This window comes from Callionymus lyra, chromosome 4 (assembly GCF_982586985.1).
Source record: "Callionymus lyra chromosome 4, fCalLyr1.hap1.1, whole genome shotgun sequence".
Taxonomy (NCBI): domain Eukaryota; kingdom Metazoa; phylum Chordata; class Actinopteri; order Syngnathiformes; family Callionymidae; genus Callionymus; species Callionymus lyra.
In genome coordinates this window covers 36,068,547-36,129,494 of record NC_141821.1, presented here as the reverse complement: position 1 = coordinate 36,129,494, position 60,948 = coordinate 36,068,547, and the positions used below count along the sequence as shown (strand labels likewise).

Sequence of the window (60,948 nt, the reverse complement as noted above, 5' to 3'; positions counted from 1 at the left end):
CTTCTCCCAACCCAGGAGTCTAGCCCTCCTTATCACCACATGTCTGCAATCACCGGAGGAGCTTAAGAACCTGCTCTGCTGTCCAGTGTGCGCCTGATTGTCTTACAGTAATGTTTTGTTATAGACATAGTTCTTTGAGCAAATCCGTGCTACTGCTATCTATTTGTCTGCTTGTCGAGAAGCAAATTCCTCGCCTTCTTCCACCTCAGGACAATCCACCCGCCACCAAGACTCGCACTCCAGCTGGGCCCCCCGCCTCCTGCACTGCGTCCCGGTCCACCTCTGCCTGCGCTCTAGCCATGTCAACTGGACCTGAACCCCCCTCCAGAACCTCGACAACTTCATTAAAAACACTTTATTTTTCATTGAAGTCTGGTCTGATACTGAGTCATTCAAGATTCAAAGCGTTTATTGTCATAGGTACTACGTACCATGAAATTGTTACTTTGTACCCCCAACAAAAGTGCACAGTAAAAATAAACATATATATTTATCTATAATATACATACATATATAAATAACTATATATACATTTGAAAGAATAAAAAATCTAAAAAAAAAACAGAGCAACAAAAGTTCAAGTAGTGCAAATAGTGCATGGTAGGTAGTTGTGGTTCTAGCTGTTGAGGAGTCTGATGGCGGTTGGAAAGAAAGAATTGTTCAGTCTCGTTGTTCCGCACTTCACACTCCTGTACCTGCGGCCTGAGGGCAGGAGTGTGAACAGTCCGTGAGGGGGGTGAGTGAGATTTTTGAGGCTGGAGGCAGCTCTACTGTGGACCCTGCAGTGGTATATCATCATCCGCTTCCGGTGAGCCTTTGATCGGCTGCTTGAAACGTAAGCTCCTGCAATAATTGCCAAAAACAGTCGTTTTAACGACTACTTGTCCGGATATTATGCTCATATCACTTAAGATATGTCTCAAGCATCTCGGATCTATGATCGTGATGCTCTTCTCAACATCAGAGAGTCGATGGAGGACTTCACTCGCGACCGTTACCAACGTCCGGTGAACGTGTTTCCGGCTCCGCTTCTCATCGACTCGGACTCTGTGGAATATCGTTTGATCTCTCGAGTACCGGGCGATTTCCACAAGGGATCGAGTCGGGCTGGAGTACAGGTCAGGATGAGACGCGCAGTCGCGATCGCTCGGAACAACTCTGACGTCATCGAACGTCATCGATATTTGATCGACATTCCTCTCACTGTGTGTGACGACACATCAGCGCTGCCGTCTGTCCAGACCTCAACGAAAGGTGGTAAGATTTTTTCATTTCCTCTCTTTAATTCGACTTTTACAACCGAGTTGAACTTCAGTGACAGCTGGTACCCACGTGACCGCTGTTCGCTTCAAAAGATCCCGCTCTGCGCGCCTGTCAGTGACGCGGCGTCGTCAGTGACGTCATCGGTGCTGAATGTGGGACTTCTTAATGTTCGCTCCATTACAAATAAATCCTTTATTCTTAATGATCTTTTCACAAGAGTTAATTTGGATTTATTATGTCTTTCTGAGACTTGGCAGAGAGAGGAAGAGTTTATTCATCTGAACGAACTCTGTCCAGTAGGGAGCGCTGTCCTGGGGAAGCCTCGCCTCTCTGGTCGTGGAGGAGGTCTTGCTACTGTTTTTAGGGAGAGTTGTTCTTGCAAAGTGATTCAGACACAGGAATTCACTTCTTTTGAGTCTCAGATGATCTTGGTTGGTTCTACAAGACCTTTCTATTGTGTGTCAATCTACCGTCCGCCTGGTCCTGCGGCGATGTTCTTGAAAGACTTTAGTGACTTCTTATCTTCCATTATTCAGATGGAATCTGTTCTTATTCTTGGAGACTTTAATCTTCATGTTGATGACGTCACATCTTGTTCTGCTAAAGAACTTTTAACTTTAACTGAAGCCTTTAATTTTGAGCAACATGTTTCTGAACCCACTCATCAAAAAGGCCACATTTTAGACTTAGTTTTTACTCTTGGCCTGTACATTTCTAATGTATCTGTACATGATGTCCATCTGAGTGATCATTCTCTTGTCTTGTTCAACCTGGACTTCATCCCTGAACCTAAGCCTTTGAAAGTTAGGTCTCAGAGGCGTGTCATCTCAGCGGATACTGCAGACAGTTTTTCTGCTATGTTTGACCGTCTTTCCTTTGATGACTGTCCAGATGTGGACAGTTTGATTCACTGTTTTACTGATCATTGTGTTGAAATACTGGATCAAGTGGCACCTGTTAAATCGAACTTGAAAATTCAGAAAAAACGGTGCCCTTGGACAAATGAAGATCTCCTGAGTCTGAAGAGACTTTGTCGAAAGACTGAGCGTCTCTGGAAGTCTACTAAACTTGAGGTGCACAGACTTCACCTCAGGGATCTGTTGACTTCTTACAATGAGATGGTAGAAACTGCTAGATCTGATTACATCAGAAAACTGGTAGCAGCAAATAGGAAAAACCCCAAAGTTTTGTTTGACACGATTAATTCTCTCGTGTCTCCTGCTCCTCAAATCACGCCGGTCTTCTGTGAAGCTGACAGCAATGCATTGTTGAGATTTTTCATTGACAAAATTAAATTGATCAAAGAGAAAATCTCTCCCCCTTTGTTGGGAACCCCTACTGTCTCTGAGCCCATCTCCTCCTCTTGGTCATCCTTCACTGCTGTATCTTTGGGTGATATTTCAGCACTAGTGAACAAGATGAAACCCTCCTCTTGCTCAGATGACGTCCTTCCTTGTAGGCTTTTTATCAAAGTATTTGATGTAATTGGCCCCTGGGTTACCAATATGGTGAACCTCTCCCTTTCCACAGGGGTTTTTCCCAATGCATTTAAACATGCCATTGTGGAGCCTCTGCTCAAAAAACCAGGCTTAGACCCAACTGACCTCAGTAATTTCAGGCCTATTTCTAAGCTCCCTTTCTTGTCCAAGATCTTGGAGAAGGTGGTGTCCGAGCAGCTGTCTTTGTTCTTGGATCAGAGCGACATCCATGAGAAATTTCAGTCTGGCTTCCGTAAACATCACTCTACGGAGACAGCTTTACTGAAAGTGTCCAGTGACATCATGATGTCGGCTGACTCTGGTAAATTCACTGTTCTGGTTCTCTTGGATCTGTCGTCAGCCTTTGACACAGTTGATCACCAGATCCTGCTGAGAAGACTAAGGGATGAAGTGGGACTGTCTGGGTCTGTGTTAGAATGGTTCTCATCTTACCTTTCTGGGCGCAGTTTTAGTGTATCTGCCAATCAAATGAGGTCTGAATCGGCAGATCTGTTGTGTGGAGTCCCTCAAGGTTCTGTTCTGGGTCCTTTATTGTTTTTGCTGTACTTGATTCCCCTTGGTAAAATCATTCAGAGATTTCCGGATGTTTCTTATCACATTTTTGCTGATGACATCCAGCTCTACTGCTCTTTTGACCCAACTGAGCCCCAAAGGCTGAACAGCTTAGTCAATTGTTTGCTAGAAATCAAACAATGGCTGAGTGAAAACACTTTACAGCTTAATGTGGACAAAACTGAATCTCTGGTGATTGCTCCTGATGATAAGATTCCAGGGTTGAGTCAGTACTTGGGTGACTTAGGTCAGTCTGTCAAACTGAGCCTGAGAAACCTGGGTGTTGTATTTGATAAAGACATGTCTCTTGTTCAACACTGTAGAAAACTGACCAGAAACTGTTTCCTTCAACTGAGAAAAATCTCTAAACTTAGGAAAATGCTGTCACAACATGATCTGGAGCTTGTAATCCATGCGTTTGTTTCTTCTCGTCTGGACTATTGTAACAGTTTGTTTTCATGTCTTAACAAGAAGGAGCTGTCTCGCCTGCAGTTGATTCAGAACTGTGCAGCGAGAATTCTGACCCGCTCTAGTAGAAGAACTCACATTTCTCCGGTCCTTAAAACTCTTCACTGGCTTCCAGTTTCTTTCAGGATCAACTTTAAAATTCTGGTTCTTACTTTCAGAGCTATTCATGGTCAGGCTCCTCCTTACATCACTGATCTGATCCAGCCTTACACCCCAGCTCGGTCTCTGAGGTCTGTGGATCAGAATCTACTTATGGTTCCACGCACACGGCTCAGGACCAGAGGAGAGAAATCTTTTCAGGCTGTTGCTCCTAAGCTTTGGAACAATCTTCCTCTCTCTTTGCGCTTGATGGAGTCTACTGACTCCTTTAAGAAACATCTTAAGACGTTTCTATTTGTTCAGGCTTTTCCTTGAATTTCTCGAACTCCTGTGTTGTTCTCGGTGTTGTCTTGATCTTTGAAGTATGTACTGTTTTGAGTATTGTTTTTGATTGTTAAAGCGCTTTGTGACCCTGGTCTCGAAAAGCGCTATATAAATATATATTACTTACTTACTTACTTACTATATGCTCTGCAGGGAAGGACAGTCTCCCTATCCTCACAGTGTTACAGAGGGAGGTGAGGGAGGGGGGGGAGCAAGGAGTCAGAGTTCTGTGCTGATGATTGTGAAGAACTGATGTTGTTCTTTTGCTGTTATATCGGCGAAGTTAGGTCTTACAGTAACATTTTTGTTAAATAAAAGGTAAACTGAAGGAGAGAGCTGATCATTTTTCAAGCATCATTGAAAACATGCTATGAAACATTTAGATTAAATAACCACATGTATACAAAAACTTATTTTCAAAAACCTCAGTGAGCCTCATCAGAGTTCTAAAAGAACCGCATGTGGCTTCGGAGCCGCGGGTTGCCGACCCCCAATTTATACATTTGACTGTAAAAATAAAAGTTAGAGTTCAACAGACACAATAGTTAAAGCAATGATAATCAGACAGCAGACTGGTTGTATTTACTGTCATGTATGAAATCAAGTCAAGTTACACAAGAACATACAGTATGAAAACACCTCCTGATGTTTTTGTTTAAATCTCTTTCTCTGTTTTCCTGCTTTATAGGAACATCTCCTGAACTGGTCTGCACTACACTGTGTTTCCTACTGCTGTCCATTTCCTTCGCTGAAACAAGTTCAACACAAACCAGCACAACAGCTGTAAAAACTACACCAACTATTAGTCCAACACCATTGACCACACCAACCATTAGCCCTAAGACATTGACTACACAAACTGTCAGCCCAACACCATCATCTACACCAACAGTTAGCCAAAAACCATCGACTACACCAACTGTTAGCCAAACACTGTCGACTACACCAAGCATTAGCCCAACAACATCGACTACACCAAATGTTAGCCCAAAACCATCTACCACACAACCTGTTAGCTCAACACTTTCGACTACACCATTTGTTAGCCCAACACCATCAACTACACCAACTGTTAGCCCAACACCATCGACTACACCAAATGTTAGCCCATTACTATCGTCTACAAAAACTGTTCACCCAACACTATCAACACCATCAACTGTTAGCCCCACACCCTCGACCACACCTACCATTAGCCCAAAACCATCGACGACACCAACTGCTAGCCCCACGCAATCGACCACATCAACTGTTAGCACAACATCATCGACTACTCCAACTGTTAGCATAACACCATCAACTACACTAACTGTAAGCCTAAAACCACCGACTACACGAACTGTTAGCCAAACAACATCGATCACACCAACCGTTAGCCCAAAACAATTTACCACACCAACCATTAGCCCAACGCCATCAACCACACCAACTGTTAGCCCAAAACCATCAACAATACCAACTGTTAGCCCAACACCGTCAACTACACCAACTGTAAGCCCAAAACCATTGACTGAACAAACTGTTAGCCCAACACCATTGACTACTCCAACCATTAGCACAAAACCATCTACAACACCAACTGTTAGCCACACGAAATCGACCACACCAATTGTTAGCCCAACATCATCGACTACACCAACTGTTAGCCAAACAACATCGACCACACCAACCGTTAGCCCAAAACTAACTACCACACCAACCATTAGACCAACGCCATCAACCACACCAACTGTTAGCCCAAAACCATCAACAATACCAACTGGTAGCCCAACATCATCAACTACTCCAACCATTAGCCCATCACCATCAACAATACCAACTGGTAGCCCAACATCATTGACTACTCCAACCATTAGCCCATCACCAACGACTACACCAACTGATAGCATAACACCATCAACTACAAAAATTGTTAGCCCAACACCATCAACTTCTCCAACCGCTAGCCCAACACCATTAACTACACCAACTGTAAGCCCAAAACCATCGACGACACCAACTGTTAGCCCCACGCAATCGACCACACCAACTGTTAGCACAACATCATCGACTACTCCAACTGTTAGCATAACACCATCAACTACATTAACTGTGAGCCTAAAACCATCGACTACACCAACTGTTAGCCAAACAACATCGACCACACCAACCGTTAGCCCAAAACCATCTACCACAGCAACCATTAGCCCAACGCCATCAACCACACCAACGAATAGCCCAAAACCATCAATAATACCAACTGTTAGCCCAACACCGTCAACTACACCAACTATTAGTCCAACATCATCAGCTACTCCAACCATTAGCCCATCACCAACGACTACACCAACCATTAGCCCAACGCCATCAACCACACCAACTGTTAGCCCAAAACCATCAACAATACCAACTGTTAGCCCAACACCGTCAACTACACCAACTGTAAGCCCAAAACCATCGACTAAACAAACTGTTAGCCCAACACCATCGACTACTCCAACCATTAGCACAAAACCATCTACAACACCAACTGTTAGCCACACGCAATCGACCACACCAATTGTTAGCCCAACATCATCGACTACACCAACCATTAGCCCAAAACCATCTACCACACCAACCATTAGCCCAACGCCATCAACCACACCAACTGTTAGCCCAAAACCATCAACAATACCAACTGTTAGCCCAACACTGTCAACTACACCCACTGTAAGCCCAAAACCATCGACTAAACAAACTGTTAGCCCAACACCATCGACTACTCCAACCATTAGCACAAAACCATCTACAACACCAACTGTTAGCCACACGCAATCGACCACACCAATTGTTAGCACAACATCATCGACTACACCAACTGTTAGCCAAACAACATCGACCACACCAACCATTAGCCCAAAACCATCTACCACACCAACCATTAGGCCAACACCATCAACCACACCAACTCTTAGCCCAAAACCATCAACAATACCAACTGGTAGCCCAACATCATCAACTACTCCAACCATTAGCCCATCACCATCAACAATACCAACTGGTAGCCCAACATCATTGACTACTCCAACCATTAGCCCATCAGCAACGACTACACCAACTGTTAGCATAACACCATCAACTACAAAAATTGTTAGCCCAACACCATCAACTTCTCCAACCGCTAGCCCAACACCATTAACTACACCAACTGTAAGCCCAAAACCATCGACGACACCAACTGTTAGCCCCACGCAATCGACCACACCAACTGTTAGCACAACATCATCGACTACTCCAACTGTTAGCATAACACCATCAACTACACTAACTGTGAGCCTAAAACCATCGACTACACCAACTGTTAGCCAAACAACATCGACCACACCAACCGTTAGCCCAAAACCATCTACCACAGCAACCATTAGCCCAACGCCATCAACCACACCAACGATTAGCCCAAAACCATCAACAATACCAACTGTTAGCCCAACACCGTCAACTACAAAAATGAATAGCCCAACACCGTCGACTTCTCCAACCGCTAGCCCAACACCGTTAACTACACCAACTGTAAGCCCAAAACCATCAACTACACAAACTGTTAGCCCAACGCCATCAACTACTCCAACCATTAGCACAAAACCATCTACCACACCAACCGTTAGCCCAATGCCATCAACCACACCAACTGTTAGTCCAACACCATCAACAATACCAAATGTTAGCCCAACACCGTCAACTACACCAACCATTAGCCCAGCATCATCGACTACACCAACTGTTAGCCAAACAACATCAACCACACCAACCGTTAGCCCAAAACCATCTACCACACCAACCATTAGCCCAACGCCTTCAACCACACCAACTGTTAGAACAACATCATCAACTACACCAACTGGTAGCCCAACATCATCGACTACTCCAACCATTGGCCCATCACCAACGACTACACCAACCATTAGCCCAACACCATCAACTACAAAAATTGTTAGCCCAACACCATCGACTTCCCCAACCACTAGCCCAACACCATTAACTACACCAACTGTAAGCCCAAAACCATCGACTACACAAACTGTTAGCCCAACACCATCGACTACTCCAACCATTAGCACAAAACCATCTACAACACCAACTGTTAGCCACACGCAATCGACCACACCAACTGTTAGCACAACATCATCGACTACACCAACTGTTAGCCAAACAACATCGACAACACCAACCGTTAGCCCAAAACCATCTACCACACCAACCATTAGCCCAACGCCATCAACCACACCAACTGGTAGCACAACATCATCGACTACACCAACTGGTAGCCCAACATCATCGACTACTCCAACCATTGGCCCATCACCAACGACTACACCAACCATTAGCCCAACACTATCAACTACAAAAATTGTTAGACCAACACCAACGACTTCCCCAACCGTTAGCCCAACGCCATCAACCACACCAACTGTTAGCCCAACACCGTCAACTACACCAACCATTAGCCCAACATCATCAGCTACTCCAACCATTAGCCCATCACCAACGACTACACCAACCATTAGCCCAACACCATCAACTGCACCAACTATTAGTACAACACCATCGATTACACAAACTGTTAGCCCCGCACCATTGACAACACTAACTGTTAGCCCAACACCGTCAACAATACCAACTGTTAGCCCAATATCATCGACCACACCAACTGCTAGCCCAACAACATCGACAATACCAACTGTTATCCCAACACCGTCAACTACACCAACCATTAGCCCAGCATCATCGACTACACCAACTGTTAGCCAAACAACATCAACCACACCAACCGTTAGCCCAAAACCATCTACCACACCAACCATTAGCCCAACGCCTTCAACCACACCAACTGTTAGAACAACATCATCGACTACACCAACTGGTAGCCCAACATCATCGACTACTCCAACCATTGGCCCATCACCAACGACTACACCAACCATTAGCCCAACACCATCAACTACAAAAATTGTTAGCCCAACACCATCGACTTCCCCAACCACTAGCCCAACACCATTAACTACACCAACTGTAAGCCCAAAACCATCGACTACACAAACTGTTAGCCCAACACCATCGACTACTCCAACCATTAGCACAAAACCATCTACAACACCAACTGTTAGCCACACGCAATCGACCACACCAACTGTTAGCACAACATCATCGACTACACCAACTGTTAGCCAAACAACATCGACAACACCAACCGTTAGCCCAAAACCATCTACCACACCAACCATTAGCCCAACGCCATCAACCACACCAACTGGTAGCACAACATCATCGACTACACCAACTGGTAGCCCAACATCATCGACTACTCCAACCATTGGCCCATCACCAACGACTACACCAACCATTAGCCCAACACTATCAACTACAAAAATTGTTAGACCAACACCAACGACTTCCCCAACCGTTAGCCCAACGCCATCAACCACACCAACTGTTAGCCCAACACCGTCAACTACACCAACCATTAGCCCAACATCATCAGCTACTCCAACCATTAGCCCATCACCAACGACTACACCAACCATTAGCCCAACACCATCAACTGCACCAACTATTAGTACAACACCATCGATTACACAAACTGTTAGCCCCGCACCATTGACAACACTAACTGTTAGCCCAACACCGTCAACAATACCAACTGTTAGCCCAATATCATCGACCACACCAACTGCTAGCCCAACAACATCGACAATACCAACTGTTATCCCAACACCGTCAACTACACCAACCATTAGCCCAGCATCATCGACTACACCAACTGTTAGCCAAACAACATCAACCACACCAACCGTTAGCCCAAAACCATCTACCACACCAACCATTAGCCCAACGCCTTCAACCACACCAACTGTTAGAACAACATCATCGACTACACCAACTGGTAGCCCAACATCATCGACTACTCCAACCATTGGCCCATCACCAACGACTACACCAACCATTAGCCCAACACCATCAACTACAAAAATTGTTAGCCCAACACCATCGACTTCCCCAACCACTAGCCCAACACCATTAACTACACCAACTGTAAGCCCAAAACCATCGACTACACAAACTGTTAGCCCAACACCATCGACTACTCCAACCATTAGCACAAAACCATCTACAACACCAACTGTTAGCCACACGCAATCGACCACACCAACTGTTAGCACAACATCATCGACTACACCAACTGTTAGCCAAACAACATCGACAACACCAACCGTTAGCCCAAAACCATCTACCACACCAACCATTAGCCCAACGCCATCAACCACACCAACTGGTAGCACAACATCATCGACTACACCAACTGGTAGCCCAACATCATCGACTACTCCAACCATTGGCCCATCACCAACGACTACACCAACCATTAGCCCAACACTATCAACTACAAAAATTGTTAGACCAACACCAACGACTTCCCCAACCGTTAGCCCAACGCCATCAACCACACCAACTGTTAGCCCAACACCGTCAACTACACCAACCATTAGCCCAACATCATCAGCTACTCCAACCATTAGCCCATCACCAACGACTACACCAACCATTAGCCCAACACCATCAACTGCACCAACTATTAGTACAACACCATCGATTACACAAACTGTTAGCCCCGCACCATTGACAACACTAACTGTTAGCCCAACACCGTCAACAATACCAACTGTTAGCCCAATATCATCGACCACACCAACTGCTAGCCCAACAACATCGACAATACCAACTGTTATCCCAACACCGTCAACTACACCAACCATTAGCCCAACACCATCAACTACAAAAATTGTTAGCCCAACACCATCGACTTCTCCAACCGCTAGCCCAACACCATTAACTACACCAACTGTAAGCCCAAAACCATCGACGACACCAACTGTTAGCCCCACGCAATCGACCACACCAACTGTTAGCACAACATCATCAACTACTCCAACTGTTAGCATAACACCATCAACTACACTAACTGTAAGCCCAACACCATCGACTTCCCCAACCACTAGCCCAACACCATTAACTACACCAACTGTAAGCCCAAAACCATCGACTACACAAACTGTTAGCCCAACACCATCGACTACTCCAACCATTAGCACAAAACCATCTACAACACCAACTGTTAGCCACACGCAATTGACCACACCAACTGTTAGCACAACATCATCGAATACACCAACTGTTAGCCAAACAACATCGACCACACCAACCGTTAGCCCAAAACCATCTACCACACCAACTATTAATCCAACCCCATCATCCACACCAACTGTTAGCCCAAAACCATCAACAATACCAACTGGTAGCCCAACATCATCGACTACTCCAACCATTGGCCCATCACCAATGACTACACCAACCATTAGCCCAACACCATCAACTACAAAAATTGTTAGACCAACACCAACGACTTCCCCAACCGTTAGCCCAACGCCATCAACCACACCAACTGTTAGCCCAAAACCATCGACTACACAAACTGTTAGCCCAACACCATCAACTACACCAACCATTAGCCCAACATCATCAGCTACTACAACCATTAGCCTATCACCAACGACTACACCAACCATTAGCCCAACACCATCAACTGCACCAACTATTAGTAGAACACCATCGATTACACAAACTGTTAGCCCCGCACCATTGACAACCCTAACTGTTATCCTAACACCGTCAACAATACCAACTGTTAGCCCAAAATCATCGACCACACCAACTGTTAGCCCAACAACATCGACAATACCAACTGTTATCCCAACACCGTCAACTACACCAACCATTAGCCCAACACCATCAACTACAAAAATTGTTAGCCCAACACCATCGACTTCTCTAACCGCTAGCCCAACACCATTAACTACACCAACTGTAAGCCCAAAACCATCGACAACACCAACTGTTAGCCCCACGCAATCGACCACACCAACTGTTAGCACAACATCATCAACTACTCCAACTGTTTGCATAACACCATCAACTACACTAACTGTAAGCCTAAAACCATCGAATACAACAACTGTTAGCCCAACATCATCGACTACTCCAACCATTGGCCCATCACCAACGACTACACCAACCATTAGCCCAACACTATCAACTACAAAAATTGTTAGACCAACACCAACGACTTCCCCAACCGTTAGCCCAACGCCATCAACCACACCAACTGTAAGCCCAAAACAATCGACTACACAAACTGTTAGCCCAACTTCATCGACTACTCCAACCATTAGCACAAAATCATCTACCACACCAGCAATTAGCACAACGCCATCAACCACACCAACTGTGAGCCCAAAACCATCTACCACACCAACCGTTAGCCCAACGCCATCGACCACACCAACTGTTAGTCCAACACCATCAACAATACCAACTGTTAGCCCAACACCGTCAACTACACCAACCATTAGCCCAGCATCATCGACTACTCCAACCATTAGCCCATCACTAACGACTACACCAACCATTAGCCCAACACCATCAACTACAAAAATTGTTAGCCCAAAACCATCGACTTCCCCAACACCAATAACTACACCAACTGTAAGCCCAAAACCATCGACTACACAAACTGTTAGCCCAACACCATCGACTACTCCAACCATTAGCACAAAACCATCTACAACACCAACTGTTAGCCACACGCAATCGACCACACCAACTGTTAGCACAACATCATCGATTACACCAACTGTTAGCCCAAAACCATCAACAATACCAACTGGTAGCCCAACATCATCGACTACTCCAACCATTGGCCCATCACCAACGACTACACCAACCATTATCCCAACACTATCAACTACAAAAATTGTTAGACCAACACCAACGACTTCCCCAACCGTTAGCCCAACGCCATCAACCACACCAACTGTTAGCCCAAAACCATTGACTACACAAAATGTTAGCCCAACACCGTCAACTACACCAAGCATTAGCCCAACATCATCAGCTACTCCAACCATTAGCCCATCACCAACGACTACACCAACCATTAGCCCAACACCATCAACTACAAAAATTGTTAGCCCAACACCATCGACTTCCCCAACCGTTAGCCCAACGCAATCAACCACACCAACTGTTAGCCTAAAACATTCGACTACACCAACTGTTAGCCAAACAACATCTACCACACCAACCGTTAGCCTAAAGCCATCAACCACACCAACTTTTAGCCCAACACCATTGACTGCATCAACTATTAGTACAACACCATCGATTACACATACTGTCAGCCCCACACCATTGACAACACCAACTGTTAGCCCAACACCGTCAACAATACCAACTGTTAGCCCAAAATCATCGACCACACCAACTGTTAGCCCAACAACATCGACAATACCAACTGTTATCCCAACACCGTCAACTACACCAACCATTAGCCCAACACCATCAACTACAAAAAGTGTTAGCCCAACACCATCGACTTCTCCAACCGCTAGCCCAACACCATTAACTACACCAACTGTAAGCCCAAAACCATCGACGACACCAACTGTTAGCCCCACGCAATCGACCACACCAACTGTTAGCAGAACATCATTAACTACTCCAACTGTTAGCATAACACCATCAACTACACTAACTTTAAGCCTAAAACCATTGACTACACCAACTGTTAGCCAAACAACATCGACCACAGCAACCGTTAGCCCAAAACCATCTACCACAGCAACCATTAGCCCAAAACCATCAACAATACCAACTGTTAGCCCAACACCGTCAACTACACCAACCATTAGCCCAACATCATCAGCTACTCCAACCATTAGCCCATCACCAACGACTACACCAACCATTAGCCCAACACCATCAACTACAAAAATTGTTAGCCCAACACCATCGACTTCTCCAACTGGTAGCCCAACACCATTAACTACACCAACTGTAAGCCCAAAACCATCAACTACACCAACTGTTAGCCTAACATCATCAACTACACCGACTGTTAGCCAAACATCATCGACTACTCCAACCATTAGCCCATCACCAACAACTACACCAACCATTAGCCCAACACCATCAACTACACAAACTGTTAACCCCACACGATCGGCCACACCAACCGTTAGCCCGACGCAATCGACCACACATACTGTTATCCCAACGCCGTCGACTTCTCCAACCGCTAGCCCAACACCATTAACTTCACCAACTGTAAGCCCAAAACAATCGACTACACAAACTGTTAGCCCAACGCCATCGACTACTCCAACCATTAGCACAAAATCATCTACCACACCAGCAATTAGCACAACGCCATCAACCACACCAGCTGTGAGCCCAAAACCATCTACCACACCAACCGTTAACCCAACGCCATCGACCACACCAACTGTTAGTCCAACACCATCAACAATACCAACTGTTAGCCCAACATCATCGACTACTCCAACCATTAGACCATCACCAACGACTACACCAACCATTAGCCCAACACCATCAACTACAAAAATTGTTAGCCCAAAACCATCGACTTCCCCAACCGCTAGCCCAACACCATTAACTACACCAACTGTAAGCCCAAAACCATGGACTACACAAACTGTTAGCCCAACACCATCGACTACTCCAACCATGAGCACAAAACCATCTACAACACCAACTGTTAGCCACACGCAATTGACCACACCAACTGTTAGCACAACATCATCGAATACACCAACTGTTAGCCAAACAACATCGACCACACCAACCGTTAGCCCAAAACCATCTACCACACCAACTATTAATCCAACCCCATCATCCACACCAACTGTTAGCCCAAAACCATCAACAATACCAACTGGTAGCCCAACATCATCGACTACTCCAACCATTGGCCCATCACCAATGACTACACCAACCATTAGCCCAACACCATCAACTACAAAAATTGTTAGACCAACACCATCGACTTCCCCAACCGTTAGCCCAACGCCATCAACCACACCAACTGTTAGCCCAAAACCATCGACTACACAAACTGTTAGCCCAAAACCGTCAACTACACCAACCATTAGCCCAACATCATTAGCTACTCCAACCATTAGCCCATCACCAACGACTACACCAACCATTAGCCCAACACCATCAACTACAAAAATTGTTAGCCCAACACCATCGACTTCCCCACCCGTTAGCCCAACGCAATCAACCACACCAACTGTTAGCCTAAAACATTCGACTACACCAACTGTTAGCCAAACAACATCTACCACACCAACTGTTAGCCTAAAGCCATCAACCACACCAACTTTTAGCCCAACACCATCGACTGCACCAACTATTAGTACAACACCATCGACCACACCAACTGTTAGCCCAACAACATCGACAATACCAACTGTTATCCCAACACCGTCAACTACACCAAACATTAGCCCAACACCATCAACTACAAAAATTGTTAGCCCAACACCATCGTCTTCTCCAAACGCTAGCCCAACACCATTAACTACACCAACTGTAAGCCCAAAACCATCGACGACACCAACTGTTCGCCCCACGCAATCGACCACACCAACTGTTAGCCCAAAACCATCAACAATACCAACTGTTAGCACAACACCGTCAACTACACCAACCATTAGCACAACATCATCGACTACTCCAACTGTTAGCATAACACCATCAACTACACTAACTGTAAGCCTAAAACCATCGACTACACCAACTGTAAGCCAAACAACATCGACCACACCAACCGTTAGCCCAAAACCATCTACCACACCAACCATTCACCCAACGCCATCAACCACACCAACTGTTAGCCCAAAACCATCAACAATACCAACTGTTAGCCCAATACCGTCAACTACACCAACCATTAGCCCAACATCATCAGCTACTCCAACCATTAGCCCATCACCAACGACTACAGCAACCATTAGCTCAACACCATCAACTACAAAAATGATTAGCCCAACACCGTCGACTTCTCCAACCGCTAGCCCAACACCATTAACTACACCAACTGTAAGCCCAAAACCGTCGACTACACAAACTGTTGGCCCAACATCATCGACTACTCCAACCATTAGCCCATCACCAATGACTACACCAACCATTAGCCCAACACCATCAACTAAAAAAATTATTAGCCCAACACCATCAACTTCCCCAATCGTTAGTCCAACGCAATCAACCACACCAACTGTTAGCCCAAAACCATCGACTACACAAACTGTTAGCGCAAAACCGTCAACTACACCAACCATTAGCCCAACATCATTAGCTACTCCAACCATTAGCCCATCACCAACGACTACACCAACCATTAGCCCAACACGATCAACTACAAAAATTGTTAGCCCAACAACATCGACTTCCCCAACCATTAGCCCAACGCAATCAACCACACCAACTGTTAGCCTAAAACCATCTACCACACCAACCGTTAGCTTAAAGCCATCAACCACACCAACTTTTAGCCTAACACCATTGACTGCACCAACTGTTAGTACAACACCATCGACCACACCAACTGTTAGCCCAACAACATCGACAATACCAACTGTTTACCCAACACCGTCAACTACACCAACTATTAGCCCAACACCATCAACTACAAAAATTGTTAGCCCAACACCATTGACTTCTCCAAACGCTAGCCCAACACCATTAACTACACCAACTGTAAGCCCAAAACCATCGACGACACCAACTGTTAGCCCCACGCAATCGACCACACCAACAGTTAGCCCAAAACCATCAACAATACCAACTGTTAGCCCAACACCGTCAACTACACCAACCATTAGCACAACATCATCGACTACTCCAACTGTTAGCATAACACCATCAACTACACTAACTGTAAGCCTAAAACCATCGACTACACTAACTGTAAGCCAAACAACATCGACCACACCAACCGTTAGCCCAAAACCATCTACCACACCAACCATTAGCCCAACACCATCAACCACACCAACTGTTAGCCCAAAACCATCAACGATACCAACTGTTAGCCCATCACCGTCAACTACACCAACCATTAGCCCAACATCATCAGCTACTCCAACCATTAGCCCATCACCAACGACTACACCAACCATTAGCTCAACACCATCAACTACAAAAATGATTAGCCCAACACCGTTGACTTCTCCAACCGCTAGCCCAACACCATTAACTACACCAACTGTAAGCCCAAAACCATCGACTACACAAACTGTTGGCCCAACATCATCGACTACTCCAACCATTAGCCCATCACCAACGACTACACCAACCATTAGCCCAACACCATCAACTACAAAAATGATTAGCCCAACACCATCAACTTCCCCAATCGTTAGTCCAACGCAATCAACCACACCAACTGTAAGCCCATCACCAACGACTACACCAACCATTAGCCCAACACCTTCAACTACAAAAATTGTTAGCCCAACACCATCCACTTCTCCAACCGCTAGCCCAACACCATTGACTACAACAACTGTAAGCCAAAAACCATTGACTACACAAACTGTTAGCCCAACATCATCGACTCCTCCAACCATTAGCACAAAACCATCTACCACACTAGCAATTAGCACAACGCCATCAACCACACCAACTGTTAGCCCAAAGCCATCAACCACAACAACTGTTAGCCCAAAACCATCTTCCACACCAACCATTAGCCCAACGCCATCAACCACACCAACTGTTAGCCCATCACCGTCAACTACACCAATCATTAGCCCATCACCAACGACTACACCAACCATTAGCCCAACACCATCAACTACAAAAATTGTTAGCCCAACACCATCGACTTCCCCAACCGCTAGCCCAACACCATTAACTACACCAACTGTAAGCCCAAAACCATCGACGACACCAACTGTGAACCCCATGCAATCAACCACACCAACTGTTAGCACAACATCATCGGCTACTCCAACTGTTAGCCCAACACCATTAACTACACCAACTGTAAGCCCAAAACCATCGACGACACCAACTGTTAGCCCCACGCAATCGACCAGACCAACTGTTAGCACAACACCATCAAATACACTAACTGTAAGCCTAAAACCATCGACTACACCATCTGTTGGTCAAACAACATCGACCACACCAACCGTTAGCCCAAAACCATCTACCACACCAACCATTAGCCCAACGCCATCAACCACACCAACTGTTTGCCCAACAACATCAACTACAAAAATTGTTAGCCCAACACCATCGACTTCTCCAACCGCTAGTCCAACACCATTAACTACACCAACTGTAAGCCCAAAACCATCAACAATACCAACTGTTAGCCCAACACCGTCAACTACACCAACCATTAGCACAACATCATCGACTACTCCAACTGTTAGAAAAACACCATCAACTACACTAACTGTAAGCCTAAAACCATCGACTACACCAACTGTTAGCCAAACAACATTGACCACACCAACCGTTAGCCCAAAACCATCTACCACACCAACCTTTAGCCCAACGCCATCAACCACACCAACTGTTAGCCCAAAACCATCAACAATACAAACTGTTAGCCCAACACCGTCAACTACACCAACCATTAGCACAACATCATCGACTACTCCAACTGTTAGAAAAACACCATCAACTACACTAACTGTAAGCCTAAAACCATCGACTACACCAACTGTTAGCCAAACAACATCGACCACACCAACCGTTAGCCCAAAACCATCTACCACACCAACCTTTAGCCCAAAACCATCAACAATACAAACTGTTAGCATAACACCATCGACTTCTCCAACCGCTAGTCCAACACCATTAACTACACCAACTGTAAGCCCAAAACCATCAACAATACAAACTGTTAGCCCAACACCGTCAACTACACCAACCATTAGCACAACATCATCGACTACTCCAACTGTTAGCAAAACACCATCAACTACACTAACTGTAAGCCCAACACCGTCAACTACACCAACCATTAGCCCAACATCATCAGCTACTCCAACCATTAGCCCATCACCAACGACTACACCAACCATTAGCCCAACACCATCAACTACAAAAATGATTAGCCCAACACCGTCGACTTCTCCAACCGCTAGCCCAACACCATTAACTACACCAACTGTAAGCCCAATACCGTCGACTACACCAACTGTTGGCCCAACATCATCGACTACTCCAACCATTAGCCCATCACCAACGACTACACCAACCATTAGCCCAACACCATCAACTACAAAAATTATTAGCCCAACACCATCGACTTCCCCAACCGTTAGCCCAACGCAATCAACCACACCAACTGTTAGCCCAAAACCATCGACTACACAAACTGTTAGCCCAACATCGTCATCTACACCAACTGTAAGCCCATCACCAACGACTACACCAACCATTAGCCCAACACCTTCAACTACAAAAATTGTAAGCCCAACACCATCGACTTCTCCAACCGCTAGCCCAACACCATTGACTACAACAACTGTGAGCCAAAAACCATTGACTACACAAACTTTTAGCCCAACATCATCGACTCCTCCAACCATTAGCACAAAACCATCTACCACACTAGCAATTAGCACAACGCCATCAACCACACCAACTGTTAGCCCAAAGCCCTCTACCACACCAACCGTTAGCCCAACGCCATCGACCATACCAACTGTTAGCCCAACAACATCGGCAATACAAACTGTTATCCCAACACCGTCAACTACACCAACCATTAGCCCAACATCATTGACTACTCCAACGATTAGCCCAACACCAATGACTACACCAACGATTAGCCCAACGCCATCAACCACACCAACTGTTAGCCCAAAACCATCTACTACACCAACCGTTAGCCCAACGCCATCAACCACACCAACTGTTAGCCCATCACCGTCAACTACACCAACCATTAGGCCAGCACCAACGACTACACCAACCATTAGCCCAACACCATCAACTACAAAAATTGTTAGCCCAACACCATCAAAATCCCCAACCGCTAGCCCAACACCATTAACCACACCAACTGTAAGCCCAAAACCATCGACGACACCAACTGTTAGCCCCACGCAATCGACCACACCAACTGTTAGCACAACATCATCGACTACTCCAACTGTTAGCCCAAAACCATTAACTAAACCAACTGTAAGCCCAAAACCATCGATGACACCAACTGTTAGCCCCACGCAATCGACCACACCAACTGTTAGCACAACATCATCGACTACACCAACTGTAAGCCAAACAACATCGACCACACCAACCGTTAGCCCAAAACCATCTACCACACCAACGATTAGCCCAACGCCATCAACCACACCAACTGTTAGCCCAAAACCATCAACAATACCAACTGTTAGCCCAACACCGTCAACTAAACCAACCATTAGCCCAACATCATCAGCTACCCCAACCATTAGCCCATCACCAACGACTACACCAACCATTAACCCAACACCATCAACTACAAAAATGATTAGCCCAACACCGTCGACTTCTCCAACCGCTAGCCCAACACCATTAACTACACCAACTGTAAGCCCAAAACCATCGATGACACCAACTGTTAGCCCCACGCAATCGACCACACCAACTGTTAGCACAACATCATCGACTACACCAACTGTAAGCCAAACAACATCGACCACACCAACCGTTAGCCCAAAACCATCTACCACACCAACGATTTGCCCAACGCCATCAACCACACCATCAACCACAAAACCATTTATCCCAACACCGTCAACTACACCAACCATTAGCCCAACATCATTGACTACTCCAACCATTAGCCCAACACCAATGACTATACCAACAATTAGCCCAACGCCATCAACCACACCAACTGTTAGCCCAAAACCATCTACCACACCAACCGTTAGCCCAACGCCATCAACCACACCAACTGTTAGCCCATCACCGTCAACTACACCAACCAGTAAGCCAACATCATCAGCTACTCCAACCATTAGCCCATCACCAACGACTACACCAACCATTAGCCCAACACCATCAACTTCAAAAATTGTTAGCCCAACACCATCGACTTCCCCAACCGCTAGCCCAACACCATTAACTACACCAACTGTAAGCCCAACACCATCGACGACACCAACTGTTAGCCCCACGCAATCGACCACACCAACTGTTAGCACAACATCATCGACTACTCCAACTGTTAGCATAACACCATCAACTACACTAACTGTAAGCCTAAAACCATTGACTACACCAACTGTTAGCCCAACATCATCGATTACTCCAACCATTAGCACAAAATCATCTACCACACCAGCAATTAGCCCATCGCCATCAACCACACCAACTGTTAGCCCAAAACCATCTACCACACCAACCATTAGCCCAACGCCTTCAACCACACCAACTGTTAGCCCATCACTGTCAACTACACCAACCATTAGGCCAACATCATCAGCTACTCCAACCATTAGCCCATCCCCAACGACTACGCCAACCATTAGCCGAACACCATCAACTACAAAAATTGTTAGCCCAACACCATCGACTTCCCCAACCGCTAGCCCAACACCATTAACTACACCAACTGTAAGCCCAAAACCATCGACTACACAAACTGTTAGCCCAACACCATCTACCACACCAACCGTTAGCCAAATGCCATCGACCACACCAAAATATAACCCAACAACATCGACAATACCAACTGTTATCCCAACATCGTCAACTACACCAACCACTAGCCCAACACTATTGACTACTCCAACCATTAGCCCAACACCAACGACTGCACCAACCATTAGCCCAACGCAATCAACCACACCAACTGTTAGCACAAAACCATTTACCACATCAACCGTTAGCCTAAAGCCATCAACCATACCAACTGTTAGCCCAACATCATCGACTGCACCAACTGTTAGTAGAAAACCATCGATTACACAAACTGTTAGCCCCACACCATCGACCACACCAACTGTTAGCCCAACACCATTAACTACAACAACTGTAAGCCAAAAACCATCGACTACACAAACTGTTAGCCCAACATCATCGACTACTCCAACCATTAGCACAAAACCATCTACCACACCAGCAATTAGCACAACGCCCTCAACCACACAAACTGTTAGCCCAAAACCATCTACCACACCAACCCTTAACCCAACGTCATCGACCACACCAATTGTTAGTCCAACACCAATGACTATAACAACAATTAGCCCAACGCCATCAACCACACCAACCGTTAGCCAAATGCCATCGACCACACCGAAATATAGCCCAACAACATCGACAATACCAACTGTTATCCCAACACCGTCAACTACACCAACCATTAGCCCAACATCGTTGACTACTCCAACCATTAGCCCAATACCAATGACTATAACAACAATTAGCCCAACGCCATCAACCACACCAACCGTTAGCCAAATGCCATCGACCACACCGAAATATAGCCCAACAACATCGACAATACGAACTGTTATCCCAACACAGTCAACTACACCAACCACTAGCCCAACACTGTTGACTACTCCAACCATTAGCCCAACACCAACGACTACACCAACCATTAGCCCAACGCAATCAACCACACCAACTGTTAGCCCAAAACCATCTACCACATCAACCGTTAGCCTAAAACCATCAACCACACCAACCATTAGCCCAACATCATCGACTACTCCAACCATTAGCCCATCACCAACGACTACACCAACCATTAGCCCAACACCATCAACTACAAAAATTGTTAGCCCAACATCATCGACTGCACCAACTGTTAGTAGAAAACCATCGATTACACAAACTGTTAGCCCCACACCATCGACCACACCAACTGTTAGCCCAACACCGTCAACAATACCAACTGTTAGCCCAAAACCATCGACCACACCAACTGTTAGTCCAACACCATCAACAATACCAACTGTTAGCCCAACACCGTCAACTACCCCAACCATTAGCCCAGCATCATCGACTACTCAAACCATTAGCCCATCACCGACGACTACACAAACGATAAGCCCAACACCATCAACTACAAAAATTGTTAGCCCAACACCATCGACTTACACAACCGCTAGCCCAACACCATTAACTACAACAACTGTAAGCCAAAAACCATCGACTACACAAACTGTTAGCCCAACATCATCGACTACTCCAACCATTAGCACAAAACCATCTACCACACCAGCAATTAGCACAACGCCATCAACCACACCAACTGTTAGCCCAAAACCATCTACCACACCAACCCTTAGCCCAACGTCATCGACCACACCAATTGTTAGTCCAACACCAATGACTATAACAACAATTAGCCCAACGCCATCAACCACACCAACCGTTAGCCAAATGCCATCGACCAAACCGAAATATAGCCCAACAACATCGACAATACCAACTGTTATCCCAACACCGTCAACTACACCAACCATTAGCCCAGCATCGTTGACTACTCCAACCATTAGCCCAACACCAATGACTATAACAACAATTAGCCCAACGCCATCGACCACACCAACCGTTAGCCAAATGCCATCGACCACACCGAAATATAGCCCAACAACATCGACAATACAAACTGTTATCCCAACACAGTCAACTACACCAACCACTAGCCCAACACTGTTGACTACTCCAACCATTAGCCCAACACCAACGACTACACCAACCATTAGCCCAACGCAATCAACCACACCAACTGTTAGCCCAAAACCATCTACCACATCAACCGTTAGCCTAAAACCATCAACCACACCAACCATTAGCCCAACATCATCGACTACTCCAACCATTAGCCCATCACCAACGACTACACCAACCATTAGCCCAACACCATCAACTACAAAAATTGTTAGCCCAACACCATCGACTTCTCCAACCGCTAGCCCAACACCATTAACTACAACAACTGTAAGCCAAAAACCATCAACTATACAAACTGTTAGCCCAACATCATCGACTACTCCAACCATTAGCACAAAACCATCTACCACACCAGCAATTAGCACAACGCCATCAACCACACAAACTGTTAGCCCAAAACCATCTACCACACCAACCGTTAGCCCAACGCCATCGACCACACCAATTGTTAGTCCAACAACTTCGGCAATACCAACTGTTATCCCAACACCGTCAATTACACCAACCATTAGCCCAACATCATTGACTACTCCAACCATTAGCCCAACACCAATGACTATAACAACAATTAGCCCAACGCCATCAACCACACCAACTGTTAGCCTCACACCCTCGACCACACCTACCATTAGCCCAAAACCATCGACGACACCAACTGTTAGCCCCACGCAATCGATCACACCATCTGTTAGTACAACATCATCGAGTACTCCAACTGTTAGCATAACACCATCTACTACACTAACTGTAAGCCTAAAACCATCGACTACACTGACTGTTAGCCAAACATCATCGACTACTCCAACCATTAGCCCATCACCAAAGACTACACCAACCATAAGCCCAACACCATCAACTACACAAACTGTTAGCCCCACACCATCGACCACACAAACCGTTAGCCCAACGCAATCGGCCACACATTCTGTTATCCCAACGCCATTAACTACACCAACTGTTAGCATAACACCATCAATTACACTAACTGTTAGCCTAAAACCATCGACTACGCCAACTGTTAGCCCAAAACCATCTACCACACCAACTGTTAGCCCAACACCATCGACAATACAAACTGTTAGCCCTACACCGTCAACTCTACCAACCATTAGCCCAACATCATCGACTACTCCAACCATTAGCCCATCACCAATGAGTACACCGACCATTAGCCCAACACCATCAACTACAAAAATTGTTAGCCCAACACCATCGACTTCTCCAACTGGTAGCCCAACACCATTAACTACACCAACTGTAAGCCCAAAACCATCAACTACACCAACTGTTAGCCTAACATCATCAACAACACCGACTGTTAGCCAAACATCATCGACTACTCCAACCGTTAGCCCATCACCAACAACTACACCAACCATTAGCCCAACACCATCAACTACACAAACTGTTAGCCCCACACGATTGACCACACCAACCGTTAGCCCGACGCAATCGACCACACATACTGTTATCCCAACGCCATCAACTACACCAACAATTAGCCTAACACCATCAACTACACCGACTGTTAGCCCAACACCATCCACAAAACCAAAAGTTAGCCCAAGACCATCGATTACTCCAACTATTTGCCCAAAACCCTCAACTACAACTGTTATTCCAACAGCATCAAGTACACCAACTGTTAGCTCCACAGAATCGACCACACCAACCGTTAGCCCAACGCAATCGACCACACCAACTGTTATCCTAACACCATCATCTACATCAACTGTAAGAGGAAGAACACCGGCAGTTACAGCTTCTAAAGAAAGCACAACATCAGTAACGGCAGCAGTCACATTAGCTGGCGTAAGCACACCAGCTCTAACTGCAACAGGAGGAGGCACACTATCAAATACAGCATTAGTTACATTAGTAGGAGGGAGCACGCCAGCAGTTACAGTCACAGAAGGAACGACACCAGAATTTACTGCAGCAGTAGGAAGCACACCAACAGTTACAGCTGCTAGAGAAAGCACACCAGCAGTGACAGCTGCGGCAGCAGTCACAGCAGGAGGAGAAAGCACACCAGCAGTTAGATCAGCAGGAGGAAGCACACCAGCAACAAGAAGACGCACACCAGTAGTAACTGCAACAGGAAGAAGCACACCAGCAGTTACAGCAGCAGGAGAAGGTACACCAGTAATTACGGCAGCAGAAGGCAGCACACCAGCTGTCACAGCAGCAGGAGGAATCACACAAACAAATTCCGCAACAGGAGGAAGCACACCAGCAATCACAGCAGTAGGAGAAGGCACACCAGCAGTTACAGAAGCAGGAGGTACCACACCAGCAGTTACAGCTGCTAGAGAAAGCACACCAGCAATTACAGCAGCAATCACAGCAGAAGGAGGAAGCACACCAGAAGTTATAGCATCAGAAGGCAGCACACCAGCAGTCACAGCAGCAGGAGGAATCACACAAACATCTACCGCGACAGGAGGAAGCACACCATCAGTGTTAGCAGCAGAAGGAAGCACACCAGCAATCACAGCACTAGGAGGAAGCACACCAGCAGTTACAGTAGCTGAAGGAAGCACATCAGCAGTTACATCAGCAGGAGGAAGCACACCAGAAGTTACAGTTGTTCGAGAAAGCACACCAGCAGTTACAGAAGCAGGAGGTAGCACACCATCAGTTACAGCTGCTAGAGAAAGCACAGCAGCAGTTACAGCAGCAGTCACAGCAGGAGGAGGAAGCACACTAGCTGTCACAGCAGCAGGAGGAAGCACACCAGCAAATACAGCTGCTCGAGGAAGCACAGCAGCAGGAAGGAGCACACCAGGAATCACACCAACAGTTACAGAAGCAGTAGGCAGCACACCAGCAGTTACAGGTGCTAAAGAAAGCACACCAGCAGTTACAGAAGCAGTCACTGCAAGAGGAGGAAGCACACTAGCTGTCACAGCAGCAGGAGGAAGCACACCAGCAGTTACAGATGCTCGAGGAAGCACACTAGCTGTCACAGCAGCAGGAGGAATCATACAAACAATTCCCGCAACAGGAGGAAGCACAGCAGCAGGAAGAAGCACACCAGCAATCACAGCATTAGGAGGAAGCACACCAGCAGTCACAGCAGCAGGAGGTAGCACACAAACATCTACCGCAACAGGAGGAAGCACACCATCAGTGACAGCAGCAGAAGGAAGCACACCAGCAATCACAGCACTAGGAGGAAGCACACCAGCAGTTACAGTAGCTGAAGGAAGCACATCAGCAGTTACATCAGCAGGAGGAAGCACACCAGAAGTTACAGTTGTTAGAGAAAGCACACCAGCAGTTACAGAAGCAGGAGGTAGCACACCATCAGTTACAGCTGCGAGAGAAAGCACTCCAGCAGTTACAGCAGCAGTCACAGCAGGAGGAGGAAGCACACTAGCTGTCACAGCAGCAGGAGGAAGCACACCAGCAATTACAGATGCTCGAGGAAGCACAGAAGCAGTAAGTAGCACACCAGCAGTTACAGGTGCTAAAGAAAGCACACCAGCAGTTACAGCAGCAGTCACAGCAGCAGGAGGAAGCACACCAGCAGTTACAGACGCTCGAGGAAGCACACTAGCTGTCACAGCAGCAGGAGGAATCAAACAAACAATTCCCGCAACAGGAGGAAGCACACCGGCAATCACAGCAGTAGGAGGAAGCACGCCAGCAGTTACAGAAGCAGGAGGTAGCACACCAGCAGTTACAGCTGCTAGAGAAAGCACACCGGCAGTTACAGCAGCAGTCACAGCAGGAGGAGGAAGCACACTAGCTGTCACAGCAGCAGGAGGAAGCACACCAGCAATCATAGCCGCTCGAGGAAGCACACTAACTGTCACAGCAGCAGGAGGAATTACACAAGAAATTCCGGCAACAGGAGGAAGCACAGCAGCAGGAAGAAGCACACCAGCAATCACAGCAGTAGGAGGAAGCACACCAGCAGTTACAGCAGCAGTCACAGCAGGAGGAGGAAGCACACTAACTGTCACAGCAGCAGGAGGAATCACACAAGAAATTCCAGCAACAGGAGGAAGTACAGCAGCAGGAAGGAGCACACCAGAAATCAAAGCAGTAGGAGGAAGCACACTATCAACGCCATCAACTGTTAGCCCCACACCCTTGACCACACTTTCCATTAGCCCAAAGCCATCGACTAAATCCACTGTTAGCCCAACCCTATTGAGCACAAAAACTATTAGTCCAACATCCTTGAATACAGCAACTGTTAGCCCAACACCATTGACTACACCAGCATTTAGCCAAACAACCTCGACTACACCAACTATTAGCACAACACCATCAACTAGTCAAGCTGTAAGCCCAACACCATCGACCAAACAAACAAATACCGCAACAGGAGTAAGCACACCAGCAGTTACGGCAGCAGTCACAGCAGCAGGAGAAAGTCCACTAGCACTAACAGCAGCTGGTGAAAGTACACTTGCAGTCACAGCAGCAGGAGGAAGCACATCAGCACTTACAGAAGCAGGAGGTAGCACACCAGCAGTTACAGCTGCTAGAGAAAGCACACCAGCAGTTACAGCTGCTAGAGGAAGCACACCAGCAGTTACAGCCACACGAGGAAGCACACTAGCTGTCACAGCGGCAGGAGGAATAACACAAACAATTCCTGCAACAGGAGGAAGCACAGCAGCAGGAAGAAGCACACCAGCAATCACAGCATTAGGAGGAATCACACCAGCAGTTATAACATCAGAAGGCAGCACACCAGCTGTCACAGCAGCAGGAGGAATCAAACAAACAATTACTGCAACAGTTGGAAGCACACCATCAGTGTTAGCAGCAGGAGGAAGCACACAAGCAATCACAGCAGTAGGAGAAAGCACACCAGCAGTTACAGTCGCCGGAGGAAGAACACCGGCAGTTACAGCTTCTAAAGAAAGCACAACATCAGTAACGGCAGCAGTCACATTAGCTGGCATAAGCACACCAGCTCTAACTGCAACAGGAGGAGGCACACTATCAAATACAGCATTAGTTACATTAGTAGGAGGGAGCACACCAGCAGTTACAGCCGCAGAAGGAACGACACCAGAATTTACTGCAGCAGTAGGAAGCACACCAACAGTTACAGCTGCTAGAGAAAGCACACCAGCAGTTACAGCTGCGGCAGCAGTCACAGCAGGAGGAGAAAGCACACCAGCAGTTACATCAGCAGGAGGAAGCACACCAACAACAAGAAGACGCACACCAGTAGTAACTGCAACAGGAAGAAGCACACCAGCAGTTACAGCAGCAGGAGAAGGTACACCAGTAATTACGGCAGCAGAAGGCAGCACACCAGCTGTCACAGCAGCAGGAGGAATCACACAAACAATTACCGCAGTAGGAGGAAGCAGACCAGCAGTTACAGAAGCAGGTGGTAGCACACCAGCAGTTATAGTTGCTAGAGAAAGCACACTAGCAGTCACAGCAGCACTCACGGCAGGAGGAGGAAGCACACAAACAAATTCCGCAACAGGAGGAAGCACACGAGCAATCACAGCAGTAGGAGAAGGCACACCAGCAGTTACAGAAGCAGGAGGTAGCACACCAGCAGTTACAGCTGCTAGAGAAAGCACACCAGCAATTACAGCAGCAATCACAGCAGAAGGAGGAAGCACAACAGAAGTTATAGCATCAGAAGGCAGCACACCAGCAGTCACAGCAGCAGGAGGAATCACACAAACATCTACCGCGACAGGAGGAAGCACACCATCAGTGACAGCAGCAGAAGGAAGCACACCAGCAATCACAGCACTAGGAGGCAGCACACCAGCAGTTATAGTAGCTGAAGGAAGCACATCACCAGTTACATCAGCAGGAGGAAGCACACCAGAAGTTACAGTTGCAGGAGGTAGCACACCATCAGTTACTGCTGCTAGAGAAAGCACAGCAGCAGTTACAGCAGCGGTCACAGCAGGAGGAGGAAGCACACTAGCTGTCACAGAAGCAGGAGGAAGCACACCAGCAATTACAGCTGCTCGAGGAAGCACAGCAGCAGGAAGGAGCACACCAGCAATCACACCAACAGTTACAGAAGCAGTAGGTAGCACACCAGCAGTTACAGTTGCTAAAGAAAGCACACCAGTAGTTACAGCAGCAGTCACTGCAGGAGGAGGAAGCACACTAGCTGTCACAGCAGCAGGAGGAAGCACACCAGTAGTTACAGAGGCTCGAGGAAGCACACTAGCTGCCACAGCAGGAGGAGGAATCACACCAGCAATCACAGAAGTAGGAGGAAGCACACCAACAGTTACAGAAGCAGGAGGTAGCACACAAACATCTACCGCAACAGGAGGAAGCACACCATCAGTGACAGCAGCAGAAGGAAGCACACCAGCAATCACAGCACTAGGAGGAAGCACACCAGCAGTTACAGTAGCTGAGGGAATCACATCAGCAGCTACATCAGCAGGAGGAAGCACACCAGAAGTTACAGTTGTTAGAGAAAGCACACCAGCAGTTACAGAAGCAGGAGGTAGCACACCATCAGTTACAGCTGCTACAGAAAGCACACCAGCAGTTACAGCAGCAGTCACAGCAGGAGGAGGAAACACACTAGCTGTCACAGCAGTAGGAGGAAGCACACCAGCAATTACAGCTGCTCGAGCAAGCACAGCAGCAGGAAGGAGCACACCAGCAATCACACCAACAGTTACAGAAGCAGTAGGTAGCACACCAGCAGTTACAGGTGCTAAAGAAAGCACACCAGCAGTTACAGCAGCAGTCACTGCAGGAGGAGGAAGCACACTAGCTGTCACAGCAGCAGGAGGAAGCACACCAGCAGTTACAGATGCTCAAGGAAGCACACTAGCTGTCACAGCAGCAGGAGGAATCACACAAACAATTCCTGCAACAGGAGGAAGCACAGCAGCAGGAAGAAGCACACCAGCAATCACAGCAGTAGGAGGAAGCACACCAGCAGTTACAGAAGCAGGAGGTAGCACACCAGCAGTTACAGCTGCTAGAGAAAGCACACCAGCAGTTACAGCAGCATTCACAGCAGGAGGAGGAAGCACACTTGCTGTCACAGCAGCAGGAGGAATCACACAAGAAATTCCGGCAACAGGAGGAAGCACAGCAGCAGGAAGAAGCACACCAGCACTCACAGCAGTAGGAGGAAGCACACCAGCAGTTACAGAAGCAGGAGGTAGCACACCAGCAGTTACAGCTGCTAGAGAAAGCACACCAGCAGTTACAGCAGCAGTCACAACAGGAGGAGGAAGCACACTAGCTGTCACAGCAGCAGGAGGAAGCACACCAGCAATCACAGCCGCTCGAGGAAGCACACTGACTGTCACAGCAGCAGGAGGAATCACACAAGAAATTCCGGCAACAGGAGGAAGCACAGCAGCAGGAAGGAGCACACCAGCAATCACAGCATTAGGAGGAATCACACCAGCAGTTATAACATCAGAAGGCAGCACACCAGCTGTCACAGCAGCAGGAGGAATCATACAAACAATAACCTCAACAGTTGGAACCACACAATCAGTGTTAGCAGCAGGAGGAAGCACACCAGCAATCACAGCAGTAGGAGAAAGCACACCAGCAGTTACAGTAGCCAGAGGAAGTACACCTGCAGTTACAGCTTCTAAAGAAAGCACAACATCAGTTACGGCAGCAGTCACATTAGCTGGTGTAAGCACACCAGCTCTAACTGCAACAGGAGGAGGCACACTATCAAATACAGCATTAGTTACATTAGTAGGAGGGAGCACACCAGCAATCACAGCATTAGGAGGAAGCACACCAGCAGTTACAGAAGCAGGAGCTAGCACACCAGCAGTTACAGCTGTTAAAGAAAGCACACCAGCAGTTACAGCAGCAGTCACTGCAGGAGGAGCAAGCACACTAGCTGTCACAGCAGAAGGAGGAAGCACACCAGCAATTACAGACACTCGAGGAAGCACACTAGCTGTCACAGCAGCAGGAGGAATCACACAAACAATTACCGCAACAGGAGGAAGCACAGCAGTAGGAAGAAGCACACCAGCAATCACAGCATTAGGAGGAATCACACCAGCAGTTATAACATCAGAAGGCAGCACAGCAGCTGTCACAGCAGCAGGAGGAATCACACAAACAATTACCGCAACAGTTGGAAGCACACCATCAGTGTTTGCAGTAGGAGGAAGCACACCAGCAATCACAGCAGTAGGAGAAAGCACACCAGCAGTTACAGTAGCTGGAGGAAGTACACCGGAAGTTACAGCTGCTAAAGAAACCACAACATCAGTTACGGCAGCAGTCACATTAGCTGGCGTAAGCACACCAGCTCTAAGTGCAACAGGAGGAGGCACACTATCAGCAGTAGAAGTTACATTAGTAGGAGGGAGCACACCAGCAGTTACAGCCGCAGAAGGAACGACACCAGAATTTACTGCAGCAGTAGGAAGCATACCAACAGTTACAGCTGCTAGGGAAAGCACACCAGCAGTTACGGCAGCAGTCACAGCAGGAGGAGAAAGCACACCAGCAGTTACAGCAGCAGTTACAGCAGCAGGAGGAAGTACACCAGTAACTACAGCAGCAGAAGGCAGCACACCAGCTGTCACAGCAGCAGGAGGAATCACACAAACAATTACCGCAATAGGAGGAAGCACATCAGCAGTTACATCAGCAGGAGGAAGCACAACCACAGGAGTTTTGACAACAAAAAGAAGAACAACAGCTATGGCAAAAACAACAACAGTCACATCTGCAATGACAACAAAAACCACAGTGGGTGTTCTCCAGGTTAGTGAAACAGTATTCTTTATGTTGGAATGATCCACAGTTGTAAAATTATTTTTTTCTTTTTCTAGGATCCTGTGGATTCAGCAAGTTGTGGAAGTGGTCATTTCTGTGCATCTGAACCTGCTTCATGTAACCCTTCAGAAATAGAAACTTGCCATTTTTTTTCAGCACAGCCAGGAAATGGAAATGGAAAATCTTGTGTTTCTTTATCGGGTCAAAGTTCAGGCTACATAGCTTGTAGTTTTTCGCCTGACCTAGTAATTGTAAGTGCTGATGGAGAGAGAGCATGTTGTCAATCATGATGTCAGTTTTTAAATGTGGTTGACATTCCCTCTTTTCACAGGGTGGTAACGACCCCACATATGTTTGTGCCAATAAGAATGGAAAATTCAAATTCTTAACTGCACGTTCTAACAACGGCAAGCTTAAGCAAACTAAGGTCAGCCCTCTTAATCTTAAGATTTGTCTTTTGAGATACATATTTGGATCCTCTACAATGCCGATCAGTCCTGTTTTAACAATAATTTATTTATTTTTAGTTGAATGCCGACTCTGTGAAAGGGAATATTAATGGAATGAAAATCCAGTGTACATTTTGTCTTATTGTACCATTCGGAAGATTAAGAACCATTGGCAATGTCTCAGTTCATTTAATAAACGGACCCTATAATGCAGGTAAGGTTGACAATTGAACTGAAATGTACATTTTATAAGCTTTTTTACATTTTCCCTTTCATTTCTTGATTCAGATACTGATGAATTGGGAACCCCGGTTCCTAAGCTGATAACTCCCATCGTAAACGTGGAAAATGTGAATACAACTGCCACCAACATCCTGAAAACCAACACCACTGTTAGTCCTGCTTCACAAACAACTGTCCAGAAAAAGACAACCACCGTTGGTTCTGCTCCACACACAACTGCCCACAAAACAACAAGCCACGCCACAACTCGGCACCAGTCACTCACACAAGGTAAGGACACCACTGCAAAATATTCAGTAGATTAAAAAGAGCGTTTTTACATTTTTTTCTCTCTCTCTCTGCAGCTCTCCTCATCACAGTGGGTTTGTTGAGCCTGTCCATGCTATAAGGAACAGACGAACATGAAGATATTTCATGCTTATATACTTTAAATATAAAATACAAATAATATACACTGACCATAGCCACACTTGTTGCGTAAATCTTTTCCTTACTTATATTTTAATATGGACAAAAAAGTGTAGGATGAAGAGAAAACATGTGTTCTTTGTTCTATTATGTTAAATTACTCTTTCATTCTTGTGAGTGTATAATGTAGAATTGAAATTTCAGTTTTCTCCTATTGTTTTGTGAGTCGAGTACAACACATGTCGTACAAATAAAGATATAATATTTTCCGTCTCTTTTCTGGACAACACTTATTATACTCAAAGATTTAACAAATGTGGATCCAGACCTTTACAACAACAATAGCAATGAAACATCACCGTCACATAAGTAGTAGTAGTAGTACTAGAAACAAAACATACTTGATGGTGTTCAAGGACCTGCAATGAAAATCTTTGTCTTTTTCCTAAAGTGCACAAATATGAACTAGAAATCCACCACACCGAGCAGCTAATTTGTTTTACCCAATATTGACAACCTACATTTTATCACTATGGTTACACACCTTTTTTGGCATATCTACAGCAGCATTAACAATCCTTTCCAAGTTAACTAAATGGGACAGCAGGTGGCATTAGTGTGGCCAAACTCACTTCTACAACACACACAACAAAGATCACGAAAGTTGTTTTTGCTGTCTTCCATTATTCTAATTATCTGTTCCATGTCTCAATATAAACGTTTGCACAAAACAATACTCAACACATTCTTAGATTCGTAGGGCAGTCTCCCTTCCTCATTGGCCACCATGGACTCCTTCTTCACTATCACCCCAAGAGCTGTGTTGACAGGAGCTGCAAAGGAGATACCTGGAAGCACCTTTGGTTTCCAGATTCAATCGTTTCCCAGATGCATTCTTAACTGCATTTTTCAGAGAACCTTAAGATGAATCCAAAGAAGCTTTGTGAGAGGCTCTAAGTGGTTCCTGCCAAACACCATGGTTGTAAAACTGAATCAACCAATGTCAGGCAAAACAACCTCCCACATTTTTGTCAATGTATATGTCACCCACAGCGCACATGCAGACTTTGGCAACGTCTTTATTTACAGTAGCAGTGTAACCTCTCTGGAGAAGGTTTACCAGAGTTCAATTACATCTGTTGCCTTGATATCTGTAAAAGGCCACAGGGTTGTTATGTTTTCATGTATAGTGTAGATCATTTGGTTCAATTATTGAATTGATTTATTTCTCCAGCTCGATCTTAGATTGACAATAACCTTACAAACGCTACACTTGTACAGGTTGCCAGGTACTGCTTTCAGCTACACTTCCCAAGTATTTTTGAAGTTGCTATCTGAAGCGTGTTGGAGTAGAACTGCAATATTTTAAGTTAGCTATCATTATATTTGATACTTATAAAGTGTTGACAATTTGAAGGTTTTAAAAGGCAATCTTACATTATTAAGGACAATTATTCATGAATTTTAATACCTTCCAATACTTTATTTTTAGGGTTTCCTGGATTGGTGGTGCAATGTTGGTAATCCATATGCATTACAAAACATCCTTCCAAATGTGTCATAAATAAGTGAAGATATGTTCAACGGAAAATCATCAAAAACACAAGGATATGATTTGGAACTTCCCAAATCCCAAAATATTGATCTGGGGCCTGATGTACTAAGGGGTCATACGCACAAAAAACGCATGGACATACCTTTCAACATCAAAGTTCATATATAACAATTAGGAAAAGAACGTTAAAAAGTTTGGACTTCCCGGGGGGTGGCGTAGGTCCTTATTTACTGCTCAGATGAATGCCTCACTAGTCATGTTGAGATGTTCACATCAGAGTTACTTTAACAATCAATATTGATCAATAATAAACACACACACACAAGTGTTTGTAGTTACAAGTGGATATTTAATTATTCACAAACTTATAGATATGGTGTCATTCACCAATCTGATGATCTGTATTATTAAGACAACATAGATTGTTTTATACTGACTATTTTAATCCACTATTTCATGCTATTCAGAAAAAATGTAAATGAGTTATGAGTTTCTTTTTATAATATAACGAACAAGATGTTTGCGTCTGATGGCTTCAAGTCTTCGAGAATCACAGATTTTCTTGTGGAACAGATGGATAGATGGATAGATAGATACTTTATTCAATTCATCTCCTTAGAGAAATTCACATCAGTCTCATCAAACTGAAGCTGCAGAATGAAAGCAGCTGGAGCCAGTTTCCCTAATGTGATCACGTAATTGGCGCGATTTCCTTAAAAAACACACTTATATAAATACACAGTTTAAGATGTTTCAAATAAGCCCATGATCGTCTCTGTAAATAAAGTTTTCGCATTAATAATAATTTACACCGGAGCTCGTCTACACTAATTTAAATGTAAGTATGTGATCCATGTCAGAAATGATTAATATGAATGAATATAAACTGTTAACCACTTAAAATTTATGTTTTAATTAGTTTTTTTTGATTATGGGGAAAAGTGAAGGACTCTGGTTCATTTAAATATTATTTAAATATCTAAATGAGGGCGTGGAAAGGGACAAACAATTCTACTTTGATCAGGATTTACAAGGAAAAGTGGTTCCACTTCTTGGTGCTAGCCCTCTGTCATAAGAATGTAAGTGATCAAAATGTTTGTCCCTCACATGTCGGTGCCTCGTGACTGATAAAACCACATACCATGACGTTTAATCCACAAACTGTAAATGGTTCTTGTCTTTCTCCTGCCAACCGAAGGTCAACCCCCGCCAGCGCGTGTGCCCTCTCTAATCAACGTTCATCGTATCTGTAAACCTGTTCCAGCCTGGTTGTGGCTGACGTAGCTGTGAAACTAAATAAAGAAGTGTGAGGGAGACACAGATCGTTGGTGTTCACTGAGATTGTTTGAGCGTGGTCTCTACGGTCTGAGTGTCTCCCCTCGCGAGTAACAAGTTTTGACTCTGGTTGTTTTTCACTCTGTCCAGGCATCGAGAACTTAACAAATTTTCCCAACACCCTCTAACCGCTTCGCTATTGGTTTATCCTCGAGGCCCTGCCTCGTCTCTGAGAAAGCTCAATGGACTCCCCTCAAGAGTGGGGAGGGCAGCCGGTTCAGGGTTTGGTGTTCCGGAGTGCCATGGAACAGCACGTCACGGCGCCATTATGCACCAAGGTTTTCTCTCTATCCTGGGATCCTGCGGGGTGGCAGAACAACCGCCCCTGATGACATGACAGGTGTGAAGAACCAGTTTCAAGATCAGGATCTCTGGTTCTCCTATAATCAGATGTCAGTGAGACTGGCTCAAACAGCTGTGTTAACTTTCGCTTCTGTGTTGACATCTGTGTGGGTCCAGTGGGTTTCATCAGCTGATGAGGTAAGATTATAGAAACTCATTATGCTGACGTTGACCGTAAGCTGTCCCCCCCCCCCCCCCCCCCCACAGGAGTGTTGAGGCCAGCTGGTTTGACTCAGAACGGACGCACCTTGGCGTGTGGTTTTCTCGGAGTTCCGAGACCAGATGAGGGCTGTGAGCTACCGCCCCCTGCTGGTTGGACATCTGGAGATGTGTATGGCGATCTAACGAGAAACGAGCAGATCAGGACCGCCAGTGGATTCGGAGACTGTAGTTGATGGGGTGAATGACGTGGTGCCGACACGCATGTGATCCGTTTTCAACACATATCAGCTCCGTGAACTTTCTCTGAAACATTCCTCCATACCTCTTCACTCTTCGTCAGCTCCTGTGATACTGAAAAGTGCTCATGGAGCTGAGGAGGCCCATATTGGAGTTCAAATATCTAAACAAGTTCATAGCTGCTCACCCATTTCGGATGTTGACGGTCATGGGTTTTATTTGTGTGCACATACAGATTCATACAACTAATTATTTTTATTCGTGCCCCATTTTAATGTTGTTATTTTGCGTTTCTTTCAGTGTTGTCATAAAACCTCAAAACAGACTTGATCAGACTTGATCAGAGATTTAGTTGCAGCATTTTGAGAAAGTAGTAGTAGTAGTTATTGAGAAATAATCTTTAGCATTTTCTTTGTCAAGCCACAGAGTACAAGTAAAGAAAACATTCCAATCATTTGAGACCATATAAACCTTTAGCTTAAACACTGCCTCTGTTTCCAAGTCACACAGGTGGAATCAAGCATTCATTCATACGAATCTAGAATGTAGAATTTCTAGTTTATCATTATATTGTCAGTTAATCCTCTCAATGTTTTTATCGAACACACCCTTGCCAGCCTCCACGACACTATCAGTCACCTAAGAATGATGTCAAAATGCTTTCAATTTGTCATCCTTATATAAATACAGAGCAAAGCTGTCTCGTAGCTCACCTTATATTTGAGATTTGAACCCGCAGCAGGAGGTGGTTCACTGGAGAATCAAGTTTTGTTCCTTGCAGCATTGATTCCAACAAAGATGAGGAAACCTAAAGGTAAGAAACTAAATGTATTTTTTTTTATGTTCGTTTGAGAACAGAAATCGTGCTTTTTTTTTTTTTTACAGACTTTGGATCATTATAATCATAATATAAGAAGACAATTTATTGATGAATAATATGATGCATTCCACTAAAAATATCAATCATGTCATGATTCAATTCATAATTATTATGACAATCCTAAGCAAATCATTGGTTTATTTTATAAATCGTCCTTGTGAATTAAGGTTTCTTTTTTATTATCATTTTTTCATATATTTCATGAGATTTATAATAAATGGGGAAAGAATTAAATTGTTTTTGATATTCTTTTTTTTTAATTCAAGTATTGAATTGGGATTGATTCATTAAGAACAATTAATCTTCAATTAGCATTTTTACCAAGTCAAAGATGTTTTAGATGTTGTGTGTCATTCAAAAAACAGTGTTTAAGAACCCCAAAGCTAAATTCACATTCCAAATTAAAAAATCCCTTAAAATCTTTTTTTTTTTTAGAAGTCAGCTCTATATTCAATGTATTTATTGATACATTTGTTACTTATTTAAAGGACAAAAAGTAGGCTTTGTGACCAATGTTCTGAAAATGATTTGGGAAAGTGAAAAGATCAGTTTAGACCAGAATGTTCTGGAATTCTGCAAATGAACCGAGTCTGGAAGTATTTCGCGAGTTTTGCATATTCATAGACAGTAAATACTGAATAGGTTTATGAAAGGTGCTAAGAATTATTTTTTTGGTAAACATGATATGAATTGAAATGATTTTCTGTTTTTGAAGAAATCTGTTGACAATTTTTATGATTAGAGGAGAATCTTAAAAGGCGACTAATTTAAAACCTTAATCTCCTGACATCTTCATTTATCCACTGTCATGTATGAAATCAAGTTACAGTTACAGTTACAGAACAGCACAACGTGAAAATACCTTTTTATGTATTTGTTTCAATACCTTTTATTGATTTCCTCTTTTATAGACACTTTTTATGTTCTGGTCTGCACTACACTGTGTTTCCAACTGCTGTCAACTTCCTTTGCTACGACAACCACCAGCAAAACAGCTGTGACAACCACGCCTACTGTTAACCCAACAAGTTCAACTAGGACAAATGTAAGCCCAACACCATCAACAATACCAACAGTTAGCCCAACACCATTGACAATACCAACTGTTAGCCCGACACTGTCCACAACACCAACTGTATACGCAACAACATCAACAACACCAACCGTTAGCCCAACACCATCGACTACACCAACCGTTAGCCCAACACCATCAACAACACCAACTGTTAGCCCAACACCCTCGACTACACCAACAGTTAGCCCGACACCATCGACTACACCAACTGTTAGCCCAACACCATCAACTGTTAGCCCAACACCATCAACATCACCAACCGTTAGCCCAACACCCTCGACTACACCAACAGTTAGCCCAACACCATCGACTACACCAACTGTTAGCCCAACACCATCAACAACACCAACTGTTAGCCCAACACCCTTGACTACACCAACAGTTAGCCCAACACCATCAACAACACCAATCGATAGCCCAACACCATCGACTACACCAACTGTTAGCCCAACACCCTCGAGTACACCAACTGTTAGCCCGACACTGTCCACAACACCAACTGTAAGCCCAACACCCTCGACTACACCAACAGTTAGCCCAACACCCTCGAGTACACCAACAGTTAGCCCAACACCATCGACTACACCAACAGTTAGCCCAACACCATCGACTACACCAACAGTTAGCCCAACACCATCGACTACACCAACTGTTAGCCCAACACCCTCGACTACACCAACAGTTAGCCCAACACCATCAACAACACCAACTGTTAGCCCAACAGCCTCGACTACACCAACAGTTAGCCCAACACCATCAACAACACCAACACCATCAACAACACCAACAGTTAGCCCGACACTGTCCACAACAACAACTGTATACGCAACAACATCAACAACACCAACCGTTAGCCCAACACCATCAACAACACCAACTGTTAGCCCAACACCCTCGACTACACCAACAGTTAGCCCAACACCATCAACAACACTAACCGTTAGCCCAACACCATCAACAACACCAACTGTTAGCCCAACACCATCAACAACACCAACTGTTAGCCCAACAGCCTCGACTACACCAACAGTTAGCCCAACACCATCGACTACACCAATTGTTAGCCCAACACCATCGACTACACCAACTGTTAGCCCAACACCATCAACAACACCAACTGTAAGCCCAACACCCTCGACTACACCAACAGTTAGCCCAAAACCATCGACAACACCAACTGTTAGCCCAACACCCTCAACTACACCAACAGTTAGCCCAACACCATCAACAACACCAACTGTTAGCCCAACACCCTCAACTACACCAACTGTTAGCCCAACACCATCGACTACACCAACTGTTAGCCCAACACCATCGACAACACCAACTGTTAGCCCAACACCATCGACTACACCAACTGTTAGCCCAACACCCTCGAGTACACCAACAGTTAGCCCAACACCCTCGACTACATCAACAGTTAGCCCAACACCATCAACAACACCAACCGTTAGCCCAACACCATCGACTACACCAACTGTTAGCCCAACACCATCAACAACACCAACTGTTAGCCCAACACCATCAACTGTTAGCCCAACACCATCAACATCACCAACCGTTAGCCCAACACCATCAACAACACCAACTGTTAGCCCAACACCCTCGACGACACCAACAGTTAGCCCAACACCATCGACTACACCAACCGTTAGCCCAACACCATCAACAACACCAACTGTTAGCCCAACACCCTCGACGACACAAACAGTTAGCCCAACACCATCGACTACACCAACTGTTAGCCCAACACCATCAACTGTTAGCCCAACACCATCGACTACACAAACTGTTAGCCCAACACCATCAACAACACCAACTGTTAGCCCAACACCCTCTAGTACACCAACTGTTAGCCCGACACTGTCCACAACACCAACTGTATACGCAACAACATCAACAACACCAACTGTTAGCCCAACACCTTCGACGACACCAACAGTTAGCCCAACACCATCGACTACACCAATCGTTAGCCCAACACCATCAACAACACCAACTGTTAGCCCAACACCCTCGACGACACAAACAGTTAGCCCAACACCATCGACTACACCAACTGTTAGCCCAACACCATCAACTGTTAGCCCAACACCATCGACGACACAAACTGTTAGCCCAACACCATCAACAACACCAACTGTTAGCCCAACACCCTCTAGTACACCAACTGTTAGCCCGACACTGTCCACAACACCAACTGTATACGCAACAACATCAACAACACCAACTGTTAGCCCAACACCCTCGACTACACCAACTGTAAGCCCAACACCCTCGACTACACCAACAGTTAGCCCAACACCCTCGAGTACACCAACAGTTAGCCCAACACCATCGACTACACCAACAGTTAGCCCAACACCATCGACTACACCAACAGTTAGCCCAACACCATCGACTACACCAACTGTTAGCCCAACACCCTCGACTACACCAACAGTTAGCCCAACACCATCAACAACACCAACTGTTAGCCCAACAGCCTCGACTACACCAACAGTTAGCCCAACACCATCAACAACACCAACACCATCAACAACACCAACAGTTAGCCCGACACTGTCCACAACAACAACTGTATACGCAACAACATCAACAACACCAACCGTTAGCCCAACACCATCAACAACACCAACTGTTAGCCCAACACCCTCGACTACACCAACAGTTAGCCCAACACCATCAACAACACTAACCGTTAGCCCAACACCATCAACAACACCAACTGTTAGCCCAACACCATCAACAACACCAACTGTTAGCCCAACAGCCTCGACTACACCAACAGTTAGCCCAACACCATCAACAACACCAACACCATCAACGACACCAACAGTTAGCCCAACACCATCGACTACACCAATTGTTAGCCCAACACCATCGACTACACCAACTGTTAGCCCAACACCATCAACAACACCAACTGTAAGCCCAACACCCTCGACTACACCAACAGTTAGCCCAAAACCATCGACAACACCAACTGTTAGCCCAACACCCTCAACTACACCAACTGTTAGCCCAACACCATCGACTACACCAACTGTTAGCCCAACACCATCGACAACACCAACTGTTAGCCCAACACCATCGACTACACCAACTGTTAGCCCAACACCCTCGAGTACACCAACAGTTAGCCCAACACCCTCGACTACATCAACAGTTAGCCCAACACCATCAACAACACCAACCGTTAGCCCAACACCATCGACTACACCAACCGTTAGCCCAACACCATCAACAACACCAACTGTTAGCCCAACACCATCAACTGTTAGCCCAACACCATCAACATCACCAACCGTTAGCCCAACACCATCAACAACACCAACTGTTAGCCCAACACCCTCGACTACACCAACAGTTAGCCCAACACCATCAACAACACTAACCGTTAGCCCAACACCATCAACAACACCAACTGTTAGCCCAACACCATCAACAACACCAACTGTTAGCCCAACAGCCTCGACTACACCAACAGTTAGCCCAACACCATCAACAACACCAACACCATCAACAACACCAACAGTTAGCCCAACACCATCGTCTACACCAATTGTTAGCCCAACACCATCGACTACACCAACTGTTAGCCCAACACCATCAACAACACCAACTGTAAGCCCAACACCCTCGACTACACCAACAGTTAGCCCAAAACCATCGACAACACCAACTGTTAGCCCAACACCCTCAACTACACCAACTGTTAGCCCAACACCATCGACTACACCAACTGTTAGCCCAACACCATCGACTACACCAACTGTTAGCCCAACACCCTCGAGTACACCAACAGTTAGCCCAACACCCTCGACTACATCAACAGTTAGCCCAACACCCTCGACTACATCAACAGTTAGCCCAACACCATCAACAACACCAACCGTTAGCCCAACACCATCGACTACACCAACCGTTAGCCCAACACCATCAACAACACCAACTATTAGCCCAACACCATCAACTGTTAGCCCAACACCATCAACATCACCAACCGTTAGCCCAACACCATCAACAACACCAACTGTTAGCCCAACACCCTCGACGACACCAACAGTTAGCCCAACACCATCGACTACACCAACCGTTAGCCCAACACCATCAACAACACCAACTGTTAGCCCAACACCCTCGACGACACAAACAGTTAGCCCAACACCATCGACTACACCAAGTGTTAGCCCAACACCATCAACTGTTAGCTCAACACCATCGACTACACAAACTGTTAGCCCAACACCATCAACAACACCAACTGTTAGCCCAACACCCTCTAGTACACCAACTGTTAGCCCGACACTGTCCACAACACCAACTGTATACGCAACAACATCAACAACACCAACTGTTAGCCCAACACCCTCGACTACACCAACAGTTAGCCCAACACCATCGACTACACCAACTGTTAGCCCAACACCATTGACTACACCAACTGTTAGCCCAACAGCCTCGACTACAACAACAATTAGCCCAACACCATCAACAACACTAATCGTTAGCCCAACACCCTCGACTACACCAACAGTTAGCCCAACACCATCGACTACACCAACTGTTAGCCCAACACTATCAACAACACCAACTGTAAGCCCAACACCCTCGACTACACCAACAGTTAGCCCAACACCATCGACAACACCAACTGTTAGCCCAACAACCTCAACTACACCAACTGTAAGCCCAACACCCTCGACTACACCAACAGTTAGCCCAACACCATCAACAACACCAAACGTTAGCCCAACACCATCGACTACACCAACAGTTAGCCTAACACCATCGACTACACCAACTGTTAGCCCAACACTATCAACAACACTAATCGTTAGCCCAACACCCTCGACTACACCAACAGTTAGCCCAACACCATCGACTACACCAACTGTTAGCCCAACACTATCAACAACACCAACTGTAAGCCCAACACCCTCGACTACACCAACAGTTAGCCCAACACCATCGACAACACCAACTGTTAGCCCAACAACCTCAACTACACCAACTGTAAGCCCAACACCCTCGACTACACCAACAGTTAGCCCAACACCATCAACAACACCAAACGTTAGCCCAACACCATCGACTACACCAACAGTTAGCCTAACACCATCGACTACACCAACAGTTAGCCCAACACCCTCGACTACACCAGCTGTTAGCCCAACACCCTCAACTACACCAACTGTTAGCCCAACACCCTCAACTGTTAGCCCAACACCATCAACATCACCAACCATTAGCCCAACACCATCAACTACACCAACCGTTAGCCCAACACCATCAACAACACCAACTGTTAGCCCAACACCATCAACTGTTAGCCCAACACCATCAACATCACCAACCGTTAGCCCAACACCATCAACTACACCAAGCGTTAGCCCAACACCATCAACAACACCAACTGTTAGCCCAACACCCTCGACTACACCAACAGTTAGTCCAACACCATCAACAACACCAACCGTTAGCCCAACACCAACCGTTAGCCCAACACCATCGACTACACCAACAGTTAGCCCAACACCATCGAGTACACCAACAGCTAGCCCAACACCCTCTAGTACACCAACTGTTAGCCCGACACTGTCCACAACACCAACTGTATACGCAACAACATCAACAACACATACTGTTAGCCCAACACCCTCGACTACACCAACAGTTAGCCAAATACCATCGACTACACCAACTGTTAGCCCAACACCATCGACTACACCAACAGCTAGCCCAACACCCTCTAGTACACCAACTGTTAGCCCGACACTGTCCACAACACCAACTGTATACACAACAACATCAACAACACCAACTGTTAGCCCAACACCCTCGACTACACCAACAGTTAGCCCAACACCATCGACTACACCAACTGTTATCCCAACAGCCTCGACTACACCAACAATTAGCCCAACACCATCAACAACACCAACCGTTAGCCCAACACCCTCGACTACACCAACAGTTAGCCCAACACCATCGACAACACCAACTGTTAGCCCAACACTATCAACAACACCAACTGTAAGCCCAACACCCTCGACTACACCAACAGTTAGCCCAACACCATCAACAACACCAAACGTTAGCCCAACACCATCGACTACACCAACAGTTAGCCTAACACCATCGACTACACCAACAGTTAGCCCAACACCCTCGACTACACCAGCTGTTAGCCCAACACCCTCAACTACACCAACTGTTAGCCCAACACCCTCAACTGTTAGCCCAACACCATCAACATCACCAACCGTTAGCCCAACACCATCAACTACACCAACTGTTAGCCCAACACCCTCAACTGTTAGCCCAACACCATCAACATCACCAACCGTTAGCCCAACACCATCAACTACACCAACCGTTAGCCCAACACCATCAACAACACCAACTGTTAGCCCAACACCATCAACTGTTAGCCCAACACCATCAACATCACCAACTGTAAGCCCAACACCCTCGACTACACCAACAGTTAGCCCAACACCATCGACAACACCAACTGTTAGCCCAACACTATCAACAACACCAACTGTAAGCCCAACACCCTCGACTACACCAACAGTTAGCCCAACACCATCAACAACACCAAACGTTAGCCCAACACCATCGACTACACCAACAGTTAGTCTAACACCATCGACTACACCAACAGTTAGCCCAACACCCTCGACTACACCAGCTGTTAGCCCAACACCCTCAACTACACCAACTGTTAGCCCAACACCCTCAACTGTTAGCCCAACACCATCAACATCACCAACCGTTAGCCCAACACCATCAACTACACCAACTGTTAGCCCAACACCCTCAACTGTTAGCCCAACACCATCAACATCACCAACCGTTAGCCCAACACCATCAACTACACCAACCGTTAGCCCAACACCATCAACAACACCAACTGTTAGCCCAACACCATCAACTGTTAGCCCAACACCATCAACATCACCAACCGTTAGCCCAACACCATCAACTACACCAACCGTTAGCCCAACACCATCAACAACACCAAATGTTAGCCCAACACCCTCGACTACACCAACAGTTAGCCCAACACCATCAACAACACCAACCGTTAGCCCAACACCAACCGTTAGCCCAACACCATCGACTACACCAACAGTTAGCCCAACACCATCAACAACACCAACCGTTAGACCAACTCCATCAACAACACCAACCGTTAGCCCAACACCATTGACTACACCAACAGCTAGCCCAACACCATCAACATCACCAACCGTTAGCCCAACACCATCAACTACACCAACTGTTAGCCCAACACCCTCAACTGTTAGCCCAACACCATCAACATCACCAACCATTAGCCCAACACTATCGACTACACCAACTGTTAGCCCAACAGCCTCGACTACACCAACAATTAGCCCAACACCATCAACAACACCAACAGTTAGCCCAACACCATCGAGTACACCAACTGTTAGCCCAACACCATCGACTACACCAACTGTTAGCCCAACACTATCAACAACACCAACTGTAAGCCCAACACCCTCGACTACACCAACAGTTAGCCCAACACCATCGACAACACCAACTGTTAGCCCAACAACCTCAACTACACCAACTGTAAGCCCAACACCCTCGACTACACCAACAGTTAGCCCAACACCCTCGACTACACCAACAGTTAGCCCAACACCATCGACAACACCAACTGTTAGCCCAACAACCTCAACTACACCAACTGTAAGCCCAACACCCTCGACTACACCAACAGTTAGCCCAACACCATCGACTACACCAACAGTTAGCCCAACACCCTCGACTACACCAGCTGTTAGCCCAACACCCTCAACTACACCAACTGTTAGCCCAACAACCTCAACTGTCAGCCCAACACCATCAACATCACCAACCGTTAGCCCAACACCATCAACTACACCAACTGTTAGCCCAACACCCTCAACTGTTAGCCCAACACCATCAACATCACCAACCGTTAGCCCAACACCATCAACTACACCAACCGTTAGCCCAACACCATCAACAACACCAACTGTTAGCCCAACACCATCAACTGTTAGCCCAACATCATCAACTGTTAGCCCAACACCATCAACATCACCAACCGTTAGCCCAACACCATCAACTACACCAACCGTTAGCCCAACACCATCAACAACACCAACTGTTAGCCCAACACCCTCGACTACACCAACAGTTAGCCCAACACCATCAACAACACCAACCGTTAGCCCAACACCATCAACAACACCAACCGTTAGCCCAACACCATCGACTACACCAACATTTAGCCCAACACCATCGACTACACAAACTGTTAGCCCAACACCATCAACAAAACCAACTGTTAGCCCAACACCATCGACTACATCAACAGTTAGCCCAACACCATCAACAAAACCAACTGTTAGCCCAACACCATCGACTACATCAACAGTTAGCCCAACACCCTCGACTACACCAACAGTTAGCCCAACACCATCGACTACACCAACATTTAGCCCAACACCATCGACTTCACAAACTGTAAGCCCAACACCATCAACAAAACCAACTGTTAGCCCAACACCATCGACTTCACAAACTGTAAGCCCAACACCATCAACAAAACCAACTGTTAGCCCAACACCATCGACTACATCAACAGTTAGCCCAACACCATCGACTACACCAACCGTTAGCCCAACACCCTCGACTACACCAACCGTTAGCCCAACACCCTCAACTACACCAACTGTTAGCCCAACACCAACTGTAAGCCCAACACCCTCGACTACACCAACAGTTAGCCCAACACCATCGACTACACCAACAGTTAGCCCAACACCATTGACTACACCAACTGTTAGCCCAACACCAACTGTAAGCCCAACACCCTCAACTACACCAACTGTTAGCCCAACACCATCGACTACACCAACTGTTAGCCCAACACCATCCACAACACAAACTGTTAGCCCAACACCATCAACAACACCAATCGTTAGCCAAACACCCTCAACTACACCAACTGTTAGCCCAACACCCTCAACTACACCAACTGTTAGCCCAACACCCTCAACTACACCAACTGTTAGCCCAACACCATCGAGTACACCAACAGTTAGCCCAACACCATCGACTACACCAAAAGTTAGCCCAACAACATCAACAACACCAACAGTTAGCCCAACAACACCAACCGTTAGCCCAACACCCTCGACTACACTAACAGTTAGCCCAACACCCTCAACTACACCAACAGTTAGCCCAACACCAACTGTTAGCCCAACACCCTCGACTACACCAACAGTTAGCCCAACACCCTCGACAACACCAACAGTTAGCCCAACACCCTCAACTACACCAACCGTTAGCCCAAAACCAACTGTTAGCCCAACACCCTCGACTACACCTACAGTTAGCCCAACACCCTCGACAACACCAACAGTTAGCCCAACACCATCGACAACACTAACAGTTAGCCCAACACCATCGACAACACCAACTGTTAACCCAACAACACCAACTGTTAGCCCAACACCCTCGACTACACCTACAGTTAGCCCAACACCAACTGTTAGCCCAACACCATCGACTACACCAACATTTAGCCCAACACCATCGACTACACCAACTGTTAGCCCAACACCATCGACAACACCAACTGTTAGCCCAACACCATCAACAACACCAACCGTTAGCCCAACACCCTCAACTACACCAACTGTTAGCCCAACACCCTCAACTACACCAACTGTTAGCCCAACACCCTCAACTACACCAACTGTTAGCCCAACACCCTCAACTACACCAACTGTTAGCCCAACAACATCAACAACACCAACAGTTAGCCCAACAACATCAACAACACCAACCGTTAGCCCATCACCCTCGACTACACCAACTGTTAGCCCAACACCCTCGACTACACATACAGTTAGCCCAACACCCTCGACAACACCAACTGTTAGCCCAAAACCAACAGTTAGCCCAACACCCTCAACTACACCAACAGTTAGCCCAACACCAACTGTTAGCCCAACACCCTCGACTACACCAACAGTTAGCCCAACACCCTCGACAACACCAACAGTTAGCCCAACACCCTCAACTACACCAACCGTTAGCCCAAAACCAACTGTTAGCCCAACACCCTCGACTACACCTACAGTTAGCCCAACACTCTCGACAACACCAACAGTTAGCCCAACACCATCAACAACACTAACAGTTAGCCCAACACCAACAGTTAGCCCAACACCATCGACAACACCAACTGTTAGCCCAACAACACCAACTGTTAGCCCAACACCCTCGACTACACCTACAGTTAGCCCAACACCAACTGTTAGCCCAACACCCTCGACTACACTTACAGTTAGCCCAACACCCTCGACAACACCAACTGTTAGCCCAAAACCAACAGTTAGCCCAACACCCTCAACTACACCAACAGTTAGCCCAACACCAACTGTTAGCCCAACACCCTCGACTACACCTACAGTTAGCCCAACACCCTCGACAACACCAACAGTTAGCCCAAAACCATCAACAACACTAACAGTTAGCCCAACACCAACAGTTAGCCCAACACCATCGACAACACCAACTGTTAGCCCAACAACACCAACTGTTAGCCCAACACCCTCGACTACACCTACAGTTAGCCCAACACCAACTGTTAGCCCAACACCATCGACTACACCAACATTTAGCCCAACACCATCGACTACACCAACTGTTAGCCCAACACCATCGACAACACCAACTGTTAGCCCAACACCATCAACAACACCAACCGTTAGCCCAACACCCTCAACTACACCAACTGTTAGCCCAACACCCTCAACTACACCAACTGTTAGCCCAACACCCTCAACTACACCAACTGTTAGCCCAACACCCTCAACTACACCAACTGTTAGCCCAACACCCTCAACTACACCAACTGTTAGCCCAACAACACCAACAGTTAGCCCATCACCCTCGACTACACCAACTGTTAGCCCAACACCCTCGACTACACCTACAGTTAGCCCAACACCAACTGTTAGCACAACACCCTCGACTACACCTACAGTTAGCCCAACACCCTCGACAACACCAACTGTTAGCCCAACACCATCGACTACACCAACTGTTAGCCCAACACCCTCGATTACACCTACAGTTAGCCCAACACCAACTGTTAGCCCAACACCATCGACTACACCAACATTTAGCCCAACACCCTCGATTATACCAACCGTTAGCCCAACACCCTCAACTACACCAACTGTTAGCCCAACACCCTCAACTACACCAACTGTTAGCCCAACACCATCAAGTACACCAACAGTTAGCCCAACACCATCGACTACACCAACAGTTAGCCCAACAACATCAACAACACCAACAGTTAGCCCAACAACATCAACAACACCAACCGTTAGCCCAACACCCTCGACTACACCAACAGTTAGCCCAACACCCTCAACCACACCAACAGTTAGCCCAACACCAATTGTTAGCCCAACACCCTCGACTACACCAACAGTTAGCCCAACACCATCGACAACACCAACCGTTAGCCCAACACCCTCAACTACACCAACCGTTAGCCCAAAACCAACTGTTAGCCCAACACCCTCGACTACACCTACAGTTAGCCCAACACCCTCGACAACACCAACAGTTAGCCCAACACCATCGACAACACTAACAGTTAGCCCAACACCATCGACAACACCAACTGTTAACCCAACAACACCAACTGTTAGCCCAACACCCTCGACTACACCTACAGTTAGCCCAACACCAACTGTTAGCCCAACACCATCGACTACACCAACATTTAGCCCAACACCATCGACTACACCAACTGTTAGCCCAACACCATCGACAACACCAACTGTTAGCCCAACACCATCAACAACACCAACCGTTAGCCCAACACCCTCAACTACACCAACTGTTAGCCCAACACCCTCAACTACACCAACTGTTAGCCCAACACCCTCAACTACACCAACTGTTAGCCCAACACCCTCAACTACACCAACTGTTAGCCCAACAACATCAACAACACCAACAGTTAGCCCAACAACATCAACAACACCAACCGTTAGCCCATCACCCTCGACTACACCAACTGTTAGCCCAACACCCTCGACTACACCTACAGTTAGCCCAACACCAACTGTTAGCCCAACACCCTCGACTACACTTACAGTTAGCCCAACACCCTCGACAACACCAACTGTTAGCCCAACACCCTCGACAACACCAACTGTTAGCCCAACACCATCGACTACACCAACTGTTAGCCCAACACCCTCGACTACACCTACAGTTAGCCCAACACCAACTGTTAGCCCAACACCATCGACTACACCAACATTTAGCCCAACACCCTCGATTACACCAACCGTTAGCCCAACACCCTCAACTACACCAACTGTTAGCCCAACACCATCGAGTACACCAACAGTTAGCCCAACACCATCGACTACACCAACAGTTAGCCCAACAACATCAACAACACCAACAGTTAGCCCAACAACATCAACAACACCAACGGTTAGCCCAACACCCTCGACTACACCAACAGTTAGCCCAACACCCTCAACTACACCAACAGTTAGCCCAAAACCAACTGTTAGCCCAACACCCTCGACTACACCTACAGTTAGCCCAACACCCTCGACAACACCAACTGTTAGCCCAACACCATCGACTACACCAACTGTTAGCCCAACACCCTCAACTACACCAACCGTTAGCCCAAAACCAACTGTTAGCCCAACACCCTCGACTACACCTACAGTTAGCCCAACACCCTTGACAACACCAACTGTTAGCCCAACACCATCGACTACACCAACTGTTAGCCCAACACCATCGACTACACCAACTGTTAGCCCAACAACACCAACTGTTAGCCCAACACCCTCGACTACACCTACGGTTAGCCCAACACCAACAGTTAGCCCAACACCAACAGTTAGCCCAACACCAACAGTTAGCCCAACACCAACAGTTAGCCCAACACCAACCGTCAGTCCAACACCAACCGTCAGTCCAACACCCTCGACTACACCAACCGTCAGCCCAACACCCTCGACTACACCAACCGTCAGCCCAACACCCTCGACTACACCAACCGTCAGCCCAACACCCTCGACTACACCAACCGTCAGCCCAACACCCTCGACTACACCAACCGTCAGCCCAACACCCTCGACTACACCAACCGTCAGCCCAACACCCTCGACTACACCAACCGTCAGCCCAACACCCTCGACTACACCAACCGTCAGCCCAACACCCTCCACTACACCAACCGTTAGCCCAACACCCTCCACTACACCAACCGTTAGCCCAACACCCTCGACTACACCAACCGTAAGCCCAAAATCCCCGACAACACCTATCATTAGCCCAAAACCATCAACTACACCAACCATTAGCCCAACACCATTGACCTCACCAACTGTTAGTCCAACACCTTCAACTACACTAACTACAACACCCTCAACCCCAACAACAACACCCTCAACTACACCAACTGTATCAACTACACTAACCGTAAGCCTGACACCATCGTCTACACCAACCGTAAGCCCAACACCATTGACTACACCAGGAAGCACACCCGCAGTTACAGCAGTGGGAGGAAGCACACGCGCAGTCACAGCAGCAAGAGGAAGCACACCAGCAGTTACAGAAGCAGGAGGTAGCACACCAGCAGTTACAGCTGCTAGAGAAAGCCCCACATCAGTTACAGCAGCAGTCACAGCAGGAGGAGGAAGCACACCAGCAGTTACAGCAGCAGGAGGAAGCACACCAGCATTTACAGCCGCAAGAGGAAGCACACCAGCAGTTACTGCAGTCAGAGGAAGTACACCAGCAGTTACCGCTGCTAAAGAAAGCACAACAGCAGTTACCACAGCAGTCACAGCAGTAAGAGGAAGCACATCAGCAATTACGGCAGCAGTCACATTAGCTGGCGTAAGCACACAAGCACTAACTGCAACAGGAGAAGGCAGACCAGCAAATACAGCAGTAGTTACATTAGTAGGAGGGAGCACACCAGCAGTTACAGCCGCAAAAGGAAGCACACTAGAATTTACTGCAGCAGGAGGAAGCACACCAGCAGTTACGGCAGCAGTCACGGCAGGAGGAAAAAGCACACAACCAGTTACAGCAGCAGGAGGAAGCACACCAGCAGTTACCGCAGGAGGAGGAGGCAGTCCAGTAGTAACTGCAACTGGAGAAAGCACACGGGCAAATACAGCAGCAGTTACATTTAAAGGTGGGAGTACACCAACAGTTACAGCCGCCAGAGGAAGCACACCAGCAGTTCCAGCAGCAGGAGAAAGCACACCAGCAGTTACAGCCACAGGAGGAAGCACAAAAGCAGTTACAGCAGCCGGAGGGAGCACACCAGCAGTTACGGCAGTATTCACAGCAGCAGAAGGCAGCACACCAGCTGTCACTGCAGCAGGAGGAATCACACAAACAATTACCGCAACAGGAAGAAGCACACAAGCATTGACAGCAGCAGGAGGAGGCACTCCTGTAGTAACTGCAACAGGAGAAAGCACACCGGCAAATACAGCAGCAGTTACATTTATAAGAGTGAGTACAGCAACAGTTACAGCCGCCAGAGGAAGCACACCAGCAGTTCCAGCCGCATTAGGAAGCACACAAGCAGTTACAGCAGCCGGAGGAAGTACACCAGCAGTTACGACAGTAGTCACAGCAGCAGGAGGAAGCACACCAGCAGTTACAGCAGCAGAAGGCAGCACACCATCTGTCACAGCAGCAGGAGGAATAAAACAAACAATTACCGCAACAGGAAGAAGCACACCAGCAGTGACAGCAGCAGGAGAAAGCACACCAGCAATCACAGCATCAGTTACATTTATTGGAGGAAGCACACCAGCAGTTACAGCCGCAGGAGGAAGCACAAAAGCAGTTACAGCAGCCGGAGGAAGTACACCAGCAGTTACGATAGCTGGAGGAAGCACACCACCAGTTACAGCAGCAGGAGAAAGCACCTCAGCAATCACAGCAGGAGGAAGAAGCACACAAGCGGTTACAGCAGCAGAAGGCAGCACAACAGCTGTCACATTAGCAGGAGGAATCACACAAACAATTACAGCAATAGGAGGAAGCACACCAGCAGTGACAGCAGCAGGAGGAAGCACATTAGAAGTTACAGCAGCAGTTACAGCCGTTGGAGGAATGACAACCACAGGAGTTTCGACAACAAAAACGACAGCTATGGCAAAAACAACAACAGTCACATCTGCAATGACAACAAAAACCACAGTGGGTGTTCTCCAGGTTAGTGAAACAGTATATATTATTTTGGAATGATCCACAGTTGTAAAATTATTTTTTCTTCTTCTAGGATCCTGTGGATTCAGCAAGTTGTGGAAGTGGTCATTTCTGTGCATCTGAACCTGCTTCGTGTAACCCTTCAGAAGTAGAAACTTGCAATTTTTTTTCAGCACAACCTGGAAATAATGGAAAATCTTGCGTTTCTTTATCGGGTCAAAGTTCGGGCTACATAGCTTGTAGTTTTTCACTTGACCTAATACTTGTAAGTGCTGATGGAGAGAGAGCATTTTTCAGTCATGATGTCACTTTTTATATGTGGTCGACATTCCCTCTCTTCACAGGGTGGTAACGACCCCACATATGTTTGTGCCAATAAGAATGGAAAATTCAAATTCTTAACTGCACGTTCTAACAACGGCAAGCTTAAGCAAACTAAGGTCAGCACTCTTAATCTTAAGATTTGTCTTTTGAGACAATTATTTGGATCCTCTACAATGCCGATCAGTCCTGTTTTAACAATATATATATTTTTTTTTAGTTGAACGCCGACTCCGTGAAAGGGAATATTAATGGAATGAAAATCCAGTGTACATTTTGTCTCATTGTTCCGTTCGGAAGATTAAGAACCATTGGCAATGTCTCAGTTCATTTAATAAACGGACCCTACAATGCAGGTAATGTTGACAATTAAACTGAAATGTACATTTTATCATTTTTTTTACATTTTCCCTTTAAATTCTTGATTCAGAAACTGATGAATTGGGAACCCCGGTTCCTAAGCTGATAACTCCCATCGTAAACGTGGAAAATGTGAATTCAACTGCCACCAACATCCTGAAAACCAACACCACTGTTAGTCCTGCTCCACAAGCAACTGTTCAGAAAAAGACAACCACCGTTGGTTCTGCTCCACACACAACTGCCCACAAAACAACAAGCCACGCCACAACTCGGCACCAGTCACTCACAAAAGGTAAGGACACCACTGTAAACTATTCAGTACATTAAAAAGACCGTTTTTATGATTGTATATCTTTTCTCGCTCTCTTTCTCTGCAGCTCTCCTAATCACAGCGGGTTTGTTGAGCCTGTCCATGCTATAAGGACCAGCAGAACATGAAGATATTTCATGCTTATATACTTTAAAAATACAATACAAATAATATACACTGACCATAGCCACACTTGTTGCTTATATCTCTTCCAGAAAACATGTGTTCTTTGTTAATGATTCTGTTAAATTATTTTATTCTTGTGAGTGTATAAATGTAGCATTGAAATTTCAGTTTTCTTTGTCTATGTCCTGAAGTGCACAAATAAAAACTAGAAATCCACCACACACTGGACCAGAATCTGCTGATGGTTCCTCGTACACGGTTCAGGACCAGAGGACCCAAGTCGTCAATTGTCCTACGTCGTGTCAATTAACGGAGTTGTCACTAGGGTGACACAACAGGGCAGACATATACGTCTGTTTTAGCATTTTTATGTCAGCGTTGTCATTTGGCTACCGTATTTCTAAAACTATGAAGCGCAGGCAGAGGGATCGTCAGAAGCAGTCCAGGCAAAAAACAACAAACAGGAACGAGATCCAAAAAGCAGGTCAGGGGCACAGGCTGGCAGAAAAGCGAGAAAACGTACCAGGGTCAAAAACCGGGAAGGCAAAACAATCTCGAATCAGGAGACAATAACGTGAAACAAACACTAGACAACACGGGACAGCGAGTGAGACGAACCGACAAAGACTGAGGGAGAGTGAGCAGAATAAGAAGCCTGCCAGTAATCAGTGGCATCTGCAGAGCAGGAGAACAGAAGACCAGGTGGAGACAATAACAATCAGCATTATTATTCTTAATACTTGCCTTGACAAACAGTTGGTGCTCGAGAAGACGGCTAAGGACGGAGCGTACATGCTGGTGGTGGGACCGTTCGTCCTGAGAAAAAGAAAATCAGGATATCGTCTAAATAAACGAAAACAAACTGGTTAAGGAACTCGCGTAAGACGTCGTTCACCAAGGCCTGAAAAACCGCAGGGGCATTGGTTAAGCCGAACGGCATGACTAAATACTTGTAATGCCCAGATGGAGTATTAAATGGGGTCTTCCATTCGTCGCCCTGGCGGATGCGAACAAGATGGTAGGCGTTGCACAAGTCTAATTTGGTGAACACAGTGGCCCCTTTAAGAGTCTCGAACGCAGATGACATTAACGGGAGGGGATAGCGGTTCTTAATTGTGATGTTATTGAGTGAGCGGTAATCAATGTAGGTCTGAGGGACCCGTCCTTCTTGCCTACAAAGAAGAAACCCGCGCCAGCTGGGGAAGAAGAGGGACGTATGAGGCCTGTCGCCAATGACTCGGAAATATATGTGTTCATGGCCTCAGTCTCAGGAGGAGAGAGAGGGAGTATAAGCGCTCTCGTTGCGGCTCAGCAAGTAAGAGTTCAGTAAGAGTTCAATTGCGCAATCATAGGACCGATGAGGAGGGAGACTTACGGCACGAGTCTTAGAAAACACCTCACTAAGGTCATGGTACTCACGCGGGACACTGGAGAGATCGGCGACGAGTTTAGCTGGCTGGGAGAAGAGACAAGCCTATGAGCAGAACAGAGAGAAAGAGAGGTGAAACACTGCTCTCATAACCCAACCCCCACCCGACCACCGACAGAGGGGACCACTGAATCCTTGCTGGTGTTGCTCCCGAATCGATGAACGCGGGCACAACATCTGCCAGCTCTGACTGAGGCATCCCAAGACGCTCCCATGCCATTGACGAGATATAATCTCTCCACCTGGTCCTGGGTCGACCCCTTGGTCTCCTCCAAGCTGGACGCTCCTGGAACACTTCTAAAGGGAGTCGCCCAGGGGGCATTCTCAAGAAGTGCCCGAACCACCTCATTTGGCTCCTTTCCACACAGAGAAGCAGCGGCTCTACTCCGAGTCTCTTCTGAGGAACTTCTCACCCTTGAAGGAAACTCATTTCAGCCGATTGTATCCGAGATCTCGTTCTCTCAGTCATGACCCAAAGCTCATGACCGTAGGTGAGGGTGGGTACAGAGATTGATCGGTAAATAGAGAGCTTTGCCTTTTGGCTCAACCAAGCTCAGCCAAATGTGTCTCTGACGCACCTGGGCTGTTGAGCGAATCCGTCCTCCCAGCAGAGCGAAGGCCTGGGAAATCCGCAGCATGACCGCCGTCACATCCTTCATCTCCTCGAACTCCTCTTGCGAGATGTTGTCCTTTGACTTCTCGGAGGCCAGACGATCCACTGCACCGCAGAGGAGGGCCATGTTGTTGGCCAGGCAGGCCACTTGAGTTCCACTCAGGTATGTTCGGTCGAACAGGGAGGACGTCATCCGGTCCTGCAGGTTCAGTAGCGACGGTCTCAAGCAGCCCAAGTTCGAGTTCAGCAGCAGACACATTCGGACCGCGTCTGATGGGGCAGGGGACCCCTTCCTCCAGTCCACGCAGTCTACGAGACAATAAGGTGCTTACCTTGCCAGAGGTTGTGCTTTTCCTAGAGGCCTGGCTGTGCTCCGCTCCACGTGACATTGGGTTTTGGAGTTGTTAGTGGAAACATTGTGGTGGCGGCCGGAGAGGTAGGAGGAGAACCAGGAAAGTGCTCTGCCAAAGATGCCGATGGTTTGGAGCCGGTGAAGGAGGATGCTGTAGTCAATGGTATCAAATGCTGCACTGAGGTCGAGGAGGAGGATAGTAAGTGAACCAGAGTCGGTGGAAAGGAGGAGGTCGTTGGTGACTTTTATGAGGGTCATTTCTGTACTGTGATGGGGGCTGAAACCGAATTAAAATCTTTCGAAGAGGTTTGTAAGATAAACAAGGCGTCTGCACTCAGACCTGCTTACTCCAGTTCTTATTCATTGCATTACTGAGGAAAATATAAAACCGAGAGCATCTTGAGGTTACTTATTCACAACTTTCAACCAAAAGAAATACAAACTTTAACGATCGACCGGGGGGGGGGGGGTATTTCTGTAATGTGAAAATATTTAGACGTGGATACGGCGTAGACCTTTAGAGGTTAATGGATTCGGTGTTACATGACCTGACCTGACATTTGTATTCGTCTACCTCGATGAACTAAATAGAAGAGCATCTGTTGCATCTTTTTTTTTCCATCAATTTCTTTTATTCTTTTCAAACAACAATATACAGACACATACAGTTTCACAATAAAGTCACAAACGAAAAAGTAAAATACAAAACAAAATCACAAAAAAAAACATATATCAAAAATAAAATAAAATGAGGGTGAAATAACATTTACATGAATAGATTCAAGCCCCAGAATATGATGTATCCATCATTTTTGTCCCAATTAACATAAAAAGGAAAATTAATGCTGTCCATTCGAATTATCCCAGGTCATGATACCTCTTGCTCAGGTACTTCCATCATTTGAGAAATGTCCTTATAATAAGGAAATTACAGAAGGGGCCCCACACATCTTCAAAGCATTGCTGTTTACCCTTGATGGTGTATGTGATTTTTTCCAGTGGCAGAGTTGATGTTAATTCTAACAACCATCTTCCAATATTTGGCTTGTCCACCTCCTTCCATGCTACTGCAATCACTCTTTTGGCCAACAATAGAGCAATATCAATGAATATTATGTGTTTCTTTAGGATTGGACAACCAACAGAGTACAAACTTAATAGGAAAAGTTTAGGTTCCAGATTTAATTTAATTCCCAACATTCCTTTGAGACTTAGTTGTACTTCCTTCCAAAATGTTTCTATTTTGGAGCATTGCCACAAACAGTGGAAGAGTGTGCCTTTCTCAGTTCCACACTTGACACAAACATCTGGGACAGTGCTGTTGAATTTATTAAGTGTGACTGGTGTCAAATAAGTACGCATTAGCCAGTTATATTGCAATAATTTAAGGCGTGTGTTGACCATTTGTGACTGAGCTTTTGTGCAGGCCCGTTCCCATTCCACATCCGAGATAATGACCTGTAGGTCTTCTCTCCAAGAATTTAGTCTGCTTGTTGAAGATTCTGGTGACTGAGCAACCAGTTCACCATATATTTTTGATATCAACCCTCTTCCCTGGGCATCCTTTAACATCATTTCTTCTATAATAGTTAGTTTGGGGATAGATAATGATTGTTTTTGTTGAGATCTTATAAAGTCTCTTATTTGTAAAAATTTAAAGAAGTGGCTACGAGCTATTTTGTATTTATGAACAATGTCATTGAAGGACAGAAGTTGTTTGTCATCTGGGCTATAAAGATCTCCCACTGTTTGTAGACCCCTTTCAGCCCAAATGCCAAAACCTCCCTCACTTTTTCCCGGGGGAAATTGTTCATTTCCCCATATTGGACTGAAGATTGAAAGTGAGTCGTCTTCTTTGAAAATTTTTAACTTGGACCCATATGTTAATAATGTTTCTTACTATAGGATTATTTGTATACGTTTTTAATCTTCTCGAATTGGCTGAATATAAGAACATGGGGAAGGGTAGTTTTAATGAACTTTCCTCCATTTCCCTCCACAATGGCACATTATCTTTTGTATAATAGAACATCATAGTTCTCAACTGGGCTGCCCAATAGTACCATTGTGGGTTGGGACATTGAAGGCCTCCTCTATCATAGGGCAAGAACAATAACGATAGGCGCAGTCTAGGGCGTTTTTTCTACCATAAAAATTTGATGAATAAAGTTTTTAACTGAGAGAACAGGTTTCTTGGTGGTGCCAGTGGTAGATTTTGAAACAAATACAACATCTTGGGAAGAATATTCATTTTGAGCGTATTTATTTTCCCTATCAAAGATATAGGTAAGTTTTCCCATCTGTCTAAAGAGTTTGAAATTTCTTGCATTATTAGATTTAAATTCACTTCTATGGTATTTTCTAACAGTGGTACAATTTGTATACCAAGGTAATTGAAGCAGTCAACGTTTTTAAATTGTTACACAATCTTTGATGGATTTCTCCTTTCTTTTTGGTTCAGCAACATTATAGATGATTTAGATTTATTTATTTTGTAACCTGATAATCTTCCAAATTTCTCAATTAAGTCCACTAGATTTGGGATAGTGCTGTTGATATTTTTGAGGAAAAAAATCACATCATCAGCATATAATGCTAGGCGATGTTCTGTCTCTCCTATGGTAATTCCAGAGATGTTTCCATGTGATCTTACTGCAATGGCTAAGGGTTCAATGGCCAGAATAAACAACAAAGGGGACAAAGGGTCCCCTTGTCTGCATCCTCTGTTTATATTTATGGTTTCTGAGATATTACTGTTAGTCAAAATTTGTGCATATGGTTCCTTATATATCAATCTAACCCAATTACAAAAATGATCTCCAAATCCAAAGCGAGTCAAAACTTGGAACAAATATGACCACTCCACTCTGTCGAATGCTTTCTCTGAATCGATTGACAGAAGGGC

General features: G+C 46.1%; 6 protein-coding genes across 6 annotated transcripts; all 6 read left to right on the top strand.

Moving 5' to 3' along the window:
- Positions 1 to 635: 635 nt before the first annotated feature.
- Positions 636 to 16,249, top strand: LOC148082816 (uncharacterized). Its single transcript, XM_087790244.1, has 11 exons — positions 636 to 727; positions 8,702 to 8,786; positions 9,452 to 9,477; positions 9,722 to 9,806; positions 10,472 to 10,497; positions 10,742 to 10,870; positions 11,042 to 11,186; positions 11,492 to 11,517; positions 11,912 to 12,945; positions 13,900 to 14,684; positions 16,160 to 16,249. Exons 1-11 carry the CDS (start codon positions 636 to 638, stop codon positions 16,247 to 16,249), a joined length of 2,523 nt encoding a protein of 840 aa, XP_087646370.1.
- Positions 16,250 to 16,259: 10 nt separating this feature from the next.
- Positions 16,260 to 17,569, top strand: LOC148082815 (uncharacterized). The gene is made up of 2 exons (XM_087790243.1): positions 16,260 to 17,354; positions 17,510 to 17,569. Exons 1-2 carry the CDS (start codon positions 16,260 to 16,262, stop codon positions 17,567 to 17,569), a joined length of 1,155 nt encoding a protein of 384 aa, XP_087646369.1.
- Positions 17,570 to 19,211: 1,642 nt separating this feature from the next.
- Positions 19,212 to 22,171, top strand: LOC148082814 (uncharacterized). The gene is made up of 5 exons (XM_087790242.1): positions 19,212 to 19,274; positions 19,610 to 19,634; positions 19,723 to 20,098; positions 20,375 to 21,716; positions 22,112 to 22,171. Exons 1-5 carry the CDS (start codon positions 19,212 to 19,214, stop codon positions 22,169 to 22,171), a joined length of 1,866 nt encoding a protein of 621 aa, XP_087646368.1.
- Positions 22,172 to 22,331: 160 nt separating this feature from the next.
- LOC148082813 (uncharacterized) lies at positions 22,332 to 27,928 on the top strand. Its single transcript, XM_087790241.1, has 3 exons — positions 22,332 to 22,717; positions 23,342 to 27,692; positions 27,911 to 27,928. Exons 1-3 carry the CDS (start codon positions 22,332 to 22,334, stop codon positions 27,926 to 27,928), a joined length of 4,755 nt encoding a protein of 1,584 aa, XP_087646367.1.
- LOC148082812 (uncharacterized) lies at positions 27,566 to 33,898 on the top strand. The gene is made up of 6 exons (XM_087790066.1): positions 27,566 to 32,513; positions 32,582 to 32,776; positions 32,857 to 32,952; positions 33,053 to 33,188; positions 33,263 to 33,487; positions 33,562 to 33,898. The coding sequence occupies exons 1-6, from the start codon at positions 32,451 to 32,453 to the stop codon at positions 33,603 to 33,605; spliced, it is 759 nt and encodes a 252-aa protein (XP_087646192.1). The 5' UTR covers positions 27,566 to 32,450; the 3' UTR covers positions 33,606 to 33,898.
- Positions 33,899 to 37,984: 4,086 nt separating this feature from the next.
- Positions 37,985 to 55,870, top strand: LOC148082811 (uncharacterized). The gene is made up of 7 exons (XM_087790240.1): positions 37,985 to 38,070; positions 39,048 to 54,535; positions 54,603 to 54,794; positions 54,874 to 54,969; positions 55,071 to 55,206; positions 55,281 to 55,505; positions 55,591 to 55,870. The coding sequence occupies exons 1-7, from the start codon at positions 38,055 to 38,057 to the stop codon at positions 55,632 to 55,634; spliced, it is 16,197 nt and encodes a 5,398-aa protein (XP_087646366.1). The 5' UTR covers positions 37,985 to 38,054; the 3' UTR covers positions 55,635 to 55,870.
- Positions 55,871 to 60,948: the final 5,078 nt, after the last annotated feature.

Excerpts from the sequence above, each read along its gene's own strand:
- LOC148082811 (XM_087790240.1), top strand. Across the intron at positions 54,970-55,070 it reads GCAAGCTTAAGCAAACTAAG|TTGAACGCCGACTCCGTGAA; the intron begins GTCAGCACTCTT and ends ATTTTTTTTTAG. Across the intron at positions 55,506-55,590 it reads GCACCAGTCACTCACAAAAG|CTCTCCTAATCACAGCGGGT; the intron begins GTAAGGACACCA and ends CTTTCTCTGCAG.
- LOC148082815 (XM_087790243.1), top strand. The coding sequence starts at position 16,260 with ATGACTACACCAACCATTAGCCCAACACCATCAACTAAAAAAATTATT. Across the intron at positions 17,355-17,509 it reads CACCATTAACTACACCAACT|TCCAACGCAATCAACCACAC; the intron begins GTAAGCCCAAAA and ends CCCAATCGTTAG.
- LOC148082813 (XM_087790241.1), top strand. The coding sequence starts at position 22,332 with ATGACTATAACAACAATTAGCCCAACGCCATCAACCACACCAACCGTT. Across the intron at positions 22,718-23,341 it reads ACACCAACCATTAGCCCAAC|CACAACGCCATCAACCACAC; the intron begins GCAATCAACCAC and ends ACCAGCAATTAG.
- LOC148082816 (XM_087790244.1), top strand. The coding sequence starts at position 636 with ATGGCGGTTGGAAAGAAAGAATTGTTCAGTCTCGTTGTTCCGCACTTC. Across the intron at positions 11,518-11,911 it reads ACCATCAACAATACCAACTG|CCCAAAATCATCGACCACAC; the intron begins GTAGCCCAACAT and ends ACCAACTGTTAG. Across the intron at positions 14,685-16,159 it reads CACCATCAACTACAAAAATT|CCCAACACCATTAACTACAC; the intron begins GTTAGCCCAAAA and ends TCCAACCGCTAG.
- LOC148082814 (XM_087790242.1), top strand. The coding sequence starts at position 19,212 with ATGATTAGCCCAACACCGTCGACTTCTCCAACCGCTAGCCCAACACCA. Across the intron at positions 19,275-19,609 it reads CACCATTAACTACACCAACT|CCCAACACCATTGACTACAA; the intron begins GTAAGCCCAATA and ends TCCAACCGCTAG. Across the intron at positions 20,099-20,374 it reads CCAACCATTAGCCCAACACC|TACACCAACTGTAAGCCAAA; the intron begins ATCAACTACAAA and ends AACATCATCGAC.
- LOC148082812 (XM_087790066.1), top strand. The coding sequence starts at position 32,451 with ATGGCAAAAACAACAACAGTCACATCTGCAATGACAACAAAAACCACA. Across the intron at positions 32,514-32,581 it reads CCACAGTGGGTGTTCTCCAG|GATCCTGTGGATTCAGCAAG; the intron begins GTTAGTGAAACA and ends TTCTTTTTCTAG. Across the intron at positions 33,488-33,561 it reads GCACCAGTCACTCACACAAG|CTCTCCTCATCACAGTGGGT; the intron begins GTAAGGACACCA and ends CTCTCTCTGCAG.